This window comes from Balaenoptera acutorostrata, chromosome 1 (assembly GCF_949987535.1).
Source record: "Balaenoptera acutorostrata chromosome 1, mBalAcu1.1, whole genome shotgun sequence".
Taxonomy (NCBI): Eukaryota; Metazoa; Chordata; class Mammalia; order Artiodactyla; family Balaenopteridae; genus Balaenoptera; species Balaenoptera acutorostrata.
Genome location: NC_080064.1, coordinates 94433326 through 94505414, shown reverse-complemented (window position 1 = coordinate 94505414; position 72089 = coordinate 94433326). Strand labels below are relative to the sequence as shown.

At 36.3% G+C, this 72089-nt stretch overlaps 1 pseudogene; it reads left to right on the top strand.

Moving 5' to 3' along the window:
* The first annotated feature begins 21619 nt into the window (after window positions 1-21619).
* LOC103014423 (BRISC complex subunit Abraxas 2-like) lies at window positions 21620-53772 on the top strand (annotated as a pseudogene).
* The last annotated feature ends 18317 nt before the right edge of the window (window positions 53773-72089 follow it).

The following is a 72089-nucleotide window of genomic DNA, read 5'->3' as shown; positions in this document are numbered from 1 at the left end:
TGAAGATCTTTTCATATTCTTATTTGTTATATATATATGTATATATATATTCTTTGATGAGCTGTTTGTTGAGATCTTTTGCCCATTTTTTTCATTGAGGTTTTGGGTTTTGTTGTTAAATTTCAAATGACCTTTGTATATTTTGGATACAGTTCTTTACCAAACATATGATTTGCAAATATTTTCTCCATTTGTCTTTCACAGAGCAATTATTTTTGATAAAAACCAACTTCTCAGTTTTTTCTTTTATGGATCATATTTTTAGTGTTGTATCTGTAACCTCACCACAAAACCCAAGGTAACTCAAATTTTCACTTATGTTTTCTTCTAGAAGCTTTTTAGATCATTGATCCATTTTCAGTCATTTTTTTAATATAAGTGATGAGTTTGTGTCTAGGTTCTTTTTTCTATTTTTTGCATGTGGATATCCAATTGTTCCAGAGATGTTTGTTGAAAAGGTTCTATTTTCTTCACTGAATTACTATTGTACCTTTGTCAAAATCAGTTGATTATATTTGTGGGTCTATTTCTGGGCTCTCTATTCTGTTCCTTTATCTGTGGTGTCTTTGTTTTTGCCAATACCATGGTTTCTTGACTACTATGGCCTTATGTGAAATTTTAAAATTGAGTCCTCCAATTCTGTCTTCTTTTTCAGTGTTGTCTGGGCTATTCTATGCCTTTTGTCTTTCCATATACACTTTAAAATCACTATAATCTTCCAATGAAATCTCACTCTTTCAGAAGACCTATATTTTGGCTGTGACTTTTATACATGTTACTTCTTAAATAGCTTCCTTCTCTCACTCCCCAACTCCAGTTGAGACAGGAATGCCAGACATGACTAGAGTAAGAGGAATGCCTTTTCCCCAGTGGTTCTGAGACAAGGCTCTGGTAAGTTCTTTCCTCCTGGAAAGTTGGCTTTGTTAGAAAGAAGACTCTTGGTATATTTCACAATAATTACTCCTATCCTCGTCCTGCTACAACCAGAGGGGATCTTTCTCAGATTTTCACTGGAGAATTTGGTGGGATTCCAGGCAGAAAGTCCCATGAAAGTATGAGGTCCTCTTAAGACCTTCTCACACTCATGGTAGTTCAAATTCAGTCTCCAGCAATTTATCAAAATTAGCTCATGTTCTTACAATTTTATAGCCCCAGTGGCTTTTGCTACAGGTAAGCAGATCTCAACTTTGACTCTCTGAATTCACTTTCCTTTCCAGATTTTATGGTGACTATTTGCCCCACAAAATATTTTTTGACGAATCCAAGAAAAGTCATTTATTTTTTATTGTGTCAAGGTTTTTCTTTTTCCTTTCAAGTTTTTAAAATGTTTGTGCTGAAGCATGAAGTCTCTGATATGTTTTTAACGCAGTTTAATTGTATAAAATTTCTCATTTTTCTTCTCAAGTGCCCATATATGTGGTAAAATCTATAGTCTGGTAAAGGCCTCCAGTTTCAAATTTGTGATAAATTCTCACGTTGGACTAAGTTTGGAAGAAATTGTTAACTCTTTCTGGATGAAGAGAGAAATTTCATACTCAGGAGTTACCTTCAACAACTGAGATGTTCCCTTCAACAATTCTGAGTTCCAATTTTGAGTTCTGAGTTAGGTGTATATTAAATATATACTGAACAGATTTGAATTCACTTTAGCTAATGCAATCCTTTTTCAGTAAGATTAGATTTGTGGGATGCAATTAACCATAGAAGTAGTATTTACAAAGAATTGATAATTGAAACAATACACAGGGATTTCTTTAAATTAGAAACATATTCAAAGAATGTAATTTTTATCTGAAATATAGCAGATATTTAATAGAGATATGCTTTAAAAAATATATTCCAGTTTCCTAAATCCCTCGTTGCTGGAACTGGCTTATCTAAATTAGGAGCAAAACTAGTCTAGTCCATCTCTTTTGTTTCCTTTGACTTCCCTTCTAGGATTGGGTTAAAAAAGTTAGTAATGGGAATCCAAATGAAATAAAGGATGTGACTTAAGTAACCCAATATCCTAAAGAACACTCAGATTATGTTATGTTATTATGAAGCAAATTCTCAACCCTTTACCTACAAGAGGAGTAAATATCAAATTCTGCTGTATGGCATTCAAGGTATTCTATAATATGCTATCAACCTATTACTTCAGAAACATTTGCCTCTGCATTCCTCAAGATGATTATATGTTCAACTGACTTGAGTGAACAAGCCAACAGCTCACTCTCATCTTGGAAAGCTCTCTATGGAACTGGTACTCATCCTTCAAGGTGAAAGATGTTTACATATTAACTCACCTAAAATCTAGAAGATCATCTGTTAGCTCAGAGTTCTGTGACATGCATAGGAAATACTGTGATATACACCTAATCCCACTTATAAATTCACAGTTTAGTGGGAGAGGCAGAGAAGGAAACAGTTACAGTACTCTGAGATAAATATTTTATTAGAGGTTAATATAAAATCTTCCCTCATCCTTATGATTGAAATAATTTGAGCATTTCTCTTTGCTTATACTAACTTTATTTTACTTACTTTAATTTATTTTTTATTATGATACATTATTTTCATAATCTCTTAGTTCAATGTTATAACATTTATGAAAACAGATAAGAGAGCTTATTTGTTGCTTTATTTCCATAGCATCTAGCATAATACTTTGACCAGATAACACCTGTTCAAAGGTTTGAAGAATAAAACTTTAATATTTTACTAGTATATAAATGGTGTTTCTTGTTAAAATAATCTTTCTATTACAAAGAATGTGAAAAAATTTTGGAAACCTTTACATTTAGGACTACTTGATATAGCTTGTAGGTAGGTATTTGACGTTTTGAGTTGGATAGCTCCTTTTAATTAAAGATTATGATTTATTATGGTAGCAACTTTCTGTAAAGAAGAAATATGGAATTATATGGAATAATAGCTCAAATGTAAAATGCTTCTAAGGATAATTATAAAACCTAAATATACTTGGTGAACATTTATCATTCTTCAAAGTTTTAATATACCTGAAACCAGAAAAAATAGTGTAATCTGAAATGAATATAAAGAAAATTAAGAAAAAAATAGTCGTTTTGGTTAGAAGTGAGTAGATATTGTTAATATAAATTATGGTAATGGTTGACTATTTAAAGAGTTATTTCAAAGCACATTTAATTACTGAGATTTTTAAAATTTTTATTGGAATATAGTTGATTTACAGTATTGTGTTAGTTTCAGGTGTACAGCAAAGTGAATTAGTTGTACATATATATTTATCCACTCTTTTTTAGATTCTTTTCCCACATAGGCCATTACACAGTATTGAGTAGAGTTCTCGGTTCTATACAATAGGTCCTTATTAGTTATCCATTTTATATATAGTAGTGTGTATATGTCAATCCCCCCACCCCTTGTAACCATGAGTTTGTTTTCTACATCTGTAACTCTATTTCCGTTTTGTAGATAAGTTAAAGTACCATTAACATTACTGGGTACAGACCAATGAAGGCTACAAAATAATGAGTTTACTAAATATATTTCATTTGCTTCACTTTTCTTTTCAAAAAAATAAACCCAATTGTCTGCATTGTATTGGTTAAGGAGAGTAAATTTCCTGCCAAATGTTAAATATATCTACACAATTTAACTCTTGCTATAAGATAATATTCAGAAAAGTCTACAAGGAAGCAATCAAAGCTTCAGTCTTCATGAATGATAATGAGTGAGGCAGGATTTCTTGAAGATGTTTGTAATATAAGCAATAAATGCATGTGATATTTGTACAGAATGAAAAGAATAGCTTTGTTTTTCATTAATTTATTTACTCAGCATACATATTATGTGTAAGGCATGATGTTTTGTGAGAATAGGTATTTAAAGATATTACCTCATCCTTCTCTTTCTCTCTCCGCTTTGCTCTCTTCTCTTTCTTTGTTTAGAAAACATGCAATGTAATATTTATTCCAGAATTTTATCTGGATATTTTCATTATCTTTTGATTTAATTTTGATGGTTGAAAGAACCTGGTGTAACACATGCTAGTTTCACCTAGAATATTCCCTCCAAGGTGAAGGCACTTAAAGATAGGGCTGCCAGGACGCTCACAGTTTCATTCCTTCAATTGCCCCAATTAAAGGTGTACCCCTTCCTCTGAAGCAGGCTGCATCCAATGTCTGGTTGTTATGGGAAGAACAAGTCCTGGTCCCGGTGCCTCAATTTGGGAAAACTGAAGTGCCATCTCAGCTCTTGAGCTCTCTGTGGAATTGTCTGAGGGCCCAAGGTGAGTTTGGAACTGGACCAGATCATCTGTCCAGGCCACTTTCTCTAAAAAGGAAGAGGTTGGGATCTGAATCATTTTCTTCTCAGATGGTTCTTCATGCCTTATGCGAATTTTCTTACATTATGCCCAGAAAATTAAATTATATATACAAAGTAATTTGGGGTTAATTGACCTCTGTTAAAAACAAAAACAAATAAAATCTGTGAAAGCTTTATCCAAAGCAGTGAGCGCTCACGGTCTTGTGTCTGTTATTTAAGAGGCCACATGAACTATTCTTCCCAAAGCAAAAACGGTAATACCGAGGAGACTTCTGTCTCTGTGTTAGATCTAGAGGGTCTGATATCTTTAAATACCAGGCTTTTGCTAATAATAACAAACTATTTAATGACCACCTTAGCAGACATTCTTTAACATATATATTAACTTTATCAGTGAGAAAGGAAAGACAAAATAGATATGTGTTCAAAGGTAGATTAATCATTATTATGTTATGCTGTCAAATTAATCCATTCAAAGCAATAATCCAGACTAATAACTTGTTTCATTTACCTTTTTCATTATTTAATACATTTTCAGTTTAATTTTCACCCAATGTTTGCTATAAACTTGATGTATATCTTGATATATATATATGCATATATATATATATATATATATATATATATATATATATATATAAATACACACACACACACACACCCATATATTTTTTTTTCCTTAAGCAGAATATAGTAGAGACAAAGTAAATGGTGGTAAGTTTGCAGCAGAAATAAAATATTAGAGCATTAGAAATTGGCCTTAATGATGGATAGGAAGTGAAGTCAGAGTTTAAATATTTTCCCTTGAAATACACAGATTGGTTGTCTGCATTTGATAAATATATTTTTATAATTTCCCAAATCATATTTCAAATTGCCTCTATGAATACATCCTCCCTGGAATATTTTAAATCTTTCAATGCATTTATTAGGTGCATATATTATAAAGTGTGTAATGATTATTTAATGAACTTTCTCTTCTGCTTTAGCTCCTACTATGACATGCCCACCCACAAAACTATATTGAAATGAGAGCAATGTGTCATAAATAGGACATTCCTAAAGACTATGATACAGTATAATTTAAAAACTTTAAATTGCTAGCAGGTGATGAATGAGGTTCTAGATCTAAAAAAAAAGATTTCAGCTGCTGTTTTGTTGGATGTCAGTGTGTAGACTATCTGACAGGCAATGCACTGTTTCAGAAGTCCGGAGCTGCTGCCCACAGCAGTGTAAGATGGGAAGTGTTAGGAAGCTCATGGCTTCAGCCTAGAGGGAAATAATATTTTGTTCATATACAAAATGGAAGTTCCTGATAAAAGGACAGGAACTGTAAAATCTTCTAATCACTGCAACGAAACTCAGAAATTGCTGTTTGAGATATGTTGAAAACAAAGACCCATTGAGGAAAGTCAGAAAAGTATACCACCGTGTGAAAAGAGAGAGAGGCCATTTACTAATAGTGACTAGTAGCTGGAGTTTTGCAAAATGTATTGGAAGAAGACAAATCTCCTCAATAATGCAGCCAAAGGTTGCCAATTACTGTCTATACCTCTACCTTGTAATATTTTGCAGAAGTGGGGATTTCAAGGAATAAAAAGAAATACACAGAGGTAACTGAAGGTAGCCATTGGAGTGTACCTGAAGACTGCACTAAGGCATTTTAATGGCCTATAGGTAAGAAAAAAGAAGAGACTGGCAAGCAGAAGCATCTCTGCAATGCTTTGAGAGGTATATTTTTAATGACAGGGCTGATAATTTGCTTTAAATGCTCCCCTCTCTGTTTTTGTTGCTTTCATAGGAGGATTAATCATCACCATAGAATTAGGGGTGGGTTTGAGGGTGGAAAGTGCATTCAGAATGGCTAATCTACTTAATTCTGTTAAATCTCTGGTACTCTGTGTGTTTTTTCCCCAAGCAAAACAAAACCAAATTCTTCAGATTAAAGAAGATGTGGTATATATATACAATGGAATACTACTCAGCCATAAAAAAGAACAAAATTTTGCCATTTGCAGCAACATGGATGGTCTTGGAGGGCATTATTCTAAGTGAAATAAGTCAGAGAAAACAAATACTGTATGATATCACTTATATGTGGAATCTAAAAAATACAACAAGCTAGTAAATATAACAAAATGAAACAGACAGATATAGAGAACAAATTAGTGGTTACCAGTGGAGAGGGGAGAAGGGCAATACAGGGGTAGGAGAGTAAGAAGTACAAACTATTGGGTATAAGATAGGCTACAGGGATGTATTGTACAACACAGGGAATATGGCCAATATTTTGTAATAACTGTGAATGGAGTGTAAGCTTTAAAAATTATATGCAAATATATGTATGGAGGAAAAACAAGTAAATAAAAATAAATTTTAAAAAACCTAAATACTTCAGATTTCCATAATAGTGTCCAAAACCAAACAATGAACAAGACCCATTTTGGTTCAGAATAATTAATGATTTTCCACTATAACTACTTTTGGCTTCATCTTTAAAAAAAACACAAAATTTTAAACATTAGGGTATAAAACTGAAAATGTAAATTCAGACTGGAATGGTTCTCAGTAATAAAGAAACAAATTTCTGCAATTATACTGCATCCTCGCTGACCTTCTTATCAGACCTGCTGGAGAATTAGAAATAGGGTAGGAAGAGAATTGCTATTGAAACAAAACTGCAAATTTCTCTTTTATTACAATATGAAATATAAAGTTACTGTGGTCCAGAACTGTCTTTTAATTTCAACAAACAAATATTATACATATATTATCTGCCAAACACTGTGATATTTGCTCAGGATTAAAATGTAAATACGACACTATTTCCTACCCTCGGCCTGCTTACAATACAGCTGTAAAGTCAAGCACCTGTACAACAGTTCAATAAACAATGGTCAGTGTCCCTGTCGCATTGGTAACATAGTGAATTAACCTGACTGCAAAGATGAACCAAAGAAATCTATAATTTGTTTTCCAACCTATGGCTCTTGAAAATGATGAATATATAGTCTGCTTTAAGATCAAGCAGAAACAGGCAATAAGAATAAGACTGGGACTTTCAACTTACCTCAGGTTTTCACAAGGTGGTTTCATTATTTGAATGGGAGTGAATTCCAAGATTGTTGGAAATACCTATATGGTAAATCTATACTATAACCCAGCAAAATCATAAACATTTTTTGAATTATCTGATATTTTGTGCTATTCATGCTCAAAGCTCCTCTCCATTAAAATAAAGACTATATGTTGAATGCTGGTGGACTTACTTTCCATTTCCCCCCGGAGGCCGGCTCAGTGTGATTAAAAGTCAGTGTGATTAAAAGGTGAACACATATTATTTAGCCCCAGGCAACATCCTGCCCAAGATCTCTGGCATTCAGTAGGGAATTATTTTGCAGTTAATAAACTACTGAAAACCTTTCTAACCAAGCAAAATGTTTTATCAAATTCATTTTCTTCTTTTAAAAGATATGCTCCTTACTTTTGGCACATGAGGGAAATGCCAATTTTTAAAAAGTCATTAAAGTTAAAATTGGTTTCTAATCAAACATGGTTGGAGAGTGGAAGCAAGGTAAAGAGCAAAGCATTAAAACAGCACTGTCCCAAACAGAATCATGAACATACACTCCTCACTGCTAAACCCTCTCGTGAGAGCCTGAATAAGCAGATGGCTTTGAATTTTGCTTAGAAAGTATGAACATGTATTTTCAAGAAATGGAACACTGATCATACTCATCGGAGAGAGTAATCAGAAAGAGAGTAACTTGCTATTTTCTTTTTCCAAATGCGAATATTTTTGCTGTTTTCCCTTGTAAAAGTACTTCATGCTAATTGCAAAAATCCAAACAAGTATGAAGAGAAAACTAGCTCCATGCATTCCACTATGAACAGTTGGGTATGATTTATTCTACTATGGCCACCCTCGCCTCCTGCTCTTCCCAGAACACTCCACAAACTCCCCACCTCAGGCTTTTGCATTTGCGATTCCTTCCGTTTGGGATTCTGTTCCCTGGATATTTGGGGTGCTTGCCCTCTGCTCCCTCACTTCTTACAGTTTTCTTCTTCAGACCTTAGAAAGGCCTCCCATAACCACTCTCACTCATACACCAGGTCCAACCCCATCACTCTCTATTCTCCTTACCGGGCTGCACTTTTCTTCATAGCGTCCTTTTCCACTGAGAGAGCATACATGATTTGCCCAAGTCCATGGCTAGGAAGCAGCAGACTTGGGATTCACTTGGGCTATCTGGCTGCAGGGTGGGTGCTTGCAACCACTGTACAGTGCTGCCCTTCTGTACTAGATGCTCAATAATATTTCTGGAGTGAATTTAATATACTTCCAGACATTTCTATATACATGTAATTTCTTTCATTAATGGAAGCATATGAAATAGCTTGTATTCTCACCTCTTAAAATACATAAAAAGTTAAGAAATTTCCATGCCTCTGTGTGGATATCTCTCTGTATGTCTAATCTGTATCTATCCATACATTGTAATTATTTTAACCAGTCCATTACTGTTGGATACTTAAGTTGTCTTCACAGTTTCACAATTGTAGTCACTCATAAGACCGTTTTGAATACGTATCTGATTATTAGAGTAAATTTCTACATGTGAGATTGCTGAATTAAAGTATAGGCACATTTCAAAGGTATTTTAATCATTTCACAGATTTCTGTCCAGAAATTCTGAACTGACTTAAACATCCACCAGTAGGGCATGAGGGGTCTTGTTGTGTCCTGCCCCTTGTCCCTGTGCTGCTCCTACAGGCAGAACTTAACAGTTACAGGTGGGCACCAGGGTGGTCAGACCCTGAGCCCTTCACTGATGCTGCCTGAACAAAATTCCAGTCTTGTCATATCTTTGCTTTCTTAGCTAAATAATTTCGGACAAGCTGTTTGAACTCCCTTTCTTCTACTTTGTATTTTTAAATATTACTATTGTATATAAAGTAGTACTTTATTATGCATGTTACATGATTTTGTCCCTTCAATTTGTTTTGTCTTTTATCTTTCTTTTTTTTTTTTATTTATTATTTTTGGCCGTGTTGGGTCTTCATTTCTGTGCGAGGGCTTTCTCTATTTGCGGCGAGCAGGGGCCACTCTTCATCGCGGTGCGCGGGCCTCTCACTATCGCGGCCTCTCTTGTTGCGGAGCACAGGCTCCAGACGCGCAGGCTCAGCAATTGTGGCTCACGGGTCTAGTTGCTCCGCGGCATGTGGGATCTTCCCAGACCAGGGCTCGAACCCGTGTCCCCTGCATTGGCAGGCAGATTCTCAACCACTGCGTCACCAGGGAAGGCCCTTGTCTTTTATCTTAATTTATGGTATTTATTTTCCCTACACTTTACTTTTTCTTTTCTTTTTCTTTAGTAGGGGGAGCTCTTTTTGTAGTTTTGTTTTAATTTTTCTGTATTCGAATTTATAAACGTCATGATTTCTGCCTAAATATGAAAATTATAACTCATAAAGGTATAGGCTTTTTATTATTATATTTTCCCAGCATTTTTGGACTATTCTTACTCTTGGAAATCTAGCCTTTATTCATGAAAAATTCTAGTATAACTTTTAAAAAATTACTAGAGAAGGGTTTGCTGTTTGTGAAAAAAAATCAAAGATTAAACAAATGTAAAAAATAAAGAGCAGAAGTTCTCATCTCCCTTTATCCAGTCTAAGACTAATTGCTATTAACCATGTTTTGTGTATCCTCTGCACTTACCTGGATATGCAAATTCTATCCATTGTTCTGCAACTTGCTCCTCACTTAACAATACATAGACTCCTTTCACACGGCACATTGAGATATCACTTTTTCTTTTAATTGCCTGTATGGACTTCCGTAATATGAAACTATTAAAATGTATTTAATTATTCTTAGGTGAGAAGCCTCTAGGCTGACTCTAGTTTTTGCTGCATGGCGCCACATTGTTTTATATACGTCCTTGCACGTTTGTGCCGATATTTATGGAAGGCAGCTACCAGAATAATCATCTGATCACTCGAAGGATATGCACCTTTAACAGTTTCGTAAAATCTGTCAAATTGCCCCCTGTTTACACTCCATCCATAGTTAAAAACAAGTTCATTTTTCACTCTTAAGCAAATGTTGGGTATTTCCAGTCTGATTCCCAATCTAACATAAGTAACTTATTTTTTTTTACTGAATATGATAGGAATTTCTCTTTATCCTTTGACATCCCAGATTACATGAAGGTCTGTCCTAGACATGTGTCTCTAAGGGAAATTTTTCTGTGTTAAGTATTTGATGTTTTCTCTTCTTCCATTATTTCTGTGCTTTATTTGTAGAATACTTACACTGCTTGTGAAATTTCTAATGTACGGATAAAATAGAAATAGACCTTTCAGATCCACCCTCTATGTCTTTAAATTTCCTTTGTAGTTTTTTTTTTTTTAAAGGTACTTATAGAAGCCTTTTTTTTTTTAATTTATTTATTTATATTTTATTTTTGGCTGTGTTGGGTCTTCGTTTCTGTGCGAGGGCTTTCTCTAGTTGCGGCAAGCGGGGGCCACTCTTCATCGCGGTGCGCGGGCCTCTCACCATCGCGGCCTCTCTTGTTGCGGAGCACAGGCTCCAGACGCACAGGCTCAGTAATTGTGGCTCACGGGCCCATTTGCTCCGCGGCATGTGGGATCCTCCCAGACCAGGGCTCGAACCCGTGTCCCCTGCATTAGCAGGCAGACTCTCAACCACTGCGCCACAAGGGAAGTCCCTCCTTTGTAGTTTATATTATTGTTTATTTTGTACTACACTGTGGAAAAAATAAGTATATCTTCTAGATTACTAATTCCATTTTAAGTATTATTTGTTCTTCAAGTCATTCTTTATGTAGAGATTTGAAATTATTTTAATGATGAAATTTTTAATTTCTGAGAACTAAAAATCACATCTTTCCGTGTATTAGTTACTGCTAGTTTTCTACCATTTCCTCCTCCTTTCCCAACAAAATATGGGATGGCAATATGCTCAGCTTAAAACAATAACAAAGAAAAACGTTTATTTTCCAGTTTCCCTTGCAGCTATGTGGTGTTCTGGTAAATGTTTAACAACCAGCTCTCTGAAAGTACAAAAAGTACAAAGAGCTAGTTTTGTAGTTCTTGCTGATTCCTTGGTAAAATTATCCAAAGAACTCCCTTAATTTTCTCTTTGGCTGTAAAGTCTATTCTTGAGCTTTATCAAGAAACATGTTTCACATTATTTCAAGAGTTAATTTCATATCATTTGCTGAGAACAAACATCACAGCCAAGCATATGGAAGACTGGGCTTGACTTGGATGAACAACCTGCTGCCTGCTTCTTGGCTTACTCTCACTCCATCCTGTACTGATGGATCTAGACCTTGGGTCCAGGTTTTCTAGAGGCAATTTTATTTTATTAAGAAGTTATTATATTTGTCTAATGGGATTTCTTCCTTCCTCCTTCCCTCCCTCCTTCCCTGCCTCTTTCTTTTTCTTTCTTTCTTTCTTTCTTTCTTTCTTTTCTTTCTTTCTTCCTTTCTTTTCTCTAAGGTTTTGTTATTAATCCAGTGCAATCTCCTTTACATTTCACATTATTCCTCAGTGCTGCTCAGTAGATGTCCCCTTCATGATTCTCCATTGAAATTGTGGATTATGTTATATTTATATTTCTTCTGTTATTAAAATAATCTTTGGGGAGAGAAGAGGAACATATTTGTTATATTGAACTGGAGTCAGGTGAATTTTACAGTCAGACAGTGACTTTTTGAAAATCCAGATGTTGAATGAAATCTCATGAATGTGGTTTACAAGGAAAAAGACATTAAGGTTATGCATTTACTGTGGTACTACTTTGTAAGCTTCTTAGTACTTGTAAACGCTTAAGATTATATACTTGGTGAACACTTCTCATGTCATTAAAATTTGAGAATAACCTGTATTTCATAATATTCTAAACTACTTGCCTATTTTGGAATTTTAGGCTGCTTATTTTCCTGTTGGTTATTGTTGTTTTACTTTTTAAGCACTATTATAACAAATATCAATTTAATTAAATCTTTGTTTACATTTATGACTAACAGCTTAGTAGAATTTTGTAGAAATGAAATCAGACCAAGAAATTCTATTTATTAAATAAATATTGCTTTAAATAATTAAATTAATTCGGTAGTGATATTTCAGATAGAGATGCTAAATGAAAAGAGAATTGAGCTTAGGAGTTGAACAGATGTGGCATTAATCTCAACTCCACTGTTTACTAGCTTTATGAACTTGGGGATACCATCTAAACTCTGTGTATCTCGATTTCCATGTACACAAAATGGAAGTTGTAACATCTTACTTGTGGGATTGTTGTTAAATGAAATGTTGTATGCAAATCACTCTGTGCTTGGCAAATAGTGATTCATCATTCACACTCAGGTATACAAGTTGCACACTTCAGTTGTACAGTGCACACTTGTGTGGTCATATGTGTAAACTCTGGCCAAAAATAAATTCTTGCTCTTTTTATTGATATGTTATCATTATAAATATCAAAGGTTTTTGATTTTTTTTTATTGGCATCTGAACTAAAACATCTAGTCAATTACCTCATTCTTCTTCAGGCTATAGTTTTTTGGGTCTAATTTATAATTTGATTGAATTTTATCTTTAATTTTTCTAAAAGTAAGCTCTCCTTTATGGTAACTGACCTTATGCATATTTGCTCAGCATTTTTTAAATGGGGATTTTGTATCTTCAGAAAAATTTTTGTAATTGTTTCCCCCACCCATCCAGGCTTCTCCAAATTATTTAAGAGGGCGGGATTAATTTTGTAAATAATGACGCATTTTGTGGATGATTATGTGAAAATAGTTTCCTTTTTTTTTTTGGAAAAAAAAAGGTAACACTTGAGACCAACAAGAATATTTATACCAACAAGAATTCATATTATTACAGTTAGAGAGTAGAAAAAGTAAGGAGGCTATCACCTAGTTCTGAGGCAAATGTTGACTACCTACCATGTAGCAGGGTTTCTTCTAGGGGCTGGTAAACAAAATACATTTGGCCCCTAATCCTCTGGATCTTACATTCTAAGAAAAGGGATAACAAGAGTAACTGAAAAACTTTCCAGAACCAAATGGCTCCATTTCTCATTGAAGCCATATACGAAAATTAAATTCTCCTACTCATCAATTAGAAAGCATTCAAATAAATGGCATATTTAAACACACTCACACAAAGGGAAACCTGATAGTAAATAGTTATTCTTGCCCATTATCTACATGTGAGAAATAAATCACAAGCTTCTCCTTCAACTTTATATGTATATTCCAGACTTTAAAGGAATAGGCTTGTAGGAACAGCACTGCCACTGTAATTGCTTTCCACTGAAGTCTTTAGCACGTCTCAATCTGCAAAATGACTGAACTAGAATTCTTACTTCTGAAGATTATCCACACCCCAGGGAAGAATCTCTGTTTTTTGGCAATGGGGCAGAATATTTGAAATGCTTTATAGTTATATACAAATAAAATTTATATTATATTATTATAACATATATATTAAGTATAACTAATATTATATAATATATAAAAATAAATTTATATGTTTTCATGCTCTGTGTGCATGCTACATATTCCATTAAAATCTCTTTACCTATCTTACATTTTAGGTTGCAACTCCCTATTAACATTTCTGTTGTATCATTCAGATATTAAAGATTGATCTCAGTGACAGAGAAAACATCTGCCAGATCATTTGATTCTGGTATGATCTTATCATAAAGGTGGATGGGAATATCCCTTGATTGAACATGATAGTCTTTGAGCACAGGCTAATATTGAATTGACCTTTCAAGCAAATTAATTTCACTATTGACACATATTGAACTTGCTGTAAGCTAAAGCCTTTCAGGGTTTCTTCACATGTATTGCTGTCAAATCAGGTCTCTGTAATGATCTGCCTGGCTTCTGTCCCCGTTACATGCCAATCCTGAGGAACTGAGTGAGAGCCAATAGTTAACTTTAAAAATTCTATATTTGGGGCTTGGCAACTTAGCATTTGTTAACCCATGATTTTGTTGCCTGATTTTGTAACTAGTTTTTTGTTGCTCTTGTTTGACTGTTTGTTTTTGCTTTGCTCTTTGGATTGAAGTTTTTCCCAGAGGGACCAGTATTGACAGCTGGCATCATCTCTTGTCTCTCCAGGTCCTGAGACCTCTGTCTTCATTCCTTGTCTCAGGTCTTGCTCTTAAACCCCAATTTGTGCCTAATCAATAAAGTCCTATCTCTTCCCGTTCTCCCACTGCCTCTTCAGCTATCTGATCTTCCCTAGAGAGATGTCACTCTTGACATGTAAGCATGCATCTTGGGCTCACGTTAACACATTCTGGTTCACTTTAGTCTCCTTACCTTAGTTGCCCTTAAGTATACCCTTCACTTTAGTTCTATTTATAATCCTTCTATTTTTTTAAAAGGCAAGCTTACTGGGGTATAATTTGTGCAGTGGGCAGGCTGTAACATGGTCCACAGTGATCTAACCCTTGGTATTCATGTCTTTGCATAATCTCCCCTCATGTGTAAGCTGGATATGGCGACTTGCTTCTAATGTGTAGAATAAGGCAAAAGTAATGGATGTCACTTCCAAGGTTAGGTTGAAAAACACTGTGGCTTCTGTCTTGGGCTGACCTCTCCATCTCTTGTTTATTCATTTTATGGGAAGCAGGCTTTCATGCTGTGAGCTACCCTATGGAGAAATCCACCTTATAAGAAAGTGAGGAAGGCCCCTAGTCAATACACAGTGAGGAACTGCGTACTGCCAACAGCCACCTGAATGGACTTGGAAGTGGATCCTACCCCCACTGAACCTTGAGATGACTGTACCAGTCCAGAACTTGAGGTGCAGCCTTGTGAGAGAGACTCTGAGCCAGAGGTACCTGAGCCTGCATTTCTGATCCACAGAAATTGTGAGATAATAAATGTTTATTGCTGTAAGCCACTAAGTTTTGGGATACTTTGTTAGACAGCAATAGGTAACTAGTATAATTTTCATACAATATAATTCACCTTTTAAGGTATACAGTTCTTTGAGTTTTGGTAAATGCATACAGCTTTGTACCCATCACCACAACCAAAATATAGATCATTTCTATCAACCTCACCCCCAAAAGTTCTCTCTTGATACTTTCTAAGTTTTCTCTCCCTGCCCTCCCCTAGCCCCTGGAAAACACTGATCTATTTCCTGTCCCTCTGATTTTGTCTTTTCCAGAATGTCATAAATGGAATCGTAGTATGTAGCCTTTTGCATCTGTTTTCTTCCACTTCATATAATGTATTTGAGGTTCATCCAAGTTGTTGAATGTAGCAGTAGTTAATTCCTTTTTATTGCTGGGCAGTATTCCATTCCATGTATTTACCACTGTTATTTATCTATTATCAGAAGATGAGCATTTGGGATATTTCCAGATTTGGATGATTATAATAAAGCCACTATAAATGCTTGTAAACATTTTTTGTGGGTATATATTTTTCCATTTTTGGTTAAATACCAAAGGATGGTGTTTATGTGGTTTCATGGTTGTAGGTTTAACTGTATAAGAAACTACTAAACTGTTTTGAAAAGTGTCTGCATTTTACATGCCTAGCATTAATGTGGTGAGAGTTCCAGCTGCTCTGCAACCTCAGCAAGACTTAGTATTAGCAGATTTATTTTTTTGTTTTAGCCATTTTAATATATGTGTAGTGGTACTTCACTGTGATTTTAATTTGCATTCTCTAATGACGGACGTGATATTGACATACTTTCATGGGCTTATTTTTCATCCATACATCCTCTTTGGTGAAGTGTTTGTATGAATGTTTTGCCCAATTTTTATATGTTGAAGACAAGAGATCAAAGAAGAAATCCTTGACTTGTCCCTGGTCTTAGGGAGAAACGTTTTTTACTTTACTGGTAATTGTGGCATTAGTTGTAAGTTTCTTTTGTAGATGCTGTTAATCAGGTTAAGGAAATCCTCTTTAATTCTTAGATTGCTGAGATCTTTTCCATATCATTAATGAATGCTGAATTTCATTAAGTGCTTTTCTGCATCTACTAAAATGATCATATGATTTTTCTTCTTTAGTCTGTTAATATGGTGAATTAAATTGATTTTCACCTGTTGATCCAAACTTGCATTCTTGGGATAAGCCCCACTTGATCATGCTGGATTTGATGAATTCAATTTGCCAATATTTTTGGGGTACTTTTGAATTTATGGTTATGAAGTATATTGATCTGTAGTTTCCTTTTCTTGTAATATCTTTGTCCAGTTTTCATATTAGTATAAACTGATGAGTTGGAAACTCAAAAATGAGTTGGAAGTGTTCTTTCCTCCTCTATTTTCTAGAAGAGTTTGTGTAGAGCTTGTATTGTCCTTATGAGTGTGGATATTGTCAGAGATACATCAAAACTTGTTCTAATATTCTGCTTTCAGTCAAATGAGTCTTTTAGAAGTTTTTTGTTTCCACAAATACTCAATTTCTTCCTCTTTGCTCCTTTTCTAGTATAGTTTAAGAAAATGTAACTTCTCTCTGGCTTCTCTTTAAGGAATCACTGGTGTCCTATCCTAACAATCCTCCAACCACCAGGATTTATCCTTAGATTTGTGATACACACACACACACACACACACACACACACACAAACTTCTTGTTAAGTATTGCCATTTCCCTTTCTATAAAACGTATTTACTTGAGGTATCTCCTTCTATTGACATGTTAGTTGTCAGCTCCATAGCAACAAACTATGTTATTATGTAAAAAACTTGTGCATACTTGTGTTAAAAAGTTAAGTCCCCCAATTTTTACTCACTCTTTGTGCAATGATATAAACACGGTTTAGGTCTTAGTTAGAGTTAATTTATTGATTCAGAATTGTGTACTTACTATGTACCAGGCATTGTGCTAGGTGATAAGGATAGGACAATAAAGACAGACATGTTTTCTGCTCTATGGAACTACAGGCAAGTGGGAAAAAGAACTAAGTGAAGTAATTCCAATTTTGCTTCAGAACATCTCTGCATTTTTTTTATCCTAAAAATGCTGGAAACATTCTTTATTCTGATTTTCTGTCTCATCAGTTTTCTTCTTTAGTATTTAATTTGCTTTCAGGTGAAAAAATGGATGATTTTCTTCCTTCCTTTCAAATTGCAATTAAATTTTTTGATTGGTCATTGACAATTTATCAAATACATTTCACCTCATTTAGGACCCATGATGTTGTTGGCAAATGTGACATAGAAGTCAAATCCATTTTTTTAGTGGCTTCTACATTATTGAATCTTACTAAGGTCTCAGTCACATTTCAATTTCATATTCCAGGAAGAGTGTGTACCTTCTGCTTACGCCAGCAGCTCTAAATAGCAGCATTTTGCCTCTCTCTCAGTAGATGGCTCCAATCATTATGTCCTTTCTTCCAGTTATTGGTGCAAACATGAGTTTCCCTTTCTAGATGAGAGGATCTGAATTCTTCTCTCTTGAGCAATGTCACTCAGCACTTGTTTTAACTTGAAAAGGTGCACAATTCCTTTTTTTTTAATTTTATTGAAGTATAGTTGATTTACAATGTTGTGTTAATTTCTACTGTACAGCAAAGTAACTCAGTTATACATATATATTCTTTTCCATTATGGTTTATCACAGGATATTGAATATAGTTCCCTGTGCTATACAGTAGGACCTTGTTTTTTTGTTTGTTTTGTTTTGTTTTTTAAATGAACTTTTTAAAAATATTTATTTATTTATTTATTTATTTTTGGCTGTGTTGGGTCTTCGTTTCTGTGCGAGGGCTTTCTCTAGTTGCGTCAAGCGGGAGCCACTCGTCATCGCGGTGTGCGGGCCTCTCACTATCGCGGCCTCTCTTATTGCGGAGCACAGGTTCCAGACGCGCAGGCTCAGTAGTTGTGGCTCACAGGCCCAGCTGCTCCGTGGCATGTGGGATCTTCCCAGACCAGGGCTCGAACCTGTGTCCCCTGCATTGGCAGGCAGATCCCCAACCACTGCACCACCAGGGAAGCCCAGACCTTGTTTTTTTATCCATCCTATACATAATAGTTTGCATCTGCTAATCCCAAACTCCCAATCCTTCCCTCCCCCACTTACCCCACCCCCCTTGGCAACCACAAGTCTGTTCTCTATGTCTGTGAGTCTGTTTCTGTTTTGTAGATATGTTCATTTGTGTCATATTTTAGATTCCACATATTAGTGATATCATATTCTTGTCTTTCTGTTTCTGACTTACTTCGCATAGTATGACAAACTCTAGGTCCATCCATGTTGCTGCATATGGCATTATTTCATTCTTTTAATGGCTGAGTAATATTCCACACAATTCCTTTTAATATTTTATCACAATCCAACTCATACTCCTTGGTCTGTTAAAACTGGATTTTGTTCCCTTTCAAATTCATTGAAAATTATGTTTAAAAAAAATATTTAGTGTTTTTATTATAAAAATAATACCTATAATTTAAAATATATGGTAGAAAACTGTATGAAGTTGAAAAGGAGCCTCTTCTCAAAACTACTCTTCAGTGGAATACTTATAGAAATTAAGAATGTTTAACAAAAAACAAAACAACATATATACATGTGTTTATATATATATTTATATATATACACACACACATACACACACACACTCACATATAATCAAGTGTTCAAACTTTCAATAATAGACATCATAGGTCAGTGATCATTGAAGAAGGGAAGCAAATGAGATGAGTCAACTGTCCTAGTGGAGTGAATAGAGCATTTCCAGGCCACAGCCTGGGAAGGGGACCATAAACAGAGCCTGGTGGTCACCCTGAATTGAGGAGACATTGCTGAGAATTCAGGAAGGGAAAGGCAGGCAAAATATGCAGGGAAGAGTAATAGAGAGAAGAAAACTTTCCAGGGAAAACTTCAGAGTTTTCCCCATGAGTCCTCAGCTGAGTACTTATGAGCACAAGGGTGAGAAACGAGTCACAGGGAAAGAACTGGAGACAGAATTCCTAGGGTTAACACAAGACTAGATACAGCACATGACCCAACAGTCAGTGGCAAACTTTATAATACATGGGCCTGAAGAGTACCTAGGAGGGTACTGATTCATTAGTGGGACAAGACAAAAGACTACTTTAATCCAACGTAACAAATCTTGAAAGTAAGCTTTGAAAGGATCAACCTGTTTCAAAATAACTATATCTTAGAACACAACTCAAGTATGTATAAAGGAATATAAATGTTTTGTCTGGGTATAGAATTCCAATTTGAAAGCTTATTTTTGTTGTTATTATTAAAGATATTGTGCATTATCTTCTAGCTTGCAGTTCCTCTTTGGAGAAGTCTTCTGTTATTTTTATTCCCTTTTATGGTAGGTATCTGGCTGACTTTAATATCTTTTTCTTTGTCACTGGTTTTAATCAATTTTATTGTGATGTGCCTTAGTGTAGTTTCCTCATGATTTGGTTTCTTTGAGCTTCTTGAATTTGTGAGTTTGTAGTTTTCATCAAATTTGGAAAAATTTTGGCCATTATACTTTCATATATATGTTTTTATCTGTTCCCCAGCTGCCAATATCAGGACTCCAATTACAACTATATTAGACATGAAAATTGTCCCACATCTCACTGGTGTTTTATCCACTTTTTCAGGCTTTTTTTTCCTCAGTGTTTCATTTTTGATAGTTTCTATTGCTTTGTTTTCATGTTTCCCATTGTTTTCTTCTATAGTGTTTAATCTGCTATTAATCACATCTCGTATATTTTCCATCTTAGACATTTTTTATATCTCTTAAAGTTCAGTTTTTAAGAATATATCTTTCATGACTCTACTTAATGTGTTCATGCTTCCTCTACTTTCTCAAACACATCAAATATAATTAAACTATTTAAAAATATCCTTGTCTATTCATTCTATCATTGATATCATTTTAGTGTCATTTCTATTAATTAATTTGTTTCATCACTATGCATCATGTTTTCCTGCTTGTGTGCCTGATAATTTTTTATTAGATGCCACACATTTTGAATTTTATCTTTTTGGGTGCTGGGTATTTTGTAACTAGCATATAAAAGTCCAAGTAAGGATTAAAACATGATAGGAAAGGAGCCCAGGACCAAGGGATGAATTGTGATAGGTCGAACTAAATCATAGAAACTCAATTTCCAAGTCTTCCTTGCATCTAGGCTTGGAAATGTAAACTAATTTTAGCCAATAATACAGAAGGGGAAGTGACTTGTGCACTTTAGTAAATGTTTTGCTCCCCGATAAAATGCAAGATTTGAGCCATAAGTGTTTTCACCATTGTTTCCTGGCTTTGAATATTCTAATGATGTCTAACACTGTGGGAGCTATCTTGAAGCCATGAGCTGACAAGGAACCCCCAAATTTTTGAAAATTAATGTATTAATTCAATAAATATTTGGTCTATGGAAAAGGGGAGAATTGAGTTACCAGTCATTGTGATGGGAATTCTGTAGATAAATGTATTTTCAGTGGTAGGTGAAGAGTTCAGTTTTAGACATTCTAAATTTGTGATACTTATTAGACGGTCATCCAGAGATGTTTAGTGAAGCAGCTGGTAATATTAGACTTGAGTTCAGGAGAGAAGAGGATGGTGAAAGAGATGTTCATTTGAGAAGAATGTAAAAAGTAAGAAATAAATAGTTATCTAGGAATAAAGGAAACTGAGTAGACTGGGGAGTTTCAGGATTATTCAAAAACACTAAGAACCATTTGATCTTGGGGGTCATGAATTTACATGAGTGTGATTATCATGAATGACTATGGAATTTAAGGTTGATGAAGATGGAAGTCAGGAACTGAGGAAAATTGAGGGACAGTGAAAATTAAAGCCCCATGGAAGTGAGACACTAAGATGGAATAATAGGAGATTGTCTTTAATGAGTGAATGCCTGAAACTGAGTTTACAAATGTAATTATTCATAATTACGGATGTAATTATTATTAATGTGGAAAGCTAAGGAATGAACATGGGATCAGGTGGCTGAAATAGGATAGAAGATAAAACTTTTGGAGGATAGGAGGTCAAGGAACTGAGAGGCCAGGGAATTGGAAGAATCATATAAATGGATAATTAATTACGAAGAATTATGAGGGAATGACATTGGAGAGAGTGATCGTGATTCAGGAGCTAAAGTTTTCAAAGAATTACAGTGAGGGCCTGTAGATGATGGCAATCTGGAGAGGATGCTAGTGACATAGTTTAATGGCATAAAATTTAAAGCTGGGAGATTTAAAGGAGAAGGAAGGAAAATGGTCATGAAGTACTAATGTGCATCAGGGAGGGCACCTGAAACTCTCAGGTTCAGGGTGTGAGGAGCATGGGAGAAATACTATCAGTACTAATGAGTGACTTTGCAAAGGAAGTGGAGTCTTCCAAAGAGAGCAGGTAACCATGCAAACAACAAAGGGAAGGAAACATTTTGAGAAGTATGAAGTAATTAGGGGATTTTGATGATTATGATTTGATGATTTTGTATTGCAAAAAACAGAGTGCTAGGATAAGTAGAGAAGAGGTGGGAAATAATATCATATTAATCTGAGAATGGAGCAATAGATTCATGGATTTAAAGCAGCTGAGTCCTTCCTGACAGTGTTGAGTCCCTGACCTACCTGCCTCTAGTCCCCTGTTAAGTGATGGTACTTGTTTAAGCCTCTGGTATTTGGGTTTGTTGTTACTTGTAACCAAACTTATCCTAATATAGCAGATATCGGTTAAGTTTTAGCTGGAGTCTGATTTAATCTAATATACTTTGTAAAAAGAACATTCTGGCTGCTCTGTGGAGAATAGGCTACATGACAGCAAAGACAGAGGCAAAATTACAAATGGCCAATAATTCATAAAATGATGCTCAAACTGACTTTTAATATTTATTGACTGTGTTGTTTTTTATGCCATTCGCTTGGTGTGTTACTTTTTTAAGGCTGCTGTAACAACTTACCAAAACTGAGTAGTTTAAAACAACAGAAATTTATTCTCTCACAGTTCTGGAGGCCAGAGTCTGAAATCAAGTGTTGGCAGGGTCATGCCCCCTCTGGAGCCTCTAGGATAGGAGCCATTCCTGCCTCTTTCAGCTTCTGGTATCTCCAGGTATTCCTTGGTTTTTGACAGCATTAACTGTAATCTCCGCCTTCTTCTTTAATGGCCAGCTAATCTGTGTGTCTGTGAGTCCTAGGGTTCCTTGCCTTACAAAAACACTAGATATTGGATTAGGGTCCAGTTCAACACATACTACTTCATCATATCCTCTGTTTATTATTTTTACTGGACTATTTATCTTTCCTACTATTGTTTTATAAATTCTTTAAAAATTTACATGTGCTACAAACACTTTTTAAGAGAGTCTTTTTACTTTATTTAAGAAAAAATAGCCACTGGAAACCTTTAAATTTTAATAAATAACACTCTTTCTTTTTAAAATTTATAGCAGTGTGTTACTTATAAAAATGTTTATCATTCCAAGATTATCTTTCAATGTACCCATTTTAATCAATTATCTTTTTTAATATTTAAAGAATTGATTTGTTATTATTTCAGAATTTGATTGGGATCTTAATTACATTGTCTTCCTTCATGCCCTTTAACCTCTTCCATTAGCAAAGAGGTCAACCTGTGTTTATTGCCCACATAATCAATGCCTGCCTCAGGCCAGAAAGATGCATATACAGGCCCTTCCATCACCTGGACTGGTCCCCTAATGTTTTTTCCTTCTGGTTATCAGGATGAACTAAGTTATTTATGATATATTCCCAAGAGCTTCTGGGTAAGTAGACTTGGAAATTTCCAGCCTATTCCTTCTGGTCTGAATCAGAGGTTCCTCCTGGGAAATTCAGCTCTTGCAAATTTAACTTTTCCAAGTGTGTATGTAGACAATCACTAAATGAGTGTACTCTTGAGGGATTTAGGGGAGGAAATAGCCTTGAGTAGAGGGGCAGGGCAAAAGCGTTAGTGAATAGAGCGTTCTTGAACCAAGATGCATCGAGTTGTTACTATTTACTTATAGATTTTTTTTTTTTTTTTTTGAAGAAGGACTTTCAGTCTTACGGTTGGTAGTCATGCTTCCTTTAGTGGCCATAAATCTCTCCCAAATGCTAAGAACCTGCTCAGATTTGGTAAGCCAGCTGAGTAAAAAAGTCATCTTCTTGCCTAATGGCAAATTCTGTAGTTTTTACCACACAATTCCCTTTATGGTCATAATTGTCCCTTGCAAAAATATAGTGTTACAGCAGAACTCATAAAACTGCTGCCTCTGGAATAAACAGGAAAGGGCACATTCTCATTTCAAAACAATATGTGCACCAATAGAGTTTAGCTTCCATTTAAAATGATTCTACTAACAATGCAATAGTTTTGATAGACTGCCCGTTTGACCTTTTAGTGCATAGATGAATCTGTTTGCTCTTGTTTAGACAGGTGTATCTTTTAGATTATAGATATGGATATGACTCTCACATACATTTACAGTTCCTGTAGGGCAGAGATTGTGTCTCTTTGATTAGTCCAGGACTCAGCACAGTTTTAAGTACAAGTAGGAGCTTAATAATACATGTGTTTTCAGCATTTTCAGTCCTGAAAAGAAGCAAAAAGAAAAAGAAAGATAGAAACAGTGCCTGGTGAAGAATGGGTGCAGCCTCAACCTGAAACAGAATTTAAATTGATCTCTACACTTTGAAGTTAGCAATAACATGATGTGTGGAAAAAGAAAAGAAGAACAGTAAAAATCCACACATGCAAAACTATTTCTAAATCAGACAGGGTTTTAGTTGGTTATTTCACAGAAACAATGGCCAAATCCCCCTTTTAACGGGGGAAATGGTAACTTTTACGTTCTGGGATGTGCAAAAGGAAATAAAAATTTTGAGAGGCAGGTTAACTGGGCAAATAACCTTACCTTCCCAAGGATCCTGATCTGTAGGGAAAAGAACATCTCATAGGTATGTAGCTATAGGGAAGTAGACTATGGTGTGTAGATACTGAGAGCTCTAGAATCTGGATCCAAACCTATATCCTTAAATCTATTCATGTGAACAAGTTACTTACTTGTTACTTGTGGTTAGTTACTTGTTTGTTACTTAGTTTGCTTTGTCTATAAAACGAGGCTAATAATAGTACTTACCTTATGGGGTTTGTGTTGGAATTAAATGGGTTAATAAATGTAATTCCCTTAGATCAGCTCCTGGTACTATATAAGAACAAAGTTGTCAGTTATTGGAAGTAGCTGTAGAAACAGTAATAGAAGTTGTGTTAGTTTGCTTGGGCTGTGATAAAGATGTACCACAGACTGGGTACATTAAACAATAGATATTTATTTTCTTACAGTACTGAATGCTAGAAATGCCAAATTAAGGTGCCAGCAGGCCATGCCCCTTCCTTGCCTTTTCTGGTTTCTGTTGGTTCTTTGTGTTCCTTGGCTTGTGCCAGTGCAACTTCAATGTCTGCCTCTACCTCTACCTGGCCTTCTTCCCTGGGTCTCTGGGTCTCAAATCTCCCTCTCCTATCTCTGGTAAGGACAACAGTCACTCAATAGGTATTTTTACACCTGTATTATTTAAAGTCTTTCACGTTTTAAATCTCAGTAATAGGTTTAGAATGGGTTGGTAATCAAGTCTTTCCTGGAGTTTTGGGACGTTTCTGCCATAGTGATTTATTATTAGCCTTATGTAAGCAGGAGTTGGTTGAGGCCACTATACCCAATCACACTGAGGAAGCCATTTACCTTCCAATACAATGAAGGCAGCTTGCAAAAAGAAGCATAAGTTTGGCAATGGGAAAGCTGAGAGAGAGAGGAGAAGGGCAAGAGGGAGGGAGGAAAAGAAAGAAAATACTTTCTCTTTGTGGTTTAAATGGAATTTATCTCTTCCTCAATTACAGTAAGTATTTGTCACTTTATACCATTGTATATGGACTTTGCCTGCATGTCTTCTCTCTTTGGTTACATGAAAGATTGCAGACTCCTTGAAGGTAAGGTCTGTATGTGATCAATCTTTGTAACCTCTCACAGTTTCCATCCCATTCCACTGGAAACTCAGTAGACATGAATGGGAATGGGTGAAATTAAGGAAACTAATCTTTTAAAATCTCTTACTATGTTCTACACAATGTGCTAAAGACTTTCCATAAATTATGTCACTTAATCCCTGTAATGTCTTTATAAGGCAAGCATTATTATCTTTCTTTCAGAGATACTTGAGTCATGACTCAGGAAGTTTTTGTAGATTTCTAAATGCCAGATAGTTTTTAAGTGGTAGAATTGGGATCTGGACCCAAGCTACCTAGTTTCAAAACTTGGACTTCAAGTCTATCTAGTCCCCATACCTGATGTTCTAACAGTGTTCCTAATAAGGAGGAACATCTTGATCAGAATGTATAGAAATGGCCTAATGATAGAAGGGAAATGCTTGAATTGAACTTTGAGGAATGGAATTTCTATATCTAGAAAAGTATTAGGAAGATGTTTAAAATACATAAGTGAGCTCATTCAGACTCCTATTCCAAAACTCTCCACTAGGTTCTCCTTATGCTTGGAACAAAATCCAAACTTCTGACTTTGTCTTAAAAAGCCTTTCATGACCTGTCACTTGCCTCCTACTTTAGGCTTTTCTCAGACCTCATCTTCAGCTGTTCTAGAGCCTCCTTTCTATTCCTACCCCCTCTCAACTTACTCCTGCCTACTCACACTAGTTTTTCTTTCTCTGATACACTCTCCTGGTCTTCTCATGGCTGGTTCCTTTCTGTCATTCTGATTTCAGAGAGACCACACATCAAAAGCAGCTTCCTATTCACTTCCATCATATAAACCTATTCTAATTTTAAATTTTAACACTTTGCACTATTTGACATTTTCTTGTCAATGTGTTTTCTTGAATGTGTTTGTCTTTTATTTTCCACGTCTATTTCATTGGAATGTAAAATATCCTAAAAGCTAGGCTCAAGTCTGTCTTGTTGTTGGTTGTATCTACCCTCCCCAGATCTCTTGCAATCACCAGCCCTCAGTAGATAACTTTTGAATGAATGAGTGAGAGTACAGTAAGTAGCTTGAAGTGACCATGTATTGGCAGGGCCCACAATAATTGAACTTAAACTCAGATGTAACAGAATAAATATTTGAAGCTAGTTGGCTAGAGTACAAAGTGCATTAAGGATAGCAGGATGTAAAGCAGGACATTTTGATAGGGCCTTTTTGATGCTCTAGTTTTTTTTATGTGTTTGCATCAAAATGTTTCTGGCAAAATAGAAGGAATGGTGACAAATATATCACATGAGTATTCAGAGGCTTTTCTTCTCATATGGCTGCAAAGGAAGTGCCTGAATTTTCTCCCTTTCTCCATCTTGCTGTGCTGATCACATAATGATAATTATCTCCCACTAGAGAGATATCATCAACATCTCTGTTTCCAGTAGAGAAGAACTGGAGGAAGGAAAGGTGTGATTGATTTACTTAAGAAACAAGAGAATTTATCCTGAGGGCAAGGAGTCAGGGAAAGAGAGCTGATGATCAGATAGAGAAAGGAGATTTAAGGAGTAGGCAAAGAGGATTTTTGAGGCATTAGATGGGTAAACGGGACTGATTAGGACTTTGGAGGGTTTTGTGTGATATTCCTCACCTACTTCACCACCTCATCAAGGTACTTTGGTAGAGAACTGTATGATTTTTTTCAAGACTACTGGAGTTGGATTTGTTTCTTCTGGATGTGACAAGGCCAAGATGAGCTTCTAATCTGTTTTAAAACACAGATTCATTTGGGCTACATGTGTTGTTTAGTTTTATTAGTAAGTCAAGCTGCAACATATCTCTGATCCTGACTTCTTTTCTAACCTCCCTTTCTGACCCTCAATGAGCATTCTTTTTTACAATAAGAAAACAACCAATACCAGGATAGCAGTTTAGGAGTTTAACACCTGATGCTTTCTCGTTATTATAAAAATATTTAACAAAGTAAAACACAATATGTGAATGCCATTATTATTAAGAGAAATAATAATAGAAATATCATTGAGAATTTTCTGTACAATTTGATGCAGAGAAAAGTAATCGTATTACGACCCAACTCTCTGCTATATTTCCCCATAAATCACCTTTCTCAAATAAATATTCTCAATGAAACAACATTGGCCTGTCGACTGACCAAAAAAATGCATGACCTAAAAATTGAGAGTTATGTTTTATTCAGTGGACAAAACTGAGGACTTAAACCTGGGACACAGCATCTCAAATAACCCTGAGAGGGTACTCCAAAGAGGCAAGTGGGGGAGCCCAGACTACACAGGAGTTTTTGCAACAAAAACCAAGTAGTGGGAACATCAAAAGATTATTGTTAATTAAGGAAAACCAGATATCTCAAGTTAATGAATTTAGTGCTCTCCTATGTATTGGAAGATGCAAGAGTCTGGGGTCACTGAAATCATTCCTTTGGTATGCATCTCAGCTCTCTGGGGCCATCATATTCTGTGTTTTCTCATCCTGAGCCCTCAGGGTATACCCTCAGGGTGACTGCAGCAGCTCACTGCTAGATGGAGGGGGAATCCTTCCTCCATCCTGAGTTCCCTCAGGGCCCACCGTAGGGGGCAGCTGTAATGTGATGGCTCGATGGCTACAACATCCTTTGTTTACTGATATGGCAGGCAATATTTTTCACAGGCCAAATCAGGAAGCTTACCAAAAACAATTTCCTATATATATAGGAAAAGTACCATTATTAGACTGACTATTTAGTCTATTTCCATTATGAAATGTTATTTTTAGGTGAGAAATCAAAGGATGAGAGACAGTTCATATAAGGTATATGTTAATACGGAGAGAATAAGCAAACACTTAGCTTATTTTGATTAATGGCTTTTCCTGAGAAAAGCAGGTATAGTGACATGACTCCTGATTATATGTTGTTTGTCTGCTAGGTGTTTCTCACAAACCATTTCATCCTTCAGCCCATTTCCTGCCTCACCCACCCCTGGCCTCTGCGTTATTCCATTCTCCACCTTGGGTTGACCATGAAGTGGTGAGATGGAGTGAAGCTGAAAAATAAGGTAGAAATATATGTCCTCTAGAACTGAAATAGGTGAAAGTTGGTGTTTTCACTTGTTTATTTCAAAATAACCCCCATCAAAAGCACTCAGTTAAAATGGTCTCGTTGGAATAAGTTTGGTATGAATAAATACCTGTAACAAAGTAACCTCTCAAAAATGCTATGTTCCCAGAGGAAGTGCTGGCAAAGTTTCATAAAGGATCAGGCTTAGATTTCAAAGGTACATTCATGTTAGATTCTGGAGGGTTGAATGGACAACTTGTACATTTGGTCTTGATTTTGTAAGACATAGGAAACTAGAAAATTTTCCTTTCAATCCAAGAGTAATGGGAATAAGGTGGCATTTTAATTGCTGTATTTAGTGGACTGTATTTAGTTTCTTGCGTATTAAAAACCTTACTTCGAAAGGTAAAAATGAATAAATAATAAAGCATGTCCATAGTCACATAAATTTGGGAAATGTTGAGTTAAACAAAGTGAAACATATATCCAAGCTACAGGACTTCCAGAGCCTTCAGAGATGGCTGATATTCCACATAAATATCCCAGACGGGGAGAGTAGACAGTGCTTCTTCAAATTGAGGAATTAGTGATCTGAGAACACACTGCAGAATGCAAATGGTTTTGAGGGTAAACAGACTGGAAGCAGAGGGAATGGTAAAAGGGTTATCCAAAGAGCCCAGAAGGGAGATAATAATACCCTGCCTTAAATGTGGCAGAATAATAGATTAGGAAAGAAAGCCTCAATGCTGTGGTATATAAGAAGTGTTCCCAAAAATTTGCTATAAAATAGACATCGTTCAGATTTTAACTATCACTTATACAAGTCTATATGTCTATATCTTTAATTTTTGTTAACCTATATTTCTGCCAATTGAACATTTCTATCTGTAATTAAACATGGCATGTACCAAACTCATTATAGCTTGCTCTGCCTACTCTCTGCCTCTATAATTTACCTATCTCATGCGTCAATCTCTCAAGCTCTAACATATCAGCTTCATTTTTGAGTTCTCCTTCTCACCACTTGAGAACACACCAAAAACCTGTCCCTTTTACCTTCTAATTGCTGCTAATCTCTGTCAGCTCTTCACTTCATCTCTTCTGACTTCCTTCAAATTCTATTTCCAAAATTATTTTCTTAAAAAAAAGTCTAATAGCATCACCTCTATTCTGTGCTTGGAAATACTGTCCTTCCCTGTTGACTAAAGGATAGAGCCATCCTTTTAAGTGGGGGCTTAACATGTTCTGGATCAGACTCCACTCTTGCCATTCCTTCCTCATCTGAGCTAAGGCTGTTCTCTTAAATAACGCAAGCATTAAATCTCTGTATCATTGGCATACCTTGTCTCCTCCACCTGAACTGTCCTTCTCTCTCTTCTCTATTTGGCAAAAGCTCACTCATTCTTTAAAATTGTTTGCTTCCTCTTTGAAATCGGTTATGTAGATATTATATATATATCTGTCCTGTCACCATGCCTCACCATCCCTCAATGTCACCATTTATATAAAGATAAACAATTTAGTCCTGCCTTTGTTTCCTCTATTGAAGTCAGTTTTCTCTTCATGAGTCAGCATTTTCTCTAATCATCTGGTGAATTTGTTAGTCTGGAACCTTCCCAAGACTTTCAAAAGGTTGAAAGAAATGATTCCCATTGGTTCCCCTTGGTCCCCTATTCTTCAAAATATAAATACCACTTAGTTAAATTTAATTCCATTTTTTTGGCCTGTTTTACCTTTCTATAAAACAACTAAAAACTGCTTATTTAATATTTACCACAGAATTTACTAATTTTCAACTCTGTAGCAGCAAACCAATTCCAAGGTCACTCTCCAAGTCTTTTAAAAAAACAAGATGGCAATGTGCCAATGGATTGGTACAGTGTCCAATCCTAATGAAAGATTAAACATTTTAGCTAGCAATTCCAGTGTCCTCTGACTGCTTTAAAAACATTTGGTTGCATGCCATCTGTTCTTGGTGATTTATTTATGTCTTGTTTGTCAATTTTTTTTCTAAAGCATCCTCTCAACTTATTTATTTATTAATCAATTCCTCTGGCCTATGCACTATGAAAGTCAATATGAATGTATTAAACAGATAACCTGTGCCCAGCATAGTGCTGGGTAATGTGAGAAATACAAAACATTTGAGATGCGCATCTGTTCTCTAGGAGCTTGTCTTTCATTGGGGTAAAAAGCAAAAACAAACAAAAAAATGGAGAACATGTAACTCAAATGACCCGGGTGCAATATATTAGCTGCAGGTACAAAATACATTAAGCTCCAGATTTTAATGTCTGTCTAGTTCCTTCTAGCAGCCCTCTTCACTTCCCTGACAAGCCCTCCCATTACTCTGCAATTTCTAAGACTTTTCTTAAGAAAAGTCTACTCATATTCTTTTGTGTTAGCATTCTCTTGGGTGTTTATTGCCCAAAAATGTTTTGAGAGAGATATTTCACCATGGCCACTGCTGTCAGTGGTATTGAAATTTTTGCCTCTCTGTCAGGCATAGCTGGCACTACCGATACTTCTTGTCTGCTCTACACTCTGGCTTGATGCTGCCACTTTGGTAGAAAAATGGGAAGAATTTTGCTATTCCTAAATCTCTGTTCCCTAAGCCCTGACGTATGGCTGACTGCATGCCTAGTTTCTCACTATCCTTTGTCAAAATGACCCCTCATCTTCTGCTTTGCACCTCTTTTTTAGAACTTGAGATGGGTGGACAACTGACTTCATTTTCTATTTTCTCAGCTTGGTTTCCTCTGCCTCTGGTCACCATGCTCCATCCTCTTTCTTCCTCTTGGAACCAAAAACAAAATTTCTCATTCATATAGATTTATGCAAAGAAATGCTGGGAGCTATCATTGGTCCTACATGTCCAATCTTCAGTTGCTACCTACCGAATAAATCCACAGTAGATCTTAATTAATCCTCACAGCAACCCTACAGGGCAGGCGATATTATTTATGTTTTACAGCAGAGTGTACTAAAGTTTAAAGAAAACTAGCTCAAGGGTACACAACTAGTGAGATTCCTTTACTCGAAAATGTTGGCAGCCTATTTCGTGTGTGGGAAACTACAGCAGTTTGATTGCTTTGATTTGCATTCCTTTATATATATATGTGTGTATATATATATATATATATATATATATATATATATATACATACATACATATATATGTATATATATATATATATATATATATATATACACAAAAGTAATATCTTGATTACAGAGAAATGAAAAAAAGTGAATTGAAGACATGATAAAGCTTTAAGTTAAATTCACTTTGACTGATCGGTCTCTCCCTTGAAATCTTTTTTTATTTATTTATTTTTTAACTCTAATGTAACCCTCTAAGCCAAATTTGAAATCATAAACAATAAGGCCAGTGCTCAAATCAGGCATCATCTGCTTCAGAACTGGTCATGTCTCAGTTTCTGATTGGCAAGCAAATCACAGCCATGTACTTATTAGACTGTTAGGCTCCCTTCCAGTATAGTCTTCAATTATCTTTGTTATTGTACAGTAAAGAATATTTGCTTGATGAAGTAGGGCTGATTTGCTTATTGTATGTCTCTGCATTCCCATTAATCTCTCCAACTCTGCAATTTGTGTTGGTTTTCTAGTTATTAGTGTGAATTCATGACAGTGTACTTTATTATTAGTGCTGCCTCCTAGCCATACCTAACCATTTGGAATATGCAGAAAATGTGACAAATCTCCCAGCCCTGAAGTCTTTGGAGGCTGAGTATGAATGGCTACACTGCAGCAAATAGACAAACACAGGTGCTGATGTTAAAGACTGAATAGAAATCTATTAACATTTTTAGTCATTGAAACAGCTGTCTCTTCCTTCTTCTCATCCCTGTGGCTTAAATGGAGTTAAAAAAAATGTATTTTTATATGTTTTTGCATTGTCACTTCTTCATTTTGGTCCTTTGGCCTTTTGGTAATATATCTATTCCATGATGACACTATACCCAGGGCTCTATTTTACTGTAGGATTTTAATTGGAGAACGTCTCAAGTCTCTTAACAGAGTTCCCTGTTAGGTGACTCACATGAACTCTCCAGCTTATAATTAAATACTGATTAACAAATGTTCTTATTATGTCTCTTCAGAAGATCCCAAATATCAAAAGATTGTATTCTTCAACTTTGGGGATAACCTGTCTTTTCCATTCACAGGACTTTCCTAAGCCTCTTCACATAGTACCTGACTAAGGGCAGATCCAGGTAGGGATCTTGACCTCACTCGACTACTACTTCTAGAAAAAAGGAAACACCAAGAAATTTCAGAAGTTTTCTAATGAATTTCTCTTCCTCTCAGTAGTGTACTATTTCCATTAGACAGTAGAACTTTTGCTTCAAGGATTGAAAAATGTAAATTTAACACAGGATACAGGGATTCACACACCACATATAAAGCGTAGCATGTGAGCAATATTCAAATGGCAAGATTACTGGAAATAATTTTTTGGACAGAATTGAAAGGTTTTTCTAAAGAATGGATTTTGAAAAGGGGAATAATGGAGAAAATTAAATGTTCTTTGGAGGAAGATGGTAATGATCAAAGTATTTGTGTTTTTGCACATGGAAAATACCTTCATGTTTAATCTCTCTGAAAAGTATAGCCCCATTCTTTCCAGGTAAATATCCTGAAGTAAGGGAAACATATACTCTTTAATTTATATGTCTTGTACTTTGTTAACTGATCATTTATGATATTGTGTATTTTGGTATTGACTATTAGACCTTTCCAGATGCCAATGGGAATGACCATTTCTCCATTTCTGATCAAGTATTATCATATTCTGTATTGTGCAAAGATGCCCTGTGAGGTGAAGTATATGAATAATGATGTTTTATGACTGCAGTTATTCCTCAGTTGATTTTTCATTACTCATAGTGTGAAATCTGAGTGAAATTTACATTCTCTTCCTATAGTTAAATGTTACTATCAATTTAGTATTATAAATTTCTGCCAGATGTAATCATGCCTCATTTCCAATACTGAATTGTCTTTGAGTGAGCGATCATATTTCTTTACCAAGCCTTTTGAATTAATTACTAATATTTTCAATCTTGTAGAATTTCATAAATCTTACTCATTAAATGAAAAATCATGATTAGTTCTGAATCATTAAATGTAAACTTATGACTAAATCTAACTCAATTCACGATAGTATCTTTCTAAATTCCATGTTTGCCCCAATCTCCATGAAACCAGATGTATTTATATGCTTGCTTCACATTTGTATTTTAGCCTTTATCCTAGTTTATTCTTTCCCAAATAGTTCTATATTTGTGCCTTGAAATCTTCCAAAAGGTTTTAAAACCACTTCCTATTGGGTTCACTGTGGCTTGGGGGTCTCAGATTACTTTTCAAATCTGTATTCTTAGGAAAATCTCAATAGCTTGATTTTTATTTTCTTTTCAAAACACTTTGAATAGATTTTTCATTTGTTTGTTTTCTACACCAAATCATGTTCATACGTTTAGCCAAAAAATTAAACAATGATTTTGTAAGACATTCATTGCAAACACAAGGGATCATTTTAGTCACATGTACCCTTTTAATTTTTTTTTCTATTATAAGTAAATAATGCTGTGATGAGTATCCTTATACATATTTTTGGTGTATATTGCCACTTATTTCCCTGAGATAAACATTTAGAAGTTGTATCACAGGAAAACATTCTCATTTAGACAAATTTTTATCTTTGCTCAAATTTGATATTAGAATAATATATATATGGAATTAAGTGTTTGCATATATTTATTGACCATTGATGTTTCTTCAATTATGAATTGCCTGTTTATGAATTTCCTTTGTCCACAAGTCTATTGGAGTTTTCATCTTATTGATTGGCAAGAGCTATTAATACATTTGTGGTATTAACCCCTTGAAATATTCTTCTTATATACATATTTTATTTGTTCAGCTCTATTAATGTTTTCTTTATAATTCCTTTCTATTCTTTTCAACCAATAACTTATTTAGTACTGTCAAATTAATATTTACCCTTTTTTATTTTTTTCACTTTCCCCTATTTACCACTTTAATACATTTATAATTTGTTTTGTTTCTCACAAAACTGATCTACTGTACCCACACTCTTGCTTTCACCATTGGCCTCATGCTTAGTATGCCATTAGAATTGCCTTTTAGAACATTTGATTAATATATCCTCTTGCTTATAATGTTCATTTTCCTCTTTCTTTGTCACTAGCAGCTTTACTGCTCTGACTCCAACTGGCCTCCAGCACAACTCAGAGGTGACACAATGTGATAGGCTGAACAATGGCCCACAAAAGATGCCCTTGCCCTCAGCTCTGAAACATGTGAATAGGTTACACTACATGGCAAAAAGAACTTGGAAGATGGAATTAAGGTCACAGCCCTTAAAATAGGGAGACTACCTTGAATTATCTGTGTGGGCCCAGTGTAATCAGATGGCCCTTAAAAGTGGAAGAGGAAGGCAGAAGAGTCAGTCAGAGAAATGTGATGGAAGAATAGGCAGGAGACATTCAAGGTACGAGAGAGACTTGGCACTCTGTAGCTCAATTTGACAGTGAAGGAAGGAAGCCATGAGGCAGAGAGTTGTTGACCTTTAGAAGTTGGGAAGAGTTCTCAGCTGACAGCCAGCAAGGAAATGAATACCTCAGTCTGACAACCACAAGGACCTGAGTTATGCCAACAACCTGAATGAGAAAGGAAATGGGTTCTCCCCTAGACACTGAAAGGAACACAGCCTTGCCAAACTTTAACTTTAGCCCAGGGAGAGCCATGCTAGACTTCTGACCTATAATACCATACAAAAAATAAGTTTGTGGTAATTTTTTACGGGAGCAATAAGAAATTAAGCAAGGCTTTATGGATTTTGATATTGGGCATGTCTGGTTCAAACCCTTACTCAATCCCTTAATAGCTAACTGAGTAACTGTTTACCACCTACCTCATGGGGCTTTTGTGAGCCAGAAAGTAGTAATGACAGTAGTAACAATAATGACAACAATAATACTAATAATATTTTAACAATATAATACTATAGATACATACACATATTTAAAAAATAATGATTGTAGGCAATACTTATTGAATGTTTACTATGTGCCAGATAATTTTTTAAGCACCTAATAGGTACTACTTCTTTTAATCCTTAAACTACATCTCTGTTAGATGGTGTTATTATAATCAATATTTTTCTTATACCTGAATGATATTTATTTAAAAAATAAAGAGACAGAGGAACAGTAGGATAGATAACTTGCTTAAGCTCATACATTTAGTCAAAGAGTGTTGGAGCCAGTACACTAAACCTAGACAATGTGGCCCAGAGCCTGCATGTTTAATTACCTTGTTACAGCTGCTCTATTATTGTTGTTGTTGTTTTAATATTATTAACCATTATGCGACAGCTGCTCAGTTATCATTGTTTTTGTTATTACTACTATGTTATTATTATCATCCCAATACCAGTCAAAAGTCCACAAATGATACAAAGATAGTAATGGGAAGACTTGCATATGGGGTTTTGACTTTGAACAAAGATTGTCTTTGAGCCTGCCATATGGTTTGATCAAAGGGCCAGTTCAGATACACAGAGCCTTTAGACCTGGTTTGGGAGTTGGCAATTCATCCTGGAGTCAAGTGACCTGCTGTTAAGTACCAGCAATTATTAAATTTGCCTGTGAATTTTGAATAGTTTATTTAATTTCCATGTTCTGATTATATAACTGATCTCCCTAATAATATCTTTTTAAAATCACTAATTAAATTAGATCAATTGTTATTATAACTATAAAAATAAGAGATAGATTGTTCAAATATGAGGTTTTATATCAGCATAACATTTTTTAAGAGTTAATTGTGAAAAGGACAGAAATATGAATTGTTGGATTTTTCACTTATACCCAGAGGGTCTATATGTTTTGTTCATCAGCATAGTTGCTTTTATAACACGTTTCCTTTGGTTTTCACAGTGTTTGGTCATGGGACTGTGGCTGAAAAAGCAGAGTGTGTGAGAAGTGAGACAGTGAGATACAATGACCAGCTGTTCAATATTATGATACCACTGAAATGAATAACTCTATCTTCCTATGTGAAACAAACAGTACCATGCTCTACAGCAGCAATGTGTGCAGAGAGGAAATAGTCTGAGTGCTTTGGATGTGATGACAAAGACAGGGCTGAAAGCCACAAATGAATTCTTAGTCAGATAAGACCCCTGGCCCCTACTAAGTAATGCTGTACCAGGTTGGCCTTCAGGATCCCACAGATGGGGCCTGCATTTCACTTACTGAAAGGACAGCAATCACACTTCTCCCCCAGTCAGAACAAAAAGGATAATTGGGAGGCCTTGGGGGGTGAGAGCAGGGAGATTGTTCCAGTTAATCCTGGAAGTCCCACAAATCTAAGCCAAAGGAAACAACTTTAATCACCTCCATGATCTTCCACACCTTGCTCAGTACTCTTCTGGCTTTTCAATTAGCGTTTCACTTCTTTGGCAAACGATTCTCTCTGCTTATGATTTATATTTATGGTACTCGTTTATTTTCAGTCATGGGTCATGGTAACTCAGGAAAAGTTCTAGCTTAGCGATTTCAGCATCCTCCTAATCAGCCTCCTGGCTTAACCTTACCAACCCATTCTTCACCCAGACACAAGTGGGATATCTCTTAAGAGCAAGTCTGATTGTGACCTTCTTGCTTATCCCCAAGCCAAAATCCAACTCAAAATCAAAGCCTCCTAGTATCAGTTACCTTACTGTGAGGAGAAATTCCACATTTCTCAATACATCCTCAGAAGTCTTTATGCCCAGGGTACCTCTCCCTTAACTTCTCCAAGCTCATACTTTGCGGCAAACTACTTCCCCTGCTTTGCTCTCTGCATGCTCCACTCCTCCAGCCACCACGGACTAGGCTTCTGTCTTCAATGTTTCCTGTTTGCTCTTGTTTCCATGTGTTTGCATTAGGTCTTCTTTCTGCTTGAAATATTCTACCACCAAACACTAACCTTTACCTGGAATTGCCTCTTCATCCTGAAACCCTCAGTTTAGGGGTTTCGTAGATACTAGGATGGATTTAAGTGACTTTAGACTGTGTTCTTGTAATGCCCTGAATCTTCCTGATTTAACACTTAGCATCAGTGAATAGCATCTGGCTATTTTCTGTATCTCCCAGTAGACTACAAGTTCCCTGGGAATATGGCCCATCTCTTGTGCCCATCACGGTGCCTGGCACACTGGACAATGAGCATCTCTTTGTCATCTTTCTGTTAACCTGGTACACTTTCACCACTCAGTGTGTGCACAAGCATTTGGGTTGATCAGTTAAATCTAAATCCACAAGATAAAAATTCCAAAGTTATGCTTTATGCTTTACCAGATTGCCTTGATACTATATATCAAATAATTAAAAGAATAAATGAATTATTCTTTTCTGCAATTCCTTTCCCAATTTATTATCTATATGTCTACATGAGCAGGAGCCTCAAAATTTTGCAATCTGGTAGAAACTGTTGCTATACTGTCACATAATTGCTTTTTTCATAAGCTAAAAATGTATTATCTTTTCCTTAATAAGCAGAACAATAATCCTTTTATGTATGTGTGCATCTGTCTTTGAATGCTGATGGTAATTTCATATGCATTGTGTTATTTATTCCTCATAATACCACCTTGAGGTAAATAGTACAATTTTTGTTATCTCTGTTTTATTGATGACACAACTGCACTCAGTGTGCTTACTGTTTAGCCTGAGTCACCAGACAGTGAGTGACAGAGTAGATACATCTGGTTCACAATGTGGAGTCTAGTTTATTTTCAGTTCTGAGTTATTTTGAGACTCCTCTGGTTCAAAGCCTAAAATAATTCATACTGTAAACCCCATGACAACAAAGCCCATGTATGTTTCCTTCACCAATGTGTTGCCCATCATGGGCTTGGCAAAGAGTAGGTACTTAATAATTACATGTTAAGTGAATGAATGAATTAACCTATACTGGGAATTCTTTTCATTGCCTTTCAAGCCTTTTATATTTGCAAATGGCATACAGAGATGGCACCTTCCAAGGTACCTAACATGAAGAGGGATGCAGGATATTGAAGGGAATAGACAGACTCAGAGATGAATCTTGGCTCTGCTATTTATTAGTTTTGTGTTTTGGACCATTATTTGAATTCTAAATCTCAATCCTATCATCTAGAATTTCCATCATTTGGCTGGAACATAAAGACAATATTACTTGCTTCATAGGGTTTTTGTGGGAGGTAAATGAAATAATGTATAAAAAGTATGTGCCACAGGGTCTAGCCTTTAGTAGACACTAGATAAATATTAGTAGCTCTCTTCCTGCTATGAGGGAAATGTGTTAATTCATGGCCATTTAGGTCAGCAAGAGAATCAATCATTAAAAAATTTTTTTCTAAATAGTCATTACATATTTATAATTCCAGGCTGCTTGATTTATATGTACTCTTCGTAGCTGCTTCTAAGCAGTTTCCAGCTTTTGCATACCCCCAGAGTTTATCTCATTCTTCTATGTAGGTTGAAAATAAATTTTGAAAATCATACCAATATAACTCAACAGTCTTTCAAGCTAGTGGATTTAGTTGTGAGTGTTAGCTAGGAAAAATAACAACCATAGTAAAATGTTTTGTAAATCCATACCTGATTGGAGAGAGGATATTAGAAGTTAAGCTCTTGATTTCAATATATCTAGGCATTAAGCTACCTTTTGTATTTTGCTTGGTATGCTAATCCACACAGAAAGCATTACAGAAATCATTTCATGAAGTCCTCTCTAAATGATTCCTTTAACCATGTGAGTGCCAAAATGTGCAGTTTTTCCTTCCATTCTAACTACCTAAGGACCCACAAAACAACATTAGTTTTGCTTTTAAACAAAAATTATACTAGGCATGAGTTGTGTTCGGGGGTTAAGAGAACAGTGATACCGGTTTTTGATTCCTTTATGTTGATATCTTAATTAAGTTGGTTAAATTAGTTCAATTGGTCCTTTCCTTCAAATGCCTTTGTTAAAAAAGATAAGTTGAAAAAATATGTTCTTAGCTATTTCTACAGCTGATTATTGCTGCTTGTTAAGTTTTGGCGACTCCTTTCCCTGTGAAAATATGTGTGGATTTCTGAAGCAATGCACAATATACATCAACTGTTTCTGTAGTCTTTGCAGTCAGACTGACCTTGGTTTGCATAGGGGCTCTGATTTGTTAGCTAAGTCATTTTAACTGATAAGATTCTCAATTTCCCCACTGGTCAAAAGCAGCGATTAATATCCGTCTAACCAGTTTGTTGTGTGGATGAAATAATATATGTAGAACTCTCTGTGTGGAGCAGAAGTTCTATAAACATTAATCCCTTCTCCACTTCTCTCTGTTAAGTATTCTTTAACCATTTACATGCTTCTGATGGTTTTATGTCTAGTAATAATACCACTTTGCATATGTAACACATTCCAATTCTGCCAAGCACTCTCCCATCCTATATTTTATTCTCATAACAAACCTGAGAGATGGGTACCCCTTCTGTTTGGAAGGTGAAAAAATTTATTAAGTTGTAAAGTTCTTAGATGTCAAGGACTATGCCTTTTGCTGTTTTCTTTGTTCTTCAGGCCGAGCTTAGCACAGAACTTGGCATACATTCGGGCTGTATAAATATTTGTTGGACAGAACTGATTGATGGGAAGAACAGTAACTTGTCCAAGGTCACACACAAGGTCTTGATGGCAAGATGAGAACACAGTTCCTCTGACTTTCAGATTTTTCCATTAGACAAGTGGTGAATAACATTTTAATTTTTTTTCTCCACAAGGTCAATTCAGGGAAAATAAAAATATTTATGTGCCACAATTTCCCAATTGAAATGAAAATAGCTTTATTGAGTCTTAAGGAAAAATATATTCCTCTACTTAGATTACTTACTTCTGCTGTAGTAAAGTGCCAATGAGAAATATTAGCACTATTTTTTCACTAAAATGTTAATATCTGGGTATATTTGAGAAGGAGCCACCCAGAGGCACTTTCCAATCTTTTATCCCTTATATTTGCAGAACACTTTAGAATTCACAATGTGCTTTCACAGGCATTATCTAATTATGTTTTTGAAACAATCCCAGGAAGAGGTATTACTAACAACCACACTTTACCAGGGATGCACTAAAGTTGAGAGGAGGGGGAACGACTGGCCTAAGGTCCCATACCAAGTGCGTAGAATAAGGCATTTCCTTCCATAGCATATATACTGAGGACGTCCTTTGCCTTTTCTGGGTACTGAGAGTGGAGACAAGATATATTCCCTAACCCAAAACAAAACAAAACAAAAAATCTGAGCATTTGGGCATTTCTCTGTCTTTCCTCATGAGGCTTTTTTTTTTTTAAATCCAGCTGAGTACAGGAACCTAAGAATGAACCAATCCAAAAAAAAAAAAAAAAAGATAAAAAAAACTACCTTATTGACCTGGAGGCTTTCTGCTCTGAAGTCTCTGCTTTGTATGGGTAGTAAGGCTACAGTGGGAATTACACTGTGAGCTACAAAATGAAGCTTCGTGGTCTTTAAGCTGCTCTGCATGACCTAGTTGGATGATTGATGCCACCAGATCAGAGGTCTGTTCTGGTTCATGGAATGCCAGTGATTTGGTACAGATTTGACTTGAAATATCTAGAAATGATCAATTTTGTTATAGTCTGCACATATGATGAGACTTTAGAAATTTTTTACTAAATATGCATGTAGTGATCTTTCCTTCCCACATTTATACATCTTATTTTTTCATATACTCCTCATTTGATTTTGTTTACTTGCAATTGAAGACTGAAGTAAAATAAGTTTATCTAACCAGGTTGCCTACTGTGGGCAAGTGAACAGAGGTTTTTCCTCACCATTTGTCTTCCGGGAGATCTCCAAGCAGGTGCATATTTGCATAAAGCACCAAACCAGGAAGTATGAGGAGAGAGTAAGAATGGCGGGAGGGCGGGGGCGGGAGGCATGGCTTTCTGACGCTGGTCCTGTCTCTCTGCATTCAGTCTCGCCCCACTGGTCTCCTTCTCTATCTCCCTTCTATGGTTTCTCATTTGTCACCTCTACATGAGGTTAGAATTAATTTGAAGCTTTTTTTTAAAAAAGATTTTTTCTTCTTTTGATTCTAATACATCCTCCCTCATTTATATTTCACAGTTTAGTGTTGTAAGTGACATCATTTTCCAAATTCCTGTAAAATGACAGGGTTGTCTACAATTGTGATACTGATAATATCTTTTTCAGGGAGAAGGAACACTTGCAGAAAGTTTTGTTGACCTCAGACAACTTGCTATTCTTGGAGAAATCCAGAGCTGCTTTATATTTCATTTTCTGCTTTCTGACCCAATAGAAATAATCATTGACTTGTTTTAGACTTGGTTGTGTTTGCTAGCTGATTGATGAAGTCCACATTTAGTGGACTTGCTAAGTTTTTCTGTTCGTTCTTTGAATAGTGCTGCTGAAACCCTCTATAGTAAGTGCTGTCTCAGTGGATGAGTGGATAGATTTAATCCATGGTAAGGAGGTCACCTTAGAGTTGGGTACATATAATTCTTTCTTCTTCTTATATTGTCTTACATCTGCATTTCTAAAATATTGCTATGTACTTTTTAAATCAAAGAATAAGTGCAAAGATAAATCAATAAGGAGTTCAGTGAATTGGAAATCTTCACAACATGTAATTTGCAATTATTTTGTCACTTTTGTGATGTTTATTAGTCTCCATATTTCCAACACACTAATGACTATATAAACAAAATTTGGTTCAATGTATCTTTGTTTAATGAGAATCAAAATCCCAAAACCCATGCTCATGTCCAGAATTTCCCCAAAATATAATTAGTATAAATGATGAGAAAAGCTTGTGCTTTTATTCCCCCCATGTGGTAATTCAGTTTATTGTCAAAGATAGCATTCAGTCCAATGTTGTTCATGTTTAACAAATACTTAGAAGTCACCTAACTGCCCAAGTCACAATGCTCAGCCCTTAAATACTAAGATGCAATCCTAGAGTATTGCAATAGCTTCTTAACTGATTTCCTTTCATTTTGTCTCTCTGTACACCCAGATCAATCCTCTACCCTGAGAATTCCTTTATGAAGCCATTTCTGATTCCTCATCAGAATTATTTCACTCTCTCTTCATTCATTTATGGCATAACGCTTATTCTTGTTTAATGGCACATGATATATGTTATCATTAGACAACATATTCATTACAGATACTGAAGATGATTAGTTACAGATGTGTGGCAGATACAGATGCAGTGTGGCTACCCCTCCATCCCATGCATTTTTTTTTTTTTAAAGATTTATTTTTTTATTGATTAATTGATTGATTGATTGATTGCTATGTTGGGTCTTCGTTTCTGTGCTAGGGCTTTCCCTAGTTGTGGCAAGCGGGGGCCACTCTTCATCACGGTGCGCGGGCCTCTCACTATCGTGGCCTCTCCTGTTGCGGAGCACAGGCTCCAGACACGCAGGCTCAGCAATTGTGGCTCACGGGCCCAGCCGCTCTGCGGCATGTGGGATCTTCCCAGACCAGGGCTCGAACCCGTGTCCCCTGCATTAGCAGGCAGACTCTCAACCACTGCTCCACCAGGGAAGCCCCCCATGCATTTTTAAGATAAACTATTGAGAATTACAAACATACAAAGAAGTGCACAGATCATGTATATGTTTCTCAATAAATTTTCACAAAGTGAACATGTTCATATAACCCCTTTCCAGAGCAATAAATGAAAACATTACCAAGTTCCCAATTGGGGGCCTCTGCTCCCTCCCAATCACAACTCTCCTCACCAAAGGTAACACCAGTTCACCTCTCATCACCATAGATGAGTTTTAGTTTTTTGTGTCTGGATTCTTTTGCTCAATATTAGGTGTGTAAGTACTGGCATTGTTAGTAGTTTATTCATTAATACTGCTGTTTAGTATCCCATTTTGTGGATATACTACAATTTATCTATTCATTCTACTTTTGCTCACTTGTTTGGTTTACTAGTTTGGGGCTATTAGAAAGAGTGCTGCTATCTATATTCTAACATATAGCTGTCAGTAAACATTTACATATATACATTTCTGTTCATTCATTTATCCTTCTCTTGGGATAGTAAATTGCCAACATGAAATCAAGAATTGCATTCTATTTTGTTTTAAATACAGGAATGTGTTTCTGAAAATATTTGAGTTTTGAAGGCAAGTAAAGGGAACTTCTTAAGCTGGTCCACTTTCCAATTCCAAACATTAGGACTCTTAAGTCTGTTTCAAGTTCTATTTCCCAGAAGTAAGCAAGCAAATGAATAGAGACTATTAATTTAAAAAAATCCGTTCTCAGTTTAAAACAAATAAGCAAACCAAATATTCTGTAATATCAAAGAAAAAGGAGAAATCACAAAATTTAAAGGTAATATGAATTCCTAAAGAGGAACTTTCACATGAATTCCTAGAAAGTTTTATAAAAACAACTCATACCAATGGTTGGTAAACTGAAACTGGATCTTAAAAATGAACACAGAAAGACTGAAATAATTTCTAAAGTGTAAAAAGTAAAATCAGTATTGAAAACATTTAATATAGTGTAGTTGAATTGTCCTTGAAGAAAACCAGATAAGTGAAATAGAAGACAGATTGGAGCAATTTCATTCCAAGAGGAGAATGAGAATGAAAATATACTATGTAAGTAATAGGAGTCTCCCGAAAAAAGCACAGAACAAAGAGGGATGACTAAATAAGCAAGGACATAATAAAATAAAATTAAAAATCTAGAACTAGAGTAAATAAATTCTCAAGATTGAGAACTAAGAGAAATTAAAAAGGCCTACTATGTTCCAAGTAAAATGTACAAATATAAACTACTACTGAAAGACATTAACAATTTTAACTTTACTGTTCAATGCCAAAACTCAATGAAATAACATATCAAACAAATACTGATTAAATATTGGGTTGGCCAAAAAGTTCGTTCGGGCATTTTCGTAACATCTTAAGGGAAACCCAAACGAAATTTTTGGCCAACCCAATAATTTATTTAAATATATTTCCCTGAATAAAACACTGGCAGATGTAATATAACATCTTAAACATGGAATTCCACACTTTGAGCTAAACAACAATGTCTTTTTTCTTTTTGCATTTTCTAGCATTTTGTTCACTTAGTACATCTTCCTATTTTATGTAAATTGATCATCCTTTAGTCTTATATAAATACATATTGTGCAGGTTATATCTTAATATATCCCCAGACATTCAAAAAGACTCATGGGATCACTGATGAACACGAAGAGTTAAATAATTGATTTCTCAAAGTATAGGTACAATTTTGTATCAATAATGGAATATCCACTAAATGTGGCTGTTGTTTTTGAAAAGAAACAATTAGGTTTAATTAAACAACATCATTAAGACAGGGGAAAGACTAATAAAAATAAATTAGAATACAGAACACCAAAATTGAAGGAGAGCTAGTACTGAAAAATCTTAACTGGTATAACTGCTGGAGCAAAGTAGGATACAAAAGAAAATAAAATGGTGACAATTAACGGACTCTACCTTCAAGATAAAATACAGATATATGGGAAGAGTCAGAAGGTAAGAGAGAAGCTCTAAAAGTGTTCAACTGTTCTTTCTTCGAAGGCAGTATGGAAAAAGACTACCGTAGTATTTCAAAACTTGTAATACATTACAAAATGAGTAATTATGCAATTAAGAAGGAAACAGTAGAAGAGATTCAAAATGGCAGAAAAGTAAGATGTGGAGATCACCTTCCTCACCACAAATACATCAGAAATACATCTACATGTGGAACAATGGCTACAGAACACCTACTGAACGCTGGCAGAAGACCTCAGATCTCCCAAAAGGCAAGAAACTCCCCAAGTACCTGGGTAGGGCAAAAGAAAAAAGAAAAAACAGAGACAACAGAATAGGGATGGGACCTGCACCAGTGGGAGGGAGCTGTGAAGGGGGAAAGTTTTCCACACACTAGGAAGGTCCTTCATGGGCAGAAACTGCGGGTGGCAGAGGGGGGGAAGCTTCGGAGCCATGGAGGAGAGCGCAGCAACAGGGGTGCAGAGGGCAAAGCGAAGAGATTCCCGCACAGAGGATTGGTGCCGACCAGCACTCACCAGCCCAAGAGGCTTGACTGCTCACCCGCTGGGGCGGGCGGGGGCTGGGAGCTGAGGCTCGGAGTTCGGTCGGATCCCAGGGAGAGGACTGGGGTTCGCTGCATGAACGCAGCCTGAATGGGGCTAGTGCACCACAGCTAGCCTGGAGGGAGTCCGGGAAAAAGTCTGGAGCTGCCGAAGAGGGAAGAGACTTTTTCTTGCCTCTTTGTTTCCTTGTGCACGAGGAGAGGGGATTAAGAGCGCCACTTAAAGGAGCTCCAGAGACGGGCGCGAGCCGCGGCTATCAGCGCGGACCCCAGAGATGGGCATGAGATGCTAAGGCTGCTGCTGCTGCCACCAAGAAGCCTGTGTGCAAGCACAGGTCACTATCCACACCGCCCCTCCCGGGAGCCTGTGCAGCCCGCCACTGCCAGGGTCCCGTGATCCAGGGACAACTTCCCTGGGAGAACGCACAGTGCGCCTCAGGCTGTTGCAATGTCACGCTGGCCTCTGCTGCCACAGACTCACCCCGCATCCGTACCCCTCCCTTCCCATGGCCTGAGTGAGCCAGAGCCCCCGAATCAGCTGCTCCTTTAACCCCGTCCTGTCTGAGGGAAGGACAGAGGCCCTCAGGCAACCTACATGCAGAGGCGGGGCCAAATCCAAAGCTGAACCCCTGGAGCTGTGCGAACAAAGAAGAGAAAGGGAAATCTCTCCCAGCAGCCTCAGGAGCAGCGGATTAAATCTCCACAATCAACCTGATGTACCCTGCATCTGTGGAATACCTGAATAAACAATGAATCAGCCCAAATTGAGGAGGTGGACTTTGAAAGCAACGATATATATATATATTTTCCCCTTTTTCTCTTTTTGTGAGTGTGTATGTGTATGCTTCTGTGTGTGATTTTGTCTGTATAGTTTTGCTCTTACCATTTGTCCTAGGGTTCTGTCCATTTTATTTTTTTTCTTTTTATATAGTTTTTAGTACTTGTTATCATTGGTGGATTTGTTTTTTGATTTGGTTGCTCTCTTCTTTCTTTCTTTTTTTTTAAATTACCTTTTAAAACATTTTTTTAAGAATTATTTTTATTTTGTATTTTAATAACTATTTCATTTTACTTTATTTTATTTTATCTTCTTCTTTCTTTCTTTTTTTTTCTGCCTTTTATTCTGAGCCATGTGAAGGACAGGCTCTTGGTGCTCCAGCCAGGCATCAGGGCTGTGCCTCTGAGGTGGGAGAGCCAACTTCAGGACACTGGTCCACCAGACAACTCCTGGCCCCACATAATATCAAATGGTGAAAGCTCTCCAAGAGATCTCCATCTCAACACTAAGACCCAGCTCCACTCAAAGACCAGCAAGCTACAGTGCTGCATACCCTATGCCATCCAACAAGAAAGACATAAACACAAGTCCATCCATTAGCAGAGAGGCTGCCTAGAATCATAATAAGGCCACAGACACCCCAAAACACACCACCAGTCGTGGACCTGCCCACCAGAAAGACAAGATCCAGCCTCATCCACCAGAACACAGGCATTAGTCCCCTCCACCAGGAAGCTTACACAACCCACTGAACCAATCTTAGCCACTGGGACAGACACTGAAAACAGCAGGAACTACGAACCTGCAGCCTGTGAAAAGGAGACCCCAAACACAATAAGTTAAGCAAAATGAGAAGACAGAGAAACACACAGCAGATGAAGGAGCAAGGCAAAAACCCACCAGACATAACAAATGAAGAAGAAATAGGCAGTCTACCGGAAAAGGATTCAGAATAATGGCAGTAAAGATGATCCAAAATCTTGGAGATAGAATGGAGAAAATACAAGAAGCATTTAACAAGAACCTAGAAGAACTAAAGAGCAAACAAACAGTGATGAACAAGAAAATAAATGAAATTAAAACTTCTCAAGAAGGGATCAATAGCAGAATAACTGAGACAGAAGAATGGATAAGTGACCTGGAAGATAAAACAGTGGAAATAACTACTGCAGAACAGAATAAAGAAAAAACAATGAAAAGAATTTAGGACAGTCTCTGACACCTCTGGGAGAACATTAAACGCACCAATATTCAAACTATAGGGGTCCCAGAAGAAGAAGAGAAAAAGAAAAGGACTGAGAAAATATTTGAAGAGATTATAGTTGAAAACTTCCTTAATATGGGAAAGGAAATAGTTAATCAAGTCCTGGAAGTACAGAGAGTCCCATACAGGATAAATCCAAGGAGAAACATGCCAAGACACATCGTAATCAAATTGGCAAAAATTAAAGACAAAGAAAAATTATTGAAAGCAGCAAGGGAAAAACGACAAATAACATACAAGGGAATTCCCATAAGGTTAACAGCTGATTTCTCAGCAGAAACTCTGCAAGCCAGACGGGACTGCCATGATATACTTAAAGTGATGAAAGGGAAGAATCTACAAACAAGACTACTCTACCCGGCAAGGATCTCATTCAGATTCAATGGAGAAATCAAACCCTTTACAGACAAGCAAAAGCTAAGAGAATTCAGCACCCCCAAACCAGCTCTACAAAAAATGTGAAAGGAACTTCTCTAAGTGGGAAACATAAGAGAAGAAAGGACCTACAAAAACAAACACAAAACAATTAAGAAAATGGTCATAGGAACATACATATCGATAATTACATTAAACGTGAATGGATTAAATGCTCCAACCAAAAGACACAGGCTTGCTGAATGGATACAAAAACAAGACCCATATATATACTGTCTACAAGAGACCCACTTCAGACATAGAGACACATACAGACTGAAACTGAGGAGATGGAAAAAGATATTCCATGCAAATGGAAATCAAAAGAAAGCTGGAGGAGCTATACTCATATCAGATAAAGTAGACTTTAAAGTAAAGAATGCTACAAGAGACAAGGAACTACACTACATAATGATCAAGGGATCAATCCAAGAAGAAGATATAAAAATTATAAATATATATGCACCCAACATAGGAGCACCTCAATACATAAGGCAACTGCTAACAGCTATAAAAGAGGAAATAGACAGTAACACAATAATAGTGGGAGACATTTACACCTCACTTACACCAATGGACAGATCATCCAAAATGAAAATAAATAAGGAAACAGAAGCTTTAAATGACACAATAGACCAGATAGATTTAATTGATATTTATAGGACGTTCCATCCAAAAACAGCAGATTAAACTTTCTTCTCAAGTGCGCATGGAACATTCTCCAGGATAGATCACATCGTGGGTCACAAATCAAGCCACAGTAAATTTAAGAAAATTGAAATCATATCAAGCATCTTTTCTGACCACAACACTATGAGATTAGAAATCAATTACAGGGAAAAAAATATAAAAAACACAAACACATGGAGGCTAAACAATACGTTACTAAATAACCAAGAGATCACTGAAGAAATCAAAGAGGAAATCAAAAAATACCTAGAAACAAATGACAATGAAAACACGATGATCCAAAACCTATGGGATGCAGCAAAAGCAGTTCTAAGAGGGAAGTTTATAGCTATACAAGCCTACCTAAAGAAACAAGAGAAATCTCAAGTAAACAATCTAACCTTACACCTAAAGAAACTAGAGAAAGACAAACAAACAAAACCCAAAGTTAGCAGAAGGAAAGAAATCATAAAGATCAGAGCAGAAATAAATGAAATAGAAACAAAGAAAACAATAGCAAAGATCAATAAAACTAAAAGCTGGTTCTTTAAGAAGATAAACAAAATTGATAAACCATTACCCAGACTCATCAAGAAAAAGAGGGAGAAGACTCAAATCAATAAAATTAGAAATGAAAAAGGAGAAGTTACAACAGACACCACAGAAATACAAAGCACCCTAAGAGACTGCTACAAGCAACTCTGTGCCAATAAATTGGACAACCTGGAAGAAATGGACAAATTCTTAGAAAGGTGTAACCTTACGGGACTGAACCAGGAAGAAACAGAAAATATGAACAGACCAATAACAAGTAATGAAATTGAAACTGTGATTAAATATCTTCTAACAAACAAAAGCCCAGGACCAGATGGCTTCACAGGTGAATTCTGTCAAACCTTTAGAGAGGAGCTAACACCTATCCTTCTCAAACTCTTCCAAAATATAGCAGAGGGAGGAACACTCCCAAACTCATTCTATGAGGCCACCATCACCCTGATACCAAAACCAAAGATGTCACAAAGAAAGAAAACTACAGGCCAATATCACTGATGAATATACATGCAAAAATCCTCAACAAAATACTAGCAAACAAAATCCAACAGCACATTAAAAGGATCATGCACCATGATCAAGTAGGGTTTATCCCAGGAATGAAAGGATTCTTCAATATATGCACATCAATCAATGTGATACACCATATTAACAAATAGAAGGATAAAAACCATATGATCATATCAATAGATGCAGAGAAAGCTTTTGACAAAATTCAACACCTATTTATGATAAAAACCCTCCAGAAGTAGGCATAGAGGGAACTTTCCTCAACATAATAAAGGCCATGTATGACAAACCCACAGCAAACATCGTCCTCAATGGTGAAAAACTGAAACCATTTCCACTAATATGAGGAAGAAGACAAGGTTGCCCACTCTCACCAGTATTATTCAACATAGTTTTGGAAGTTTTAGCCACAGCAATTAGAGAAGAAAAAGAAATAAAAGGAATCCAAATTGGAAAAGAAGAAGTAAGCTGTCACTGTTTGCAGATGACATGATACTATACATAGAGAATCCTAAAGATGCCACCAGAAAACTACTAGAGCTAATCAATGAATTTGGTAAAGTAGCAGGATACAAAATTAATGCACAGAAATCTCTTGCATTCCTATACACTAATGATAAAAAATCTGAAAGTGAAATTAAGAAAACACTCCCACTTACCACTGCAACAAAAAGAATAAAATACCTAGGAATAAACCTACCTAAGGAGACAAAAGACCTGTATGCAGAAAACTATAAGACACTGATGAAAGAAATTGAAGGTGATACAAACAGATGGAGAGATATACCATATTTTTGGATTGGAAGAATCAACATTTTGAAAATGACTATACTACCCAAAACAATCTACAGATCCAATGCAATCCCTATCAAACTACCACTGGCATTTTTCACAGAACTAGAACAAAAAATTTCACAATTTGTATGGAAACACAAAAGACCCCGAATAGACAAAGCAATTTTGAGAAAGAAAAATGGAGGTGGAGGAATCAAGCTCCCTGACTTCAGACTACACTACAAAGCAACAGTAATCAAGACAGTATGGTACTGGAACAAAAACAGAAATATAAATCAATGTATCAGGATAGAAAGCCCAGAGATAAACCCACGCACATATGGTCACCTTATCTTTGATAAAGGAGGCCAGAATATACAGTGGAGGAAAGACAGCCTCTTCAATAAGTGGTGCTGGGAAAACTGGACAGCTACATGTAAAAGAATGAAATTAGAACACTCCCTAACACCATACACAAAAGTAAACTCAAAACGGATTAAAGACCTAAATGTAAGGCCAGACACTATCAAACCCTTAGAGGAAAACATAGGCAGAACACTCTATGGCATAAATCACAGCAAGATCCTTTTTGACCCACCTCTTAGAGAAATGGAAATAAAAACAAAAATAAACAAATGGGGCCTAATGAAACTTAAAAGCTTTTGCACAACAAAGGAAACCATAAACAAGACCAAAAGACAGCCCTCAGAATGGGAGAAAATATTTTCAAATGAAGCAACTGACAAAGGATTAATCTCCAAAATTTACAAGCAGCTCATGCAGCTCAATATCAAAAAAAACAAACAACCCAATCCAAAATGGTCAGAAGACCTAAATAGACATTTCTCCAAAGAAGATATACAGATTGCCAACAAACACATGAAAGAATGCTCAACATCATTAATCATTAGAGAAATGCAAATCAAAACTACAATGAGATATCATCTCACACCGGTCAGAATGGCCATCATCAAAAAATCCACAAACAATAAATGCTGGAGAGGGTGTGGAGAAAAGGGAACCCTCTTGCACTCTTGGTGGGAATGTAAATTGATACAGCCACTATGGAGAACAGTATGGAGGTTCCTTAAAAAACTAAAAATAGAATTACCATACAAACCCACAGTCCCACTACTGGGCATATACTCTGAGAAAACCATAATTCAAAAAGAGTCATGTACCAAAATGTTCATTGCCACTCTATTTACAATAGCCAGGACATGGAAGCAACCTAAGTGTCCATCAACAGGTGAATGGATAAAGAAGATGTGCACATATATACAATGGAATATTACTCAGCCATAAAAAGAAACGAAACTGAGTTATTTGTAGTGAGGTGGATGGACCTAAGCGACTGTCATACAGAGTGAAGTAAGTCAGAAAAAGAAAAATAAATACCATATGCTAACACATATATATGGAATCTAGAAAAAAATGGTCATGAAGAAACTAGAGGCAAGACGGGAATAGAGACACAGACCTACTAGAGAATGGACTTGAGCATACGGGGAGGGGGAAGGGTAAGCTGGGACAAAGAGAGTGGCATGGACATATATACACTACCAAATGTAAAATAGATAGCTAGTGGGAAGCAGCCACATAGCACAGGGAGATCAGCTCGGTGCTTTGTGACCACCTAGAGGGGTGGGATAGGGAGGGTAGGAGGGAGGGAGATGCAAGAGGGAAGAGATATGGGGACATATGTATATGTATAACTGATTCACTTTGTTATAAAGCAGAAACTAACACACCATTGTAAAGCAATTATACTCCAATAAAGATGTTAAAAAAAAAGGAAACAGTAAAATAAGAGCATAAAATAGAATTACAGAAGATGACATCTAAATAACAATTAGAACAATAAATTTTAATGCTTTAAAATCTCTATAAAAATCTGAAGGATCTTATATTGAATTGATAAAATATATTAAAAATATAGAATACATTTTTTAGACTCTACATGTTAAAACCTATGGGGAGTGCTCCAAGGCCCACACCCAGTTCCCTGGGTTAGCGCTTCTCTGAGGTCCGCCTTCATCATAAATTGGGGGTCCTAAGCACAGATGTACGCCAGGCAGAATCTCACTTGCTTCCCCCTGCCCTCCCTTGCCAGGACCAGGTTGACCCCCTTCATGGAAGCACCAGCCTAAGCATGATTATACTTGGGGACTGCTATTTTTAAGTGACAAATTTGAGGAAGGATTTTTGCTGGAACAGGTAAGACAAGGTGAAACCTTTAGCACTGGTCACTCACAAATCAACAACGCAGAATATTTGCAAGTAATTGAAACCATTAGCCTTCTTCAAAACTTTTTAGTTTTTATAACTAGGCAAGCAAAGTTAGTAAAGACAGTTTGCATGGTATTCTTATAGATCAGAGAAAGTTATTGGTGGGTACAGCTTCTGGCAAAACACACAGCAGAAACACGCAGAGAGGAGGTTTTCCACAAGCAGCTCACCAGCGTTCTCCCCAAGCCTGACCTCCTTTTCCTTCTCTGCAGTTTCATCTCCACAGCCAACAACTCCACTCATGCTTTAGTAAATGTTCTCTTGAGACTAAATCGAAGATGGAATCAAAGGAAATCCTTCGCTATTCCCAACGTAGGCAAGATTAGCCAGCATGAGTACAAAGTGCCTTCAGTGCCAAATATTAAGAGTTATGCCAGTTATTAAAGAGCATGGTAATGACTTTTTTTTTTTTTTAAACAAGGACGGAGTAATGAAAGACATCAGGGCTATTCACAGGTTTATATCGCACTTCACGCAGGCAGTGTGTGCAGCTGTGGAAAAGAGTGAGTGAGTTGTTGAATCTTGTCAGGCAGAAGTGAACAAATTAAAAAGACAAATCACTCAGATGAAAAACAAACAAAAGAAAAGAACAAGAAAGAAGATTGCAGCAGGCAATGGAAAGCGAACAGATGCCGTCTGAAAGTTTGGAACCCATGTTTGGTCCTCCGATGCCATGCGTCTGTAGCTGAGGTAGAAGTACACTGGGAGATGCAAAGCCTTCAGATCCTCCTCCCTCTTACTCTGATTTTCACCCACACAGTCAAGAAACCACTTTGAGCCTTTCTCACATGGAAAGTAGAGTATGTATGCCTTGATCTCAAGCCATGGGCTCTTCCAATTATGCTTCCATTGGTGCCAGACTGAGATATCCTGGAAGTGAAGCAGGATGAAACTTTGATTGACCCCCGCCCCCCTAACATTAGGGAATACTCACGTTTGAGGAATTTGCCACCACTGACATATACCCAAGAGGGTTCCAGGAACACTCAGACCTCCCAGAATTAATTCAAGAAGATGCACTCTCCACTTAGCACCGTTCTTCTTAATTACTTATTGAGACAATATTTGAAAACTTCTTCTGAGGGAGAATTGCTTTCTCAGATCCCTGGACTCCCAAGAGGAGAGTCCTTGTGTACAGAACTTGTTGGAGCTTCACATATGCAGATCCTCACCTTTGGTCCCAGTGTGCAGGTTTTAAGACACAACCATTAAGATAATCAAATTGACTAATTCTGGTGTGATTCAAGGGTGTACAGTTAAATTTAGGCAAAGTAAAATTATGAACATAATTTTTGTTCTTTAAAATAAATTAGAAATTAGAGACTAAGCACAAGTAATCTATAGATGTTCTATAATTAATCTATAAATGAAAAATTTACTCCTTGCACTATCATGCCTTGAAATTTACTTTTCCCAAAAGAAAATGAGTTTAGCAGGGATTTCAAAGAACTTTCTTTCTATGATAAGCCGAGTTCATCTTTACCAGAAAACTTTTAAAAATAATTCCATGAAGTCTGATTGGGACAAATCAGATATGTCTTCTCTTGTCATATTGGATATGACTTTGAGAGATCAAAAGAGAGGGCTTTGCTTCAACTTTTTTCTACTAGCCTAATATGTATTGCCACTTAAAATGATTGCCTTTTAAATAATGTAGAAATGCTAATTACCAGTAAGTAATCATCCAAATAAGTATGTCATCAAATAAATTATTTTTCTTTTGGAGGATTACAGTGACTGCTATGTTGTATTAGTCAATTTATGGTCTCAGTTCCAGTCTTAAAGGAAGGATGTACAGCAATGGAGGACAGAAAGGAATTATGTACCAGACTCAAATTTTATGATGAACAGATTTCAGACACAGTGGATTTAGTTCAGTTCCTATGTAATGCATTTAATTCATTTAGATTTCCTGACAAATCCTGGTGTTAATTCTATTTGTGGAGGAAAGATATTTAATAAACTGGGAATCCTGATGAATAAATATTCATTTTAAATCTGGGGAAAAAATAAACCTATGGGCTACAGGTAAAAAATGTACTCAGGATCTATATTTTATCTTTATAGTCTTTTTTACCCCAAATGTAGAGATTGTATCAACATTTCTCAGATTGGAAGAAAATAAAATAACTTTTTTAATCTGGTTGTAGCTCAATTTAAATTCAGGGAATATTAAACTAAGCACAACTTTCTACCTTGAGTTTATAAATTAAGAGTGAAAGAAATATGAAATGAAAAACCTAAACATTCCACTTAAAATCATAGAAAAGTAAGGATAAACATAAAAAGAAACAAATTGTCAACAGCTATATTCAGGATATTAGCCAAAGTGGACAAATTTACCTGTAAATATTGATCAAAGTACCTGACTAATCGCCTTTACACCACGTTGTAAAGTATAAATGTGATAACATTGGACAATGTTGGGATTCATTTTTTTTTTTTTTTAATAAATATGTGCTTTTTTTTTTTTTTTTTAATTGTATAGCTACTTTATTTATTTATTTATTTATTTTTGGCTGTGTTGGGTCTTCGGTTCGTGCGAGGGCTTTCTCTAGTTGCGGCAAGTGGGGGCCACTCTTCATCGCGGTGCGGGGACCGCTCTTCATCGCGGTGCGCGGGCCTTTCACTATCGCGGCCCCTCCCGTTGTGGGGCACAGGCTCCAGACGCGCAGGCTCAGTAGTTGTGGCTCACGGGCCCAGCTGCTCCGTGGCATGTGGGATCTTCCCAGACCAGGGCTCGAACCCGTGTCCCCTGCATTAGCAGGCAGATTCTCAACCACTGCGCCACCAGGGAAGCCCCGGGATTCATTCTTATTTAGACTTCCAGATTACATATTGGGGGTGTAAATCAAGGGATTTTAGTGACACAGTAGGTTAAATGCATGACTTGAGTCAAAGGTACTGATTGTGATATAATGCTTAGTACATTTAAACTTATTAATAGAGTAGGTAAGACCTTCATAGAAGACTGATGATGCTCATAGTTGCTATGAATGAAAATTACCAGCATAAGGTTTATTCTAACAGGATTCTATACATTTCATATTATTATATTTATTTTATAAATTTATTTTGAACATAAGAAATCTGACATGAAGTAGAGTCTTCTGAAAGCTGTATTTTCCTTTGTTTGTGGCAATTGCAGAAATTCTAGGAGTTTTCATGAAAATGAATATAATAAGAAATACAATAGTAAGAAATCAATTTTATGCATCAAGTTCTTGAATACTTTTTTGAATGTTTGTCATGCTCAGTTTCATCAAGCTCAGTGCATAATTTAGGTATTGGAAACATCACTTCATATCATTGTTTGGTTTTAACATCTAGCCTATTTCCCAGGTAACAAATGTATTTGACACTATTACAGATAAAATTTTTTGTTTGGTTACATATTAACCTGCCATTTCTCCAGTGCTTTGTTTTAATATGTTCAGATTATATACAATTCATGTCACTCTACCTAAGCCATGCTGAACTATAAAATCCCAAAATATAAGCTAAAAAATTTAATAAAATATTTTTCAAGTGATGATATGCTTTTAGTCATCACCTAGGAGGTAAGTTTGACAGGCCATTTGTCATAGAAAGTTTGAAACCCTAGGAACTGAAATTATCTTTACTCCATTTATGTTTTATTATGTTCTTTATAGTCAAAATATGTCAGGTTAATCAGTGTTGTCATGTATTTTCTTACATCTGTTACTTAATATTTTTCACTCCATCTCCGCTAATATACATATATTTAGGGTCACTGTTAACTTCTTCCAATATGCTTAAAAATATATTTCATTCACTACGTAATCTAGACTAGAGTTAATCTTGATGCCTATGTTTTCACATTTTTTCATTAAGATAGACCAAGGCATATTTGGAGGAGTAAACCATTTTTTTAAAAGGATAAATATAGTCCATATAAATGTAGTAGGATGCAATGAATTTACAGAAATAAAAGTAGAAAACAATGCTACCTTTTGAGAATTAAACTAGTAAGGTACACATAAAGAGTGTGGTTAGAGACTTACTGTTGATATTAAGTTAGGGAGTACTTGAATATTTACATAAAAAAGGAAATAATTTGGATATTTGTGGGCGGGGGGAGATGTTACAGGTGAATCACTGATGGCTGAGACCTCCTGGGAAAGGAGCCAGATATCTGTATTTTTAACAAACTCTCCTTGTAATTCTTTTGTAAATTGTAGAGGTTTGTATGGAATTTGAGTCTGATATTTATATTTTGCTCATTTTGTTGTTAAGTAATTTTTCCTGAACTTTTAGAAAATGTCTTTGTTTAGTTAGCTTGTCTTCACAGAGCAAGCTAGCTAACTTCACAGAGCTTTTTCTTCTATTTGTGTGTTTATATTTATGTTTTTCCTTTCTTTGCTTCTCCTTAATGTGGATTCTTATTCTAGAAGGGAGCTCTAGTGGGTCAGGTTCGAGCTCATATGGGACAAACTGCTTCCGCCCCTCTGATGATCTTGCTGGGCACCCCTTGAATTCACTCACCTGCTAATGTTAGGGAAAACCCCTCAGTTTTAGCTGTTTTTCTCAAATTGGCCTGCTGTATATTCCAGGGACTATCTTTTGGCCATTTGGTGTTCTCTCGTTTTCAGGTCAAACATCACTTTGCTTCTGTCAGACCTCATGTCAGTAATATACAAATTCCTGTGGTTGTTGGTAATTTGTCCCCACCTGTGGACATATCGGGGTTTGTAGGGATATCTCACCACATAGTTTTGTTGTAAATGTTCTCTGTGTGGTTTTGATTTTGCAGTTTAGTTACTTTGTCCATTTTTATGTGGGAATTCAAGGTACAAAACTATACCATGATAATCTAAATTTACATTTGTAAACAGTTCTACAGGTGATTCTTGTATACCACTGCTTTAAATCATAGTGTTTTAGCTTTAGAGCCTACCATCAACTAACCTCAGTCTATGTCCCTCTTAGTTTCAACATATGGGAGAGAAAACCTGAGTAGTTATTAGCCAGCAAAGGTTTGCTTGTCCTCAAGTCCAGTCATGGTCTAATCAGCAATGGGTGGTGACAGGAACTGATATACATTTTTGTGTAAGACTAAACATTACAGATCAGTAGAGGAAAAGGAAATGGCTGGTTAACATTTATTATAACTTTTATTTATAGTTTTCTCTGAAATATTAAAACATGTGACTAAAAATATGAAGAAGACTTTTTTTCTCATGCTGTTGTCTTTGCCTGAACTCAGCCTGTGCCCCATCACTTTGCTGACTGATTCCAACTTTTTCTTCACGTGTCAGTCCTGATACTTCCTAGAAGACTTCCTTGACATATTCCTTTCCCTCAGTCTGAGTTACATGTTTTCTCATTCACCCATCACATTTCAGTTTTTTGTCTGTTTGTTTTTCTTCAAATAAGACACTAAATTCCTTAGGGTAGGAATTGTATTTTTTCTCTGTATCTCTACCACCTGGTACAATATTTTCCATGTAGAAGGAACTGAGAATGATGAATGAGTAATTTATGAATGAATGAATGAACATAAATCATAAATAATTTTACCACTTAGCATTTATCATTGGTGGTTTAATGGTAGGCTAAATAATGTCCCCCAAAAGATATCTACTGCCTAATCTCTAGAACCTACAAATATGTTACTTAGTACAGCAAAAGTGTATTTGGAGATGTGATTAAGGATCCTGAGATGGGAAGATTATCTTGGATTATCTGGGTGGGTCCTAAATATAACCAGAATGGTCCTTATAAGAAGGAGACAATGGGAAGTAGGAGATGTGATGAGAAAAGGAAGAAGTTGGAGTAACATGAGGAAGGGGCCACAGGCCAAGAAATGCAGGCAGCCTCTAGAAACTAAAATAGGCAAAGAAAAAGATTTCTCTCTGAACACTCCAGAAGGAACACAGCCCAGATGACCCATTAATTTTAGACTTTGGACCTTCAATACTGTAATAGAATAAATTTCTATTGTTTTTTCCCACTCAGTTTGTGGTAATTCGTTACAGAAGCAAGAAGAGACCTATACACTGTTGTATTTTTCTTGTTCTTTCTGATCAATAACATATACTTCTACGTTATTGAATCAACTGACAATTGTTTCATGTCATGTGGAGAATATATCCTCAGTAAAGATTTGAAGACATTCTTCATTTTAATAACTGCATTTTGTCTCTGAGTCTTCACAAGGTACTAAGGGATAGATTCTCACTACCAGATATTTTTTTCCTCTGAAATGTTTTTGCCACAAGAAAGCTTTTATCTTCTTCCTCACTGTTACTTTGTATTTTCAACATCTGACCTTCAGAGATTGAGGCATCTCCCAACATACATTAGACCACACAAGGGCACTTAATCATGTAAACAGTGAAATCAGTCTCACTGCTAATTTTTATCTAATGGCAAATTCCTTAGCTGTAAGTACTTTGATGGTGATGAAAGGAAATACTTTTTATTTTACTATTCCACAAGACACATTTCAATGTGAGAATCCCAACCTGCGTTGGTTGTAATTATAATTTAAAAATCTTGACTCTTTTTTTTCTTTCTTGATTGAAGATACATTAGCATTACTTTGGAATACAATGCCACTCCAACTTCATTTTTCTCTTTGGAATGTGTAATGTAAGAAAAAAAAATGATGATGCACCTAGCAATATTTTATCCATGAAAAGGACATTAATTTTTCCTTTTTGCTTTTATTATGTTATGAGCTATGTTGGAGGTAATGGATTACAGTGAAGCTGTCTTCACTGTGATTCATCAGTCTTGTGGGGGGCGGGGGCGACAACCAATCTGCTCTTAGTGATTGGTTTCTAAAAGACATGGCCTTTTGTGCCATGAAAAAAGAAGTTAGTTTCTAAGCCTTGAGAATTACACTTAGCAAGAAGGCAGAAAATGTACTTACTGCCCATGAGTAAATTAATATGACAAAAAAAGGATATGGAATTGTTTAGCTTTCATCTATTTTGCAGAAATGAGGAATACAATGGTTTCTCACATAGTTACATAGCCACAGGTTTTTTACCTGTAGAATTATTAAACACCAAAAGCAGCTTGTGGTTTGGAAGATTCCACATTTACAAGAGCAGCCAAATAGAACTGTTTGATTTAAGTGGCAAATCCTAGATCCCTGGCTTAACTCTGAAAAAAAGGTTTAGATATAAATCTGATTTATAAATTATCCAGTTTAAATAATTGGTAATTGACTAGGCAATTAAAACAGCTAGACTATCTTATTTTAAACTGTTAATCCTCCAAAGTTTAAAATGCTTTGATCATCACATGTGATAGACTCTGTCAGATACTAATGCCATTAATTGCTGTTATTTTAGCAAGCTTTTATTTTTCTATTTATTTTTAACATCTTTCTTGGAGTATAATTGCTTTACAATGTTGAGTTCATTTCTGCGGTATAACAAAGTGAATCAGCTATATGTATACATATATCCCCACATCCCCTCCCTCTTGAGCCTCCCTCCCACCCTCATATCCCACCCCTCTAGGTGGTCACAAAGCACCAAACTGATCTCCCTGTGCTATGCGGCTGCTTCCCACTAGCTATCTATTTTACATTTGGTAGTGTATATATGTCAATGCTACTCTCTCACTTCATACCAGCTTACCCTTCACCCCACCCCGTGTCCTCAAGTCCATTCTCTACGTCTGCATCTTTATTCTTGTCCTGTCCCTAGGTTCATCAGAACCAATTTCTTTTTTTAGATTCCATATATATGTGTTAGCATATGGTATTTGTTTTTCTCTTTCTGACTTACTTCACTCTGTATGACAGACTCTATCTCCATCCACCTCACTACAAATAACTCAATATCGTTTCTTTTTATGGCTGAGTAATATTCCATTGTATATATGTGCCACATCTTCTTTATCCATTCATCTGTCGATGGACACTTAGGTTGCTTCCATGTCCTGGCTACTGTAAGTAGAGCTGCAATGAACATTGTGGTACATGACTCTTTTTGAATTATGGCTTTCTCAGGGTATATGCCCAGTAGTGGGATTGCTGGGTTATACGGTAGTTCTATTTTTAGTTTTTTTTTTTTTTTGTGTGTGTGTGTGTGTGTGTGTGTGTGTTAGCTTCTGCTTTATAACAAAGTGAATCTGTTATACATATACAATATGTTCCCATTTCTCTTCCCTCCTGCATCTCCCTCCCTCCCACCCTCCCCATCCCACCCCTCTAGGTGGTCACAAAGCACCGAGCTGATCTCCCTGTGCTATGCGGCTGCTTCCCACTAGTTATCTATTTTACATTTGGCAGTGTATATATGTCCATGACACTCTCTTACCCTGTCACATCTCACCCCACCCCCTCCCCATATCCTCAAGTCCATTCTCTAGTAGGTCTGTGTCTTTATTCCCGTCTTGCCACTAGGTTCTTCATGGCCTTTTTTTTTTTTTTTTTCCCCTTAGATTCCATATATATGTGTTAGCATACTGTATTTGTTTTTCTCTTTCTGACTTACTTCACTCTGTATGACAGACTCTAACTCCATCCACCTCATTACAAATACCTCCATTTCATTTCTTTTTATGGCTGAGTAATATTCCATTGTATATATGTGCCATATCTTCTATATAGTTTTTTAAGGAGTCTCCATACTGTTCTCCATAGTGGCTGTAACAATTTACATTCCCACAAAGAGTGCAGGAGGGTTCCCTTTTCACTACACCCTCTCCAGCATTTATTGTTTATAGATTTTTGGATGATGGCCATTCTGACCTGTATGAAGTGATACCTCATTGTGGTTTTGATTTGCATTTCTCTAATGATTAGTGATGTTGAGCATCCTTTCATGTATTTGTCGGCAATCTGTATATCTTCTTTGGAGAAATGTCTATTTAGGTCTTCCACCCATTTTTGCATTGGGTTGTTTGTTTTTTTGATATTAAGATACATGAGCTGCTTGTATATTTTGGAGATTAATCCATCATCAGTTACTTTATTGGCAAATATTTTCTCCCATTCTGAGGGTTGTCTTTTCATCTTGTTTATGATTTCGTTTGCTGTGCAAAAACTTTTGTTTCATTAGGTCCCATTTGTTAATTTTTGTTTTTATTTCCCTTTCTCTAGGAGGTGGGTCAAAAAGGATCTTGCTGTGATTTATGTCATGGAGTGTTCTGCTAATGTTTTCCTCTAAGAGTTTTATAGTGTCCAGTCTTACATTTAGGTCTTTAATTCATTTTGAGTTTATTTTTGTGTATGGTGTTAGGGAGTGTTCTAATTCATTCTTTTACATGTAACTGTCCAGTTTTCCCAGCATCACTTATTGAAAAGACTGTCTTTTCTCCATTGTATATTCTTGCCTCCCTTAGCAAAGATAAGGTCACCATATGTTCGTGGGTTTGTCTCTGGGCTTTCTACCCTGTTCCATTGATCTATGCTTATGTTTTTATGCCAGTACCATACTGTCTTGAGTACTGTAACTTTGTAGTATACTCTGAAGTCAGGGAGCCTGATTCTTCCAGCTCTGTTTTTCTTTCTCAAGATTGCTTTGGCTATTTGGGGTGTTTTGTGTTTCCATACAAATTGTGAAATTTTTTGTTCTACTTCTGTGAAAAATGCCATTGGTAGTTTGAAAGGGATTGCATTGAATCTGTAGATTGCTTTGGGTAGTATAGTCGTTTTCACAATTTTGATTCTTCCAATCCAAGAACATGGTATATCTCTCCCTCTGTTTGTATCGTATTTCATCAGTGTCTTATAGTTTTCTGCCTACAGGTCTTTTGTCTCCTTAGGTAGATTTATTCCTAGGTATTTTATTATTTTTGTTGCAATGGTATATGGCAGTGTTTCCTTAATTTCTCTTTCAGATTTTTCATTGTTAGTGTATAGGAATGCAAGAGATTTCTGTGCATTAATTTTATATCCTGCTAATTTACCAAATTCATTGATTAGCTCTAGTAATTTTCTGGTAGCATCTTTAGGATTCTCTGTGTATAGTATCATGTCATCTGCAAACAGTGACAGCTTTACTTCTTTGCCAATTTGGATTCCTTTTATTTCCTTTTCTTCTCTAATCACCATGGCTAAAACTTTCAAAACTATGTTGAATAATACTGGTGAGAGTGGGCAACCTTGTCTTCTTCCTGATCTTAGAGGATATGGTTTCAGATTTTCACCATTGAGAATGATGTTGGCTGTGGGTTTGTCATAATATGGTCTTTATTATGTTGAGGTAAGTTCCCTCTATGCCTACTTTCTGGAGAGCTTGGGTCATCGTGTTTTCATTGTCATTTGTTTCTAGGTATGTTTTTGATTTCCCCTTTGATTTCTTCAGTGATCTCTTGGTTATTTAGTAGTGTATTGTTTAGACTCCATGTGTTTGTATTTTTTATACATTATTTCCTGTAACTGATATCTAGTCTCATAGCATTGTGGTCACAAAAGATATTTGATACAATTTCAATTTTCTCAAATTTACCAAGGCTTGATTTGTGACCCAAGATATGATCTATCCTGGAGAATGTTCCATGAACACTTGAGAAGAAAGTGTATTCTGTTGTTTTTGGATGGAATCTCCCATAAATATCAATTAAGTCCATCTTGTTTAATGTATCATTTAAAGCTTGTGTTTATTTTTTTTCATTTTGGATGATCTGCCCATTGGTGAAAGTGGGGTGTTAAAAGTCCCCTACTATGATTGTGTTTCTGTCGATTTCCACTTTTATGGCTGTTACCATTTGCCTTATGTATTTAGGTGCTTTTATGTTGGGTGCATAAATATTTACAATTGTTATATCTTCTTCTTGGATTGATCCCTTGATCATTATGTATTGTGCTTCTTTGTCTCTTGTACTAGTCTTTATTTTAAAGTCTATTTTGTCTGATATGAGAATTGCTACCCAGCTTTCTTTTGATTTCCATTTTCATGGAATATCTTTTTCCATTCCCTCACTTTCAGTCTGTATATGTCCCTAGGTCTGAAGTGGGTCTCTTGTAGACCACATATATATGGGTCTTGTTTTTGTATCCATTCAGCCAGTCTATGTCTTTTGGTGGGAGCATTTAATCCATTTATATTTAAGGTAATTATAGATATGTATGTTCCTATTACCATTTTCTTAATTATTTTGGGTTTGTTATTGTAGGTCTTTTCCTTCTCTTGTGTTTCCTGCCTAGAGAAGTTCCTTTAGCATTTGTTGTAAAGCTGGTTTGGTGGTGCTGAATTCTCTTAGCTTTTGTTTGTCTGTCAAGGTTTTAATTTCTCCATCGAATCTGAATGAGATCCTTGCTGGATAGAGTAATCTTGGTTGTAGGTTTTTCCCTTTCATCACTTTAAATATGTCCTGCTACTCCCTTCTGGTTTGCAGAGTTTCTACTGAAAGATCAGTTGTTAACCTTATGGGGATTCCCTTGTACGTTGTTTTCCCTTGCTGCTTTTAATATTTTTTCTTTGTATTTAATTTTTGATAGTTAGATTAATATGTGTCTTGGCGTGTTTCTCCTTGGATTTATACTGTATGGGACTCTTTGTGCTTCCTGGACTTGGTTGATAATTTCCTTTTTCATGTTAGGGAAGTTGTCAACTGTAATCACTTCAAATATTTTCTCAGAAATTTTCTTTTTCTCTTCTTCTTCTGAGACCCCTATTATTCAAATGTTGTAGCATTTAAAGTTGTCCCAGAGGTCTCTGAGACTGTCCTCAATTCTTTTCATTCTTTTGTCTTTATTCTGCTCTGCAGCAGTTATTTCCAATATTTTATCTTCCAGGTCCCTTATCCGTTCTTCTGCCTCAGTTATTCTGCTATTGATTCTTTCTAGAGAAATTTTAATTTCATTTATTGTGTTGTCCATCTTTGTTGTTTTTCTAGTTCCTTGTTAAACGTTTCTTGTATTTTCTCCATTCTATTTTCAAGATTTTGGATCATTTTTACTATCATTACTCTGAATTCTTTTTCAGGTAGACTGCCTATTTCCTCTTCATTTGTTTGGTCTGGTGGGTTTTTACCTTGCTCCTTCATCTGCTCCGTATTTCTCTGTCTTCTCATTTTGCTTAACTTACTGTGTTTGGGGTCTCCTTTTCCCAGGCTGCAGGTTTGTAATTCCCATTGTTTTTGGTGTTGCCCTCAGTGAGTGAGGCTGGTTCAGTGTGTTGTGTAGGCTTTCTGGTGGAGGGGACTGGTGCCTGTTTTCTGGTGGGTGGGGGTGGATGTTATCCTTCTGGTGGGCAGGGCTGCATCTAGTGGTGTGTTTTGTGGTGTCTGTGAACTTAGTATGACTTTATGCAGCCTCTCTGCTAATGGGTGGAGTTGTGTCCTCTCTTGCTCGTTGTTTGGCATGGGGCATCCAGCACTGGAGCTTGCTGGCCGTTGGGTGGAGCTGGTTTTTTGTGTTGAGAAGGAGATCTCTGGGAGAGCTCTTGCTGATTGATATTACATGGGGTCTGGAGGTCTCTGGGGGTCAATGTCCTGAACTTGGCTCTCCCACCTCAGAGGCTCAGGCCTGACACCAGGCCGGAGCACCAAGACCCTGCCAGCCACACAGCTCAAAAGAAGAGGAAGAAAAAAAGAAACAAACAAACAGATAGAACCCCAAACCAAGTTGTAAAAGCAAAACAAAACAGACAAAATCATGCAAAGATACATACACACACATACTCATAAAAAGAAAACAAACAAACAAACAACAAAAAGAAAAACTGAACAATCAGAACCCTAGGACAAATCATAAAAACCAACCTAAACAAACAAAATCACAGAAAGAAACATACACATACACACTCACAAAAAGAGAAAAAAGGAAAAAAATATTAAAAAATTTTTAAAAAGAGAAAAAAAAAGTGTGCAACCAAACCAATAAACAAATCCACCAGTGATAACAAGCACTAAAAACTAAACTAAGATAAACATAAAAACCAGACACAAATCAGATGCAGAAAGCAAACCCCAAGTCTACAGTTGCTCCCAAAGTCCACCATCTCAATTTTGAGAACATTTGTTGTCTATTCAGGTATTCCACAGATGCAGCGTTCATCAAGTTGATTGTGGGGAGTTAATCCACTGCTCCTGAGGCTGCTGGGAGAAATTTATCTTTCTCTTCTTTGTTTGCACAGCTCCTGGGGTTCAGCTTTGGTTTTGGCCCCACCTCTGTGTGTAGGCTACCCTCAGGCATGTGTTCCCCACCCAGACAGGAGGGGGTTAAAGCAGCGGCTGATTAGGGATCTCTTGCTCACTCAGGCCGGGGAGATGGAGGAGTATGGTAGTATTAATTGGAATGCAGAGTGAACCTGTGGCAGCAGAGCCTGGCATGTCATTGCTACAGCCTGAGGTGTGCCATGTGTTCCCCCAGGGAAGATGTCCCTGGATCTTGGGACCCTGGCAGTGGAGGGCTGCACAGGCTCCTGGGGGGTGTGGGTAGTGACCACAGGATTCTTGGTGGCAGCGGCAGCAGCATTAGCATTTCATGCCTGTGTCTGGGGTCTGAGCTGTTAGCCACAGCTCTTGCCTGTCTCTGGAGCTCACTTAGGTGCTGCTGTGCCTTCTGTGGGCACACGGAGCAGGAATTCCCTCTCCTCTCGCTCCCCAAAACAGTGGTCTCTTGACACTTAGGCAGGTCCAGACTTTTTCCCTGACTCCCTCCCGGCTAGCTGTGGCACACTAGCCCCCTTCAGGTTGTCTTCATGCAGCCAACCCCAGTCCTCTCCCTGGGATCTGATCTTCAAAGCCCGAGCCTCAGCTCCCAGACCCCACCTGCCCCAGCAGGTGAGCAGACAAGCCTCTCGGGTTGGTGAGTGCTGGTGGGCACTGATCCTCTGTGTGGGAATCTCTCAGCTTTGCCTCTGCAACCCTGTTGCTGCGCTCTCCTCCGTGGCTCCGAAGCTTCCCCACCCCGCACACCCCTCATCTCCGCCCATGAAGGGCCTTCCTAGTGTGTGGAAACTTTTCCTCCTTCACAGCTCCCTCCCAGAGGTGCGGGTCCCATCCCTAATCTTTTGTCTCTGTTTTTTCTTTTTTCTTTTGCCCTACCCAGGTACGTGGGGATTTTCTGGCCTTTGGGGAAGTCTGAGGTCTTCTGCCAGCATTCAATAGGTGTTCTGTAGGAGTTGCTCCACATGTAGATGTATTTTTGATGTATTTGTGGGGAGGAAAGTGATCTCCATGTCTTACTCCTCCACCATCTTGAAGGTCTCTAGCAAGCTTTTAAATTCTTCATATTATTCATTTTTCCATTCTATTGAGTCCTCTTATTAGCCTCATTTTTCTTTTCACTCTTTTTGCAAAGTTTAGAATAACAGAGGTTATAAGCTATATGCTTAGGACCCCAAAGTGAGTCTTTTTCAACTGAGTCTTTTCACCTTTAAGCTCTAAAAAGGCACCTAAAATTTGGATTCTGGAAGATTAAGTTTCATTGATTTTCTCTAAGACAACAAACTGATCCTTCCTATAACTGCAACCTACCTTTGGACAATTTCTCACTGCATTTTTTCTTTTAGATTATATTCCTGTTGTCAAAGCAATGCAAACAGTCATATGCCTCCAGCTTACAATTTCATAGACGAACTTGGAAAGGGAAAAATTAAATGGCTGGGAGGGATTTGATGACAATTACTGAAAGCTACCTACCCACCCACACCTCTTTTGGTATCCTACCGCATTTTTGTAACCCCTTCGGGTTTCAACAAAATTTCTTGATTATTAATTGAAATACTAAGATGATTATTATGTTTATTAGTCATTATTTGAAAAGAAAGAAGTCTGTTCCCTTTAGGATTTCTAATGTATTTCTTTGAATAGATAATGTATAATTATGCAGTATTTCTAATGAGAGATATATATGAGTTAGAAACCATGGCCATCCTGATGAGGCTTCCTACAGTTCTACCAAGTTGTCCCCTTTATGAGCCTTGTTAGTCTTATTCGAGAAAGTACACATTCATTTCATTATATTCTCTTTGGCATGTTTCATTATATCTGAAAATTGGATCCACTAGCAGCAGGTAAATTTAATAGATATAACAATTTTCTAAATGCAGTTTGCATTTACACAAATTGAGTCAAAGCAACCCAAATCCTTTAATGAAAAGCTAAAAATAAAGTAAGTATTACTTCTTCCACACTCCCAAAAAAGGGCATTTAAAATGCCTCTTAAGATTATAGGAGAAATAAATAGTTCTTTTTTCTTAAGCTTATTCATACTGGGCCACTGAAAATGAGGCATTTTATCTTTGGAAATTTAATGAACAAATCATTTTTTTCATTTATTAAAGTGACTACTCTCTCAACCTCTTTAAGACAGGAAAGCTGGATGGTGGAGCTGTTAAGGACTTTGGCTTTGGCATCAAACTGTGTCTGATCCAGGCTCCATCATTTTATCTGGGCAAACTACCTCATCTCTGTTCCTCTTCTGTTAAAAAAAAAAAAAACCTCACTTGTGTATTATGAGGATTAAATGAGATAGTCTGTATAAAGCACTTGGTACACTGTCTGGCACAAAGCAAGCACTCAATATATTAGACATATTTATTATTCATGATAACATAATTCATGGTCATACACTGGCATTCCAAATCTGGTATCAGAATGTACAATATTCACAACAAATATCCTAATTAGCTAACTTCTTGTTCTGTTCTATGGAGATACAAGTTCATAAAATAGAAAAAAGGGAAAAGCCATTGAATTTTTGCATTATAAAAACAGGTTAAACTAAGGATTCCTTTGAATCATTAGTCCTTCCAATGTTTTTAAAATATGACTCAATTTACAAAAATCCAGCTTAGAAAAAAACTTCTGGAATTGAACTTTTGTGTGGAAGTGGTATACCTCTTTTGAGAATGTATTGATGTTATTTTGTTACTTGTTTTGATGGTGATTGTTCTGCCAGGTTTTGGGTAAACCTCCATGAAGAATTCAAGTGATTTGTTGTCATATTTCAGGCTCCCATTTTGTCTGTCTTTAAAATGGAATTAATTTGTTGTTCATTCTCCCTCTAAAATGAGATGTCTGATGGTTTGGAAGAAAATTAATAGAGCAGGTTTTCTGGCTCAAAGTCCCCTTATAGGACTATAGTGCTATAGTCCCCTCTGTGTGAATACTTAGATGAGTGTAAATATTATGCTGGGAACCACAACGTCTCTAATTTCTCCTGCATCATTCCTTTTGCCTAGAACTGTGTTTTTATACAACCATTAAAATAAAACGTTCTCACTGATTAAGCCATGTTTTCCTAAAGATAACCATTATATTTTTATTAGTTTTTTCCTTTGGAAAAATGTTAATAACATCTGGGTAGGAGGGTCTGAAGATTATACAATTCCAAGAAATGTATTTTATATAGCTTATAAACTAAAAGAACAAAGAAAGAAACATGTATAAAATTCTTTTGGAGATAAATTTTTAAGAAACTTGAATTGCTTTGTGAATTACTCTGATTTACATAATTTGATAAAGTAAATGATTTGTACTTTTTCACAATCCACTTTCAGTAGGACTTGAAACTGACATTTTTGAGTCTGATTTAAGGATCTTCCTATGGTCTAGTGGAATATACCAAGTGGTACATAAAATATACATTCTGAGAAATTCTCAGAGCTCATGAGTTTAACCTTGTATATCTAAATTTCACTTCCTTCTACCATTTTCTATGTTCTTGATATCTTTACTACCATTTCTACTATTATTTATTGAGAGTCTATATTGTAATAAATATTTTAAGCTTTTTTCCTCATTTACTCCTCACAGTAAAATTTGTGCTAGACATTATTCTCATTCAGAAGATGAGATCAATAAAACTTCGACTGGTAAATAATTTGCATGAGGTTATACAGCTACTAATTGATGGAGCCAGTCTTCAAACCTTCTAATTGCAATGCAGCTTGAATAAGGTTCTGTATGTTAAGAATACTATTAGTCATTGAACAGAGAAATAAGACATACAGAACTACTACCCTCTCGATCTAGAGTACAATGTAGGTGATGTAACAGAGGGATCTCAGAGAGTTTTCATGGAGGCGTTCAAAACATTTTCACCCAGGAGATGGCAATTGGGGTGAGTCTTGACAAATGCGTGTTTACCAGTAAATCGATGGTTTCAGAAAAATTGTCCAAGGCATGGAAATTGACAAGATATATTATTAGTTGTCCTTTCAGGGGAGTGCTAAGTGATATTTAGTGGTCAGGACTGTGTACCTTTGGTTAACTTTCTATTGACTAGGTTATTTTCAAATCTGAAGGGGTAGGAGTTAACTTTTAGGAAACTGAGAGTCACACAAATCATTCATATTCATAGGAATAAAAATATTTTTTTCAGTAAAGATAGAATTGATTTCTATCCAGTACAAATAGTAACCTAAACATTGCATTTCATCACCCTAACGGATATGGGATACTAACTGGTCTGAATATATGCAAGCTTATTTCAGCTTTCCTAACTAAATATTGTGAGTGTGTTTGTGTGTAGGCCCAGTGCCCATTAGATAGGTAGATAGATAGTAAATAGATATAGGTATATAAATATATCTATATATCTGTATATCTTTTCTTCCTATTTCCTTTTGATGGTATTGACATTTTACTAGTTCTCTCATTAAATAGTGAGTTTAATAAAATCTTTTCTCAGGTGTTTATATTCACATGAGAGTCATATTTTTAACTTTTTGAAAGTTATAGTTTAGCAATTGGCATGGGAACTTTCATTAGAACAACCACCTTGAAAATAGAACAGACTCATAAAATTGACTGGAATCTAAGAGCTGTACATACATTTAAAATACAGGAGAGAAGAGAAGTTTAGGAAGTGCATGAAGCAGGGGAGGCAAGCAGGGCCCAGTTTTCATAGGCCTTGAGTGCTATGCTAAGTAACTGTATTTATCATGTAGCTATAACTGTTAAATTGAACTAAAGAGGCACATAGGTTAAAATCAGAAAACAGCTAGATTGTTTATTTAATTAATGTCTTTGCAAGTCCACTTTGTTGGCACCACTATATCCGTGGGATGCAATTTAAGAAAAATCACAACACATTTTCTGGATAGTCTTGAATAATAAATTTTGGTAAAGAGTACCAATTCAGTAATTAATATGTTGAGTTCCAGGTTGTAATCAAAATTTCCAATTTCATTCCAGGCTTTCCCACACTGCAGCTTGGCCTTGTTGCAAGACTGAGGAGAGGAAAAGGGAAGCATGATCATTATTTCCTTATTTTCCCCACCTAGATTCTGTGCTTCTGTTTCTCCTCTCTCACTTACCAGGGGGTATGTAATGTCTCCTGAATCTAATTTGACTCATTCTATCAAGGTGGTCAAGGGTTGGTATTCTCTTGCCTTGCTTGGTGTTTAAATATACTTTCTTCACTTTTGAAGGCAATTTGGAGAAACCTCCATCTCTAGATTCTCTTACCTGTAGGTTCTTTAATACAGTAAAGTCCATCACGCTGTGAATGAGTACCACAGTGATTTTTTTCAAGTATGTGAAGTTCATAAAGTACAGAATAGTGCTCAATAAATGTTTATTGTTTTGAAATAACATGTGTTGCGGCCACAAAAAAGAAATAGATATATGTTTGAATACTATTTTGAAGTATTCTAAGCATTTATATAAAAATTCTTTGCCAAATCACAGCTACTTTCTGGCATAGTCATCTCAAGTTATTACACATTTTTTATTTTTTATTACCAAACTGATTGGAATTAATTTTGTTTGCTCTTTTTTCAGTTCCCAGGCATCAACCTAATTGATACTGTGTTTCTGCTTCAGTTGATTAGTTTTTCTGTTTATATGCAATTTGAGGTCTGAAGGGAAACCATGATAAGCAGATTGAGTGTCAGTAAGTTTATCAACATACGGCTTTCCTGTCTAAATTGAATGTGCAACGTAAAAATTCATTAAAACTCACCTTTGAAACCTAGAAATAAACAGTTCAGAAAAATGTCTAATGAGATGGCAATAGAAATTCTCCAAATACAACTTTAGCCATTACAGTCTTTATTAAAATAAACAAACCAGCTGACACCTTTTTCTTCAAAACCATCCTAGTAGGGGTAGAGATACTACCTGCAAAATCCTGACTGCAAGAAGTCGGTGGAATTCTTGCTTCCCTGCAAGGTGTTTTGTTTTGTTTTGCTATCATCCCTCACTCTTTTAATTCTTTGTTCCACAACCTTCCCCAATCTTTGTTTCTCTTTTTAAACACTCATCCCCACAACACTTGAAGTACACAGTATGCTGATATATTTATCTTCTATGTGGTTATTTTTGATGACTTCAAAAATCTATATCAATGACTTTTCCAATGTCTTGGCCTCTGTTACTTTATCTCCTAAATTCCAATGAACTTTTTCAGCATTGCACATTCAGCATTTCATACCAGC